The 72089-nt window shown below is 41.5% G+C and overlaps 1 long non-coding RNA gene and 1 pseudogene across 2 annotated transcripts; one reads left to right on the forward strand and one right to left on the reverse strand.

Moving 5' to 3' along the window:
- Positions 1-15093: 15093 nt before the first annotated feature.
- LOC134482588 (uncharacterized) lies at positions 15094-27046 on the forward strand. Of its 2 annotated transcripts, XR_010058902.1 has the most exons (3): positions 15094-15553; positions 24711-24829; positions 26719-27046. It is a non-coding gene; the product is annotated as an uncharacterized LOC134482588 (long non-coding RNA). The 2 variants fall into 2 exon arrangements; XR_010058903.1 differs by lacking the exon at positions 15094-15553 and having other exon boundaries at positions 24011-24829.
- An 18306-nt stretch (positions 27047-45352) lies between these two features.
- On the reverse strand, positions 45353-48297 carry Ap2b1-ps1 (adaptor related protein complex 2 subunit beta 1, pseudogene 1; annotated as a pseudogene).
- Positions 48298-72089: the final 23792 nt, after the last annotated feature.

Below are 72089 nucleotides of genomic sequence, written 5' to 3' on the forward strand. Positions count from 1 at the left end.
GGGGGCTGCAGAAGCAATGGGCTACAATGGCTTGTGTGTGGGGAAATGTTCAGTATTGCCCATTGATGAGCAGAACACAGATACACAAGAAAGCCTTCAGCAGTGGTGAACTGTTCACTAGAGCAAACCTCGCTTTGACTGTTTGTTTGCTCAAGATGGAGGGAAGAACATAAACAAATAAAGCTCTGTTATTCAAATGAAGAAGGATTTTGAGGGAAAGAGCAACTATTCTGCAGAGGTAGCCTGAGTTCCAGGGCTCATTGCCCCTCCTCTGGGGTCTTCACCTGAAGGTCAATTCAAGACAACCTGTCTTTAGTACATTCCTATTGACACTTCAAGCTAACAAGACTCATTTTTCCTTCCTTGGATCATAACATTTGAAACTCTGAGACACACTGTGATTAACTGTGTGTTCTTTCTTAGTCATTTATTCGTTCCACACAATTTTCAGAGTTCCTATGCTCCTTATAGCACTGTCTATGGTCTGGATGGTAACAGATACTGTAACCTGGCACTGTGGAGTTAGTATTTCATTGCAGAAGAAGATAGTCAATAAACAATGCAAAGAAATCAAATGCGCACAATGCTACATTGTGCCAAGGGAAAAAATAGAAGGGAGGGGAGTCATGGAGTATGCTAAGTGGCTCTGGGCAACAGAATGCCCACCCCTGTGAGAAAACATGGCATTCTGTGCACATTCTTTTAGACTAAGGCATCTGCCAAAATCGTTAGTTACTTGGAAAGACAAGGGAGAAAAAAAAAAAAAAACAGTGGTCTCTGACACTCCTTTCATAAAGCATTAGTTGTGATGGTATCTTCACCTCCCTTCCCCTGGCTTTTCCCAGGTCCCACCACCCACCCAACTTTGTGTCCTTTTTCTTTTAAATCCTTCAAAACCAATGTAAGCTGCCTAAATGTTCATGACTATGTTCTTCCACTGGAACATGGTCAACTTATCAGGAGCTACACTCTTAAAGGAAGCTGACCCAAAGAGGGGTGGAGTTGTGTACCCAACTGGGATTTGTGCTTGTATAGGTTTTGGTACACCGTGTCCCAAACAATGTGAATTCATTAGTATAACTGTCACAATGTGTCCAGAAGATGTTTCCTTGTAGTCATCCACTGCCATAGGTTCTTCGCTTTTTCCATTCCCTCATCAGTACTGATCCCCGAGTCCTGGGAGGGAAAATGTGGTATCCATATTCCCATTTGGACGGAACATTCTACAGTTCCTTATTCTTATTCTCTTATTCTCTGCACCTTGGCTAGTTGTGGGTCACATGTTAATCACAATCTACTGCAAATAGAAGCTTCTCAGATGAATGCTGAGAGAGGTATTGATCTAGAAGTATAATGATAAGCCATGAAGAGTTAATTTAATATTTTTCATTTAGCAGCATAATAGTGGTAGGTTCTCCCCAAGGCCTAGTCATGGGTTTTTGGACCATGGCTAGCTGTGTTTCATCTTGTAAAATGAGATTAGATCCAATTAGAAAGTACTTGTTTACTTCTATGGTATTCATGTCACCAGTACCCCAGTGGGCATGTCCTTACAAGCCAGTCATTATCACAGTTGGGAATGATCGGTGACTACTTTCTCCTCTGTGAGTTACATAGCACCTTTCAGCACCATGAAAGCTAGCCAGCATGGATGAAGCTTCCAGGTCTGTACCAGCTTGATTTCTCTGTATTCTGTGGCTAAAGTATGTGGTATCTTCAGCACTGGGATCATATCATCAAGGGCTGGAGGGAAACCAAAAGCATTGGTAATAACCTGGAATGTTTTAAGGTCTATGGATCCTTACTAGCCAACAACTCCAAAGGAAGCAAACCATTCCTTACACTGGGCTTTTTATTTGGTAGTATGTGGTGCCTTGTAGGAGATTTTTGATCCATTGGAGCAGTGGCTGTCAACCTTCCTGATGCTATGACCCTTTGATATAGTTCTTTATGCTATGACAAGCCCCCAAACATAAAATTGTTTTCATTGCTACTGCATATCTGTAATTTTGCTACTCTAATGAGTCATCATGTAAATATCTGTTTTTTCTAATGGTTTTAGGCAACTCCAAGGGGTCTCAACCCACAGTTTGGGAACTACTCTCTTAGAGGGTAACTCCATTTTAACTTTTTAATGCATAAGCTTATATAATATTTTAGGAAGCATCTACTGTAATAAGTTTTAAAGGCCTTAAAATGTGTCTTTTTAAGGACCTTAGTGTTATTTCTCACTCTCCATGCTCCTCCCTTTACTCTGGCCTTTGCTTTCTTATGTCAGTTTAACCCTTACTATACATTGTTTCCTTATAACCCTTTAAACTAGTGTCTTTTATCTTCTTTCACACAGAAGGGTAGACCATAGTCCCTTAGTCTTTTCCTGACCTCTATGAGTCTTCCAAATGACTATTCTTTCTATCAAAAACAATGAGACTCGTGTTTACTCTTGAGAGTTAACCAGTTTGGTTCCATTATTTGTGGCAACCAATTTGCCATAAACATTTTAGAGATTAAATACCATTCTATTCAGGCTCCAAAATACAAATATCCAAGTATCCAAACCAGATGTTTAAAAATAATTTTAGGGGCTGGGGATTTAGCTCAGTGGTAGAGCGCTTACCTAGGAAGCGCAAGGCCCTGGGTTCGGTCCCCAGCTCCGAAAAAAAAAGAAAAAAGAAAAAAAAATAATTTTAGAAAAAAGTATTTTGAAGAACAGTTTTTCTGTGATTATTGGACACAAAGAGAGTATTTGATAATTTTATTCTAAATTTGACTTATAGAAGAAACATTCTTGAAAGGATTTTGTTCCTTGAATTCTAAAATGATGAAAATCTATTATAAATGTGAGCAGAATTTCTCAAAGAATATTTTTTAAAAAGTTTTGTCTCCTTCTTTACCTGCTTCAGTAGAATAACTCAGCAATCTGAGCATTTTTTTCCAAGAGAGGTTCATTTGTTTAAAATTAAGTGTGTACTATTGGCTATAGTTCAAACTATATTATATTAAGAGTGTGTGACCTCATAAACAAAGCATATTATATAACAAAGATAATGATAATCCTTCTCCCAAAATACAAGACATTTATATGAACTGACATCCATTTCTGAATCTGTTATTTTGCTGAGCACAGGGTTGTTGCTATTTAATTTTCGTTTTTTGTATTGTGGGGTAAACATGAAGTTGTTAGAATAAATGGAAAAGATTCTAGAAGTTGTAAAGATCTGAGAATGGGGATAAGTCATGATAGCCCATTAATGAAGAGTCATCCTTAGCAAGGCAGAAGGGGGAAATAGACCATGATAGCCCATTAATGGAGGCTCATTCTCAGCATGGCAGAAGGGGAATAGACTATGATAGCCCATTAATGGAGGCTCGTCATCAGCATGGCAAAAGGCTTGATGATATAGTCGTAGGTCAGTTTCTCTCTTAAATAAGAAAAGAGGGTGTTGTGCAAAAGACAATTTGATTTTAACAGGTAACTAGAGACATAACTACTGGACAATGGGCTCTACTTTCTTGTCCCATTTGTCCAGGGAGCACAACACAGTGGAGAGGATACAGGAAGGAGGCAGGGAAGTCTTCAGTGGAAGCAAGAAGAACTTCTTGTTTCTCTCCAGGCAGGCTGCAGACATCAATCTTGAACTCTGCAATCTGCCAGAAATCCCAGGGAACAGAAGAACATAGGGTCCATGAGTAGATAGTACTCTCCCTCCTTGTTCAAGGAGAAATGGACATCTTCTGAGAGAGATTGTAGACTTAAAATTCCCCACCATAGATTCTAGTGTTCAATTGATAAATACAAAGTGATTTTTCACATGCGTTGACATTTACAGAGATCTTATGCTCAATAAGTCTTATTTAGATAGTTATATAATTTACAAATAGGGGAATGACACCATCAACACAAATTGTCCAGATTTTAGAAGAGCATTCATAATAAGACAAATCTCACATCTTTTATCTACTCATAGAACAAAACTCACTGGATTTGATATGTGAACTCAATCAATCTTGCTATTGTGGACTGATCCCTCCTTGCCCATAGATAATCATTCTCTTGATCTACCTCCGGACTTGATCACACTATATTAAAAGTTTGGGTCTTTCCTTGTAATATACTGCCTAAGTTTGTTCATTCTTTTAAAATATTTATTTGGTGTGCACACATAAGACACAGTGCACAAGTAGAGATAAGAGGACAGTGTATAGGAGACCACTCTACTCTTTCACCGTATAGACTCTGGGAACTGAACTCATGTACCCAGCCTTGGTAGTTAGCATCTTTCTCCTGCTAAGCCATACCAAGGGCTTTGAATACATGTGCATTTACAAAAAGGTGTGAAAGGTTTATAGTGTTCTATTTCCTAAGGAATTTTCTTTAAGTTGTTTCTTAAATTTTTGTTCAATTACTCAATGAGGCCATCTGTGGCTTTAGGTTTCTCTCTAAGCATTTTTAATTATAGCAGCAATAAAGCAATAGAAATATTTTAATTTTTAAAATATCTTCTGATGATTTCTTCTAAAATAATTCTTTTCTTAAAGTTCATTTGGGTAAAACTATAAACATACCTAAGAGTCAGAAAATAACCATATTAGCAGAACACACAATATTATCAAATAAATTTTAACATTTACCAAGATATAACATATTGTATACGATGCATAGAATTTTCATAGATGCCTCATGTGTCAGCCTGTGACTCACAATGTCTCCCAGTTTTGGTTCTTCTGATGATGCTTTCATGATGCCTTTGTATTTGAGGACAGTCTATCAAGGTACGGAAGTGGTGTCCTTGTGTATAAGCTTTAATGGTGACTTCTAACTCCCACAGATTCTTTTGAAAATTCCAGTCTTCCTGATTCTTATTTCTTCAGAGTGGGGCAGTTTAGGTTCCTGCCTCTTTGTAATCTTTTGTTCCTTTAAGTTTACAACAAACCTCTTTGTCTATAGTATGTTTTCTTTACACCTATCTTTGGAGATCTCTCTCTCTCTCTCTCTCTCTCTCTCTCTCTCTCAAAACAAAACACCAAAATAAAACTGAAAAAAGGAAACAAAGTAACAAATTCAAACAAAAAGTGCACAAGAAAACATGGACTCTGTTTTGTGTTGGCCCTCTATTCCTATACATGGGTTCTGCTATGGAGTGTGGTAGACAGACCCAGTCACACTTCACTGGAGAAAATGGATTTGCCCTTTCCTATCAGGTATTAATTAAAAAAATAGATCAAGGGTCTTTTTGAAAAGACATATGGAAACCCATTAGTGTAGAAGCTATCTGAAATATAGACATATATGAAATGAATTCACCATATAGTAGGGAAGACAGGACCTTAATCAGACATCCTATGGTATCAAGTAAAACCTTCAGAGCCAGAAATGGGTTACATCTTGTTGAGGTGTTCACCAAAAAGTTACACACACACACACACACACACACACACACACACACACACACCTATAACACACAGGCTAGTAAGCTTTGCCCCTACTAACCTTTGTTACTGGAATGTACTTTGTATACAACTAGAGGAGAAAAGTCATTAGTATTATCAAGCTACAAAACCTGTGACCTGGAACAGAGAACTGACTGAAAGATATATAAAAGATTAAACAGTGTTTCAAATGTTATGTAAGTAACCAACTACTGATTGGGATTGAGATGAAACCCATGACTGACACAGCTAACGTGGCTAGCAACTTGAGACCAGATAGGTCATTGATCTAAGAGAAAACTTACTATTGTTCTGGTAAAAGGACATGACAATAAATGGCTCCTAGTGACCTACTGCTATGCCTATAAATCAGTGCATTGCTTGGCTTGCTGTGAAGAAGTTTCTTCTTGCAGTGGGTGGTAATTAACACAGAAAACCACAGCTAGACAATGTACAGAATTAGAGACTTTGGAGTTGTAAGTGAGATGTTTTCATTAAATCTTTCCTCTCGGGTCTCAGGGATCTATGAAGAAGAGGAGGTGAAGTGTTGTAAGATCCAAAGATGGTAGATTATTCCAAGGCTCCTTGATTTCTGTGAGACTCCACGAGTCCTGATCAGTTGAGTCTGTGTATGTTGCAGTAAATATTAAAAAGTGATCGATACCTTTTTATCCTGTGCTAGCAGTGGCACCCATAGGGCCACATGGCACTGCGGGGTATCTTTATCTCAGTGGTTCCACACTCTCCCCAAGCACTCTCAGACCCAGATGGTCTGAGAGCTGTTGTCAGTTGCAGCACCGGAGGGCCATATGTAACTAACTGTAATTTATCTCCGCTTAGTATTTCTACTAGCGACTCTCTACTAGCCGAGAACCCCCTGGTTCCATTTACCTGGTAAAATCAGGGTTCTAGAAGTTCAGCACGGGCTGGCCTACTGTGGCTCCCTCCTATGGACTCTGTCCACACTCCCAACAACTGCCCCTTGGTAGTTAAAGTATAAACTCCCAATTACCCGGTGAAGTCATGACTCAATAAGCTGTAATTTATCAATTAGATTTATATGTTAAATTCTCAATACACAATACATCCACACAATAAACTCACAACCAAATAATAAAGATATAAACTGTCCTCCTAAATAAGATAAATTGACCTCTAGAAATCCATCCCTTAAGAAATATACATAACTACCTAGGGCCATTTAAGACCATCCAGATCTGGGTCGCCCTTCTCTGTCTCCATCTTGATTCTCCCCCTTCTTCCTCTTCTCTCCCACCTTACAAAAGTTTTGTCCCCACCTTATTTTATTCCTGTCCAATCATGGCCTTGACTGTACTTGTACCAGCCCTCACTTGCATATAGACAGCAACCTACATGTGTAGCTCGCTTCTTTAGATGCTTTAATTTTAGCATGATTCAAACCATTCAAAAGTTCACTCCATCGTTCTCAGACTCAGTGGAATGGTGGTAAAAGAGCTCCCTGGTTGTAAGCACAGCAGAACAGCATGATGTTGTTTTTGCAGTTTCGAAATAATACCATCTCTGTAATGCAGCTCGGGTTCTATGACATGAGAACTACGAGCAAACATTTCAAACAAGCTCTGGTTACATCATCTAGGAGAGATTATTATGTCCCATTTTCCTAGCAGCAAATAGTTCATTGTGCCGTTGTTAACCTTCCTTTGATAAAACTCTCTTTTGTAAAAAAAAAAAAAAAAAAAGGAACATTCAAACAACACCATGAAAGCAGAGAAATAACATGCATTGCAAAATCTCATTCTCAGGAAGGAGTGCTGTTACAATTTGTCCATTTGTTTCTGTGTATTTTCCCCTGTAATTATCTGCTGCATTTATAGGCAATGAACAAAAAGTATTTTTCCTCCTGACCAATTTAGAAGCTGTGTTGTTTTCTTCTTAATCACATGCAAAGATGGTGGTTCCATGATGTAAAAGCTGAGTTTAAGATTCCTTTAAATTATAACTTCTGAGTTACTGGGAGATTAGACTGATCGATGCCTTCTCAACAATTGAAAGAGTGAGTAGTGTGCAGGTTGAGTGTGATTTTCAGGGAAATAACAGTAATTTCAGTCATAGGATTTCAGAAGTAAGGAGATATTAAGTACAAAAGAAGGTCTTTTGCAAGTAGGTCTGAAAATGTGATAAAATTTTTAGAGGAAAAACACTTATAATATGATTTTGTCTCTTATTGCCAAAGTAACATACACATAGTTCAATAAAGGAAGGAAAGAGGGGACACAAAGAATACCAAAATAGTAAATAATGCAAGTTTGCTCCATATTTTGCTATATGGTCTTTCAGAATTTTTCCCCTCCCACTGTCCTATATATGAGAGGCAGAGACAGACAGACAGAAAGACTGACTAACTGACAGAGACAGAAAAATATAAAGTCAGAGAGACTTCCATGGTGGTACCTGTCTGTAACATCAGCTACTGGGAAGATGTGGGCTCTCAAGTTCAAGGCGGGTCTAGACAATTTAGTGATTCTCTCTCAAAATAAAGTTTATGAAAAAGCCGGGATAGGTGATATGGCTCAGCAGTAAAGTGCTGTCAAACATGGCAACTTTTATCTTTTTTTACATCTACACAAGTGCTATTGCACACACTTGCACACATGTACACATATGTATTTTCTGTCATGATGTGGGTATTGTTTGTAAAGGTTTCATCTTTGCTTTTCAGTAGATCAGGGTTCCTTTTCTATGTCAATAGTTTTATTTCTCACTTTTTAAAACTCTGTTTCACTGGGTTACCTAAGGCCTCATGCATATACGTAATGAGTGTAAGCATCAACCCAACTCATTGCTACTTTTCCAGCCTTCTTGCTCCCCTTTGTTCCCCTAAACAGTTCTGCGATTTTATGCATGTATACAAAATGACAGAGAGCTGCACAAAAATGTTTATTGCAGCTTGATTCATGATAGTTAAGCAAGGAGCAGGCCCAGGTACCTCTCAGCAGTAGACTCCTCACAATATCTGAAGTATTGTTATGAAGGTCACATACAGCACAATCACTTCACCATCTTCACTGTAATGTGTGTTGGAGTTGAGTTTGTACACACATGTGTATATTCTGCATATATACAGAGGTCAGAAAAGAATGCCAGATGTCCGACTTTGTCACTTTACTCTTTTGAGATTTGGTCTCACTTAATCTGGAGCTGGGTTGGGTGCCAGCACACTCAAATGAACATTTTGTCTCTCCTCTGGGGTTACTGCTGAGCACCTGACCACACTCAACTTTTTATGTGGATGCTGGGGATTTGAACTAAGGTCCTCATACTTGTGCAACAAATGCTCTTAGCCACTGAGCTATCTCCTGCCCAATCATCTTCTTTTGAAAGTTTAAATTTCTGCTGTAATGGAACCAACTATTTCTTTACTTAATACTTAAACTGAAATTGTTTATTGGAGAAAGTATATTTAAATGATTAAATGTAATACCAAGTATTTTCTGCCAAAATTCTCAAAAACAATTCAATCTTTAACAATAGAAAGCCTACTTTAATTTAATTAGTCGTTCTCAAAATGATAAGGTTGGCTAGGTTTCCTATACTAGTCAGTGTTTCCTTCTTGTTGAGCAAGTCTTATGTATAATTACCGCCAAAGTACCCATGCCAGTATCACACCCTTAGGGTTATTGTACCATAACAGTCGCTGTTGCGGCTCTCAGGCATCACAGGTGGGCAAGATTATTGGTTGCTTCCCTCCCTTGGAAGCTTACATGGCACCTTTGGGTGTCATGAAATCTGGGCCTCAGAAAGGAGGCCAATACATTTTGAGTTCTACATATCCTGTTTCCAAAGGGCATAGACTTTTCAGCTATCAGACTTCAATCTCTTGGAGGCAAACAAGGGCTATAACAATTGCCTATGATTTGGAAGTCTCACGGACTCCACAGACCAACTTGAAAGGGGTTTTTTGTACCTGCATTCGAGTTTTTGTTAGATAGTGTATGGCTTTTGGGAAAAGCACTGCCAGTGTAGATGGGAAATGTTACTTAAACTATATAAGTACGTCTGCATACACAAAGGCAAGCATTGTCTGTAATTTTAGTTAAATGGATAATAATATGACTCTTTATGATATTTTCAGAATTCTTACTGTTATTTTACCCTCCTTCCTCTCTATTTCAATTGTCCCCCACGTTTTTTCCATTTCTCCCTTCAAACCACTTATCTTAGAGGATAGTCTATACCTGAAGTCAGGGTTATCAAAACTAGAGGGGTAGTATAGTAATTATATGAAGGAAAACAAATGTGATAAGGCCAGTGATTGACATCAGTACTTCTGTAGACTATGGTGCCCTAGAACCTGATGCTGCTATTTCTTAAAGAACATTACCCACATTTCCTGCCAGACTTAAAGCAAATGTTCTAGAGCAACACAAGATCATCTAAAATGGCAAGTTATTTCTACAACTAATCAACTGTTTCCAATGTATCGCTATTATCAATAAAACAGCAATGAACATGGGCAAGCAAGAAGGAATCTCTGCAGTAGGTTGTAGAGTCCTTGGGGTATATGCCCAAGAGTGGTATCTTATGGTAGATTGATGTCTTTCTTAGTTAGGGTTCTGCTGCTGTGAACAGAAACCATGACTAAGGCAACTCTTATAAATATGACATTACATTGGGACTGGCTTACAGGTTCAGAGGTCCAGTCCATTATCATCAAGGTAGGAGCTTGGCAGCATCCAGACAGATGTGGGGCTGGAGGAGCTGAGAATTTCATCTCTTGTTCTGAAGGCAGCTAGCAGAAGACTGGCTTCCAGGAAGGTAAGAGAAAGGTCTTAAAGCCCACGTTCACAGTGACACACCTACTCCAACAAGGTCAAATCCACTCCAAGAAATCTACACCTATTCCAACAGGGCCGTATGTCCAAAGAGGGCCACTCCCTAGGCCAAGCATATTCAAGCCATCACAATTGATTTTTAATTTTTTGAGGAATTGCCACATTGATTTCCACAGTGGCTGTACCAGTCTTCACTCCAACCAGCAATGAACAAGCTTTCCTCTTTCCCAGTACCCATGCCAGCATGTGCTGTTATTTGTATTCTCATTGGAATAAGATGAAATTTCAAAGTAGTTTTAATTTCCATTCCTCTAATGGCTCAGGATGTTGAAGTGTTTCTCAGACATTTGTATTTTAATATTTGAGAATTTTCTGTTTACTTTTGTATTCCTTCTCTCCTGCCCCTCCCCACACCTGATCCACAACCCCTCCATTCCTCCCCCATCTTCTGTCCACCAAGTTCCTTCCCTCCACTTGCCTCAAGCATTCTCTCCTGTGCCTTCCTTCTTCTTTAGCTTCTTTGGGTCTTTTGAAAAGCCACATGGAAACCTTCTACTGTAGAAGCTTTCCCCAATATAGACACATATGAAAGGAATTTAAATGGAGTCATCATATAACAAGAGAGAGAATGCTCCAACTAGACATTATACGCTACCAAAACTTTGAATTATTCAGTTCTAAATGGGATGCCTTTAGCAAACCCCTCGACTCTCAGGGATCTATGTGGAAGAGGAGGGGTATATTGTTAGAGCTGATGCTAATGCCAAGAAATAAGCCTTTTGCAGACACAACAGGGTTCATGTACACATGAACTCTGAGACTGTGATAGCACCCACAGACCCGGGCAGTTTCAAAGCTAACAAAATCCCAGTACTGACCAGGAAAAGTAGCTAAGAAGATACATTTAATTGATAAGAATTTTCTGCTGGCAATGGAAAAATCAGATTTGTCTGATAAAGTTTCACCAGCTTTATGAACTCCAAGGCACTCCATATGTTCAGGAATCACTGGTTAACAAAAAACCAACTCCATTCATTTTGTACTTTTTATGTTTTGCTTTGTTGTTTGTTTTGTGTGTGTGTGTGTGTGTGTGTGTGTGTGTGTGTGTGTGTGTGTGTGTGTGACTGCTTTTTGGGTTGTTTTGTCCGTTGTTTCTTTTTCTGTCTTATGCTTTTTGTTTGACATAGAGAAATATCTTGAAGTTGTTTTTATCAGGCGGTGAGGGAGCATCTGAGTAGCTGAAGGAGGGGAAAGAGTATGATCAAAATATAGTGTATGTAAAATTTTTAAATAGGAACTCTAAAATCTTTTTTCCCATACTAACAAGTATATCTAAAAGAATGGGCTTGGTTGCAGCAAAGGATGGGAAAATGCCAGTGGATGGTCAGTCTCAAAAAGCAGTGACTATGGGTTAGAAGACTCCATTAAGCAGGGGCTGTATTAAAACCAATATTCTAAACTATAGACCATCTGGATCTTTTAGTAAGTAAACAGGTAAAAGAAAGCTGGGAAATTTTCTTTAGTCAGTAAAATTATCAAAAATTTGCACACATGCAATTGGGCCAGATGAAGAAGTAAATTATGTCGAAAGAAATACTTTTAAAAATCCAGGTAGAAAACAGTGACCCCATTAACCAACTGAAATACATTCACAGAGAGAATTCCTTTAGTGAAGGCAATAGTGTACTGAGATATATATGTATGTATGTGTATATATGTATTTGCATATTTTTTCATACTGTCTGGGTTTATGTGTCAACCTGACATAGGCTAGAGTTATCACCCAGAAAGGAGCCTCCCTGAGGAAAGGCCTCCATATGATCCAGCTGTAAGGCATTTTCTCAATTAGTGATCAAGAGTGGAGGACCCAGCCCATTGTGGATGGTGCCATCCCTGGACTGGTGGTCCTGGGTTCTGTAAGAAAGCAAGCTGAGCAAGCCAGGGGAAGCAAGCCAGTAAGTAACATCCCTCCATGGCCTCTGCACCAGCTCCTGCTTCCAAGTTCCTGCCCTGTGTGAATTTCTGTCCTGACTTCCTTTGGCGATGAACAGCAATGTGGAAGTCTAAGCTGAATAAACCCATTCCTCCTCAACTTGCTTCTTGGTCATGATGTTTGTGCAGGAACACAAACCCTGACTAAGACAATTTTCATTCCTTTTCTTAACTAACATAGAATATATTTTTATTAAAAAACATGGTACCATTATTTGACTTTCAACATATAGTAACACTAGATATAGACAGTGGATGTGATCAAAGTCATATTAGGATAAGAGAGTAACATCAAATGACAGTTTAAACTGAAGGGTAGAACAAAGGGAACAGGAGATATGTTGAGGAGGCCAGCATGAAACTCTTATGGCCCCTGATTGTGGGTTTGGAAGTGTCCACTGGAGACTGGCAGGTGACATGGTGTGTTCAAGGCAGAAGACAATGAGTGACTTTCCCTCAGACCCAATGTCGTTATAGCTCAGGGGGAGATAGTGGAACCCTGAAGACCCACCCCAATTCAGGTCGGTGAGACTCAAAACAAAACAAGCACAGTGAGGGAAAAGGATTTGGAAGAGTTCTTGCAAGGAGAGGGAGATGAGAGGCTGGGTGATTGCATTAATCAGAATGCACCAAATACTTGCGTGAGAAATTTTAAAGAATGAGTTTATCATTATTTAAAGCATATATATATATATATATATATATGTATGTATGTATATATATACTTATATAGTCCATATAATGTTACTTATATGTCTATAACATCATGGCTGTCCACTTGGTATTGGATAATCGATGGTGGTCTCTTCCCTGGGGAATTCTATTCTCCTGCTCTCAGCATTCCTTTGTTGCCTGTAGTTCCTTTTCCACGGTTGAGGTCCCCTGACATTTCTCCCACATTAGCATGTCTATTAGTGGTGTCTTTGTATTCAGGTCTAGTTTAGGCAGCCATGTTGTTCAGATGGAAATGTGATCTCGCAGCAGGTTTCCTGTTCCTCTTGGCTCTTACCTTCTCTTTGTCCCTCTTATGGTTTGATCTCTGTGTCTCAGATGCAGGATTGTGTTGTAGATGTGTCAGTTGGGACCACTTGGCCTCTTGTTCTTGGCATTCTATTTACACACATATATAATGACTATTAAAGAAATAAAAATCATCCATTTGAGGGGGGGAGAAAGGGAGGAGGATGGAGGGAGGGAGGGAGGGAGAGGGAGAGAGACCATAAGAAGGGTTGGGAGAGGAATGTAAGGGACGAAGATGATGTAATTATATGTTAATTTCAAAAATATATTTTTAAAAGCTAACAAATATGGCGAGTCTTCATTCTACAGGGCCTTCCCAACGAAAATATGACCACCAGGTGGCAGTGAAGCATTTCTGGCGTTATTTAGTGGACCTTGGGAGAAGTTGAAGTGATACCTTTAACCGAGGGTGAAAGGGTCACTTTTTGGGGATTGGGGGCGGAGCCAGTAAGGTTGCTGAGGGAGAGCAGAACTGGAAAAGGTGCTTGCTAGATGTCTGGACTCTGAGAAAGGGCTATCTTTAAGTCAGAGAAATCCAAAGACAGTGTGAGCTTGGGCTATTTGTAGCCCTGTGACATATGGTGGCCAGTAAGGGTTTTATTCAAAGAAGGCATGCTTTAATTGTCAAACTTTAACTCACTTACTCTTTAATTAAAATATGCATCACAGAGCTTTTGAAGTAAATCATCCTGTGTGCCATGGCGAAAAAAACAATAAAGTTGGCTTATTTGTTTAAGAGTATTTTATGTTTTTATTTTTCTCTTCTTTTAGCTACTTTAAAAGACAAAATTTATGTGGTTAAAAAAACCAATAAGGTACTGTCAGATTTGTGACACTTGTAGATATTATATGCATAATACTAATAACATGAGGAAAGTCAGCAGAAGAGTATAAACATTTATCTTTCTGAAATTAAGTTAGTATTAGTCTGAAAAATAACATAATACCTAGAGTAGCCACTAAAAAATTAACTCAAAAATATACTGAAACATTATTTGACAAATTAATGCCTTAAATTTTCATTCAATTTAATACAAATCAGTGGAATGGAAATATAAGAATGAAGAAAAATACAGCATATTACAGTGCATGCAGTAGTAACAAAGCAGTGCCTAGAAGGGAATTATAGCTGAGAAAAATGGTGCTTTTAAAATAAGAAAGATAACAAACTAACAGTGATGTATAAAATATAACAACAAACTGAAAAAAAATCCAGCCAGAACGGAGAAGCAGACAATGGGCTGAGCTGGAGAACGAGGGAAAGATAGGAGAAAGGAAGAGGAGAGTTGGAGAGGAAGGGAAGAGGGGAAGGAGGAAGCAAAGGGAGAGGAGAGAGGGAGGGAGGGAGAGAGAGATCATAATGCCAGTGATGAAGGATCAAAGAGAAACTATCATTACCATTCTTTCAGAAGCAAAGGGTGTGGGAGAATACTACGATAAACTAAGTCAGGTGAGATGAGCAAACTTCCAAGAAAAATAGGGACAACTGACATTATCTGAAGTGATATTTAGATGATAACAACCCCATAGTGGGAAACTGAATTTGTAAGCAAAGGTTCCTGTAGAAGACTATGGGCGAATCAAAGAGTCACTTAGACTTCATTAGGTTTTTTTTATAGGAATATAAGCACACACTTCCTAACTCATTCTATGAGTTCAGTATTATCACAAAAGAGAAATCAGTGATAGCCACAGCTAACAAACTACAAACCACCGTCTCTTACAAACAGAAAAGCAAACTCTCCACATAAAAATACTAGCAAACTTGATCTGGAAATGTGAGAAGGTAATATATCATGGGTGAGTAGCTTTGCCTCAGGAATGCAAGGTTAGTTTAATGTTACCTATTACTGTATGAATGTGAGTCACATATTTAATCAGCCATCCCAGCCATTCCATTAGGGTAATAACTAATGTGAAGTAACAGGGATGACTGTGAGGGAAGTAACAGTGATGACCTGTGGATGGTTCTAAGATTTTACAGGATAGAGAATGAAGGATGAAAAGAAAAGACACCATTCAGATTTTCAGTGAGGAAAAATCTATTTCTCTCCATAGCATAATTTTGTATACAGAAAATCCTAAGGAGTGTACTAAAAGCTGTTATCACTAACAAAAGGTACCAGCAATTTTTTTTTCATTTTCTTTTTTTTTCAGAGCTGGGGACTGAACCCTAGGCAAGCGCTCTACCACTGAGCTAAATCCCCAACCCCAGTTCCAGCAATTTTTATACAGCATCAATATGGAAAAGTCAGTGGGTTTGTGATAACAAGACACCCTAGGCAGCAGTTTAAACAGTAAGTATTTATCTCATAGATAGTTTGAACTATTCCCATTTGTGAGCTTTCGATTTTGTGAACTAATTAAATTGCTAAGTTTCTAATACTACTTCACAGGGTGCTAGAATTGGTTTTGGATACAGGAAGTCATTCTAGCTGAGGCTAGCCTATAATTCACCTTTCAGCATGGGCAGGCAATGTTTCTGTTTCAGCTCCCCAAGGATTAGACTTACAGAAACAAGCCCCTCAGTCCCAGCTCTATTCATAAATTTTGAAGGCATGGAAACATCAGTTTACTGTATGAGAGATAAACAAATGGAGATTGGAAACAAGTTATCAAGTCCACTAAAACATCAACAAAAAGAATAAAAACACTAAGCGTGAAAACAAGTTGACTCTAAACTTGAGACACACATGCACCAAGCCAGAGTGATTAAAATCTGCTTGAGAAGGAGAACACTGGAGAATCCATTCTCTCCCACTCCAAAAGTCACTCCACATTCACAGTAGGAAAGTGCCAGAAATCCCTGGAAAGAGGTCGACATCAAGGTCAACAGAACAGAGTAGCTACAACATTCCTGATCCTTCTGACAGTGCTGCCAAATAAATCAATGGAGTCACAGCTGTCACAGCTGAGGAGCCAGCTTAGTCAGTCAAGTGCTTAGCTTGTGAAGCAGGCCTGCCTGGGTTCGATCCCCAGAGTCCATTTGAAAAAAGCTGGGCTGACGATGTGCCCTTCTAATCCCAATGTTGAGGAGGCAGAGATACATGGATACTCGAAGCTTGCTGGACAGCAAATCCAATCTACTTCTTAAGTTACCGGCCAGTAAGATACTTGGTCTCCAAAAAATAAAAACTAAATAAAAATAAACAAAAATTAAAAAGTGGTTGTGTATATCATGTGAGGGGTGAATGTCACTGAAGTTGCTTTCAAGCCTCTGCACACATCCATCCATGTGCCAGTGCACTTGCTCATACATGTGACTCTGAACACCCATGAACACAGACACTATATGTTTGTGTGTTCGTGTATGTGTATTAGACTTTAAAACTTAACAGTTTAATATAATCCATAAGAAATAATTTGAGAGAAACTCAGAAAAAATAGGCTGCCAATGTCACATGAAGTGAAAGTGGAAGACAATTGATACGGTTGGCGTTGAAACAGCGTGGGACAAACTTCAGGGCTACCAACCGTACTAGAAATAGAAGGGGAATGTCACATGACCAAGTTTCATAAATTTTATCAGTTACTTTTCTGTTGCTGTGATAAAATACCAGAATCGAAATAAACTTACAGAGAAAAGAGTTTATTTTGGCTTACGGTTGCAGAGGGATACAGAGGCATGGTAGAGAGCACCAGGCATGGTTGTGGAAGCTGGAAGCTGAGCTATCAAACCTTCATCCACAGACACAAAGTGAAGAATAAGCTGGAACTGGCTGTGGGGCTCTGAGTTCTCAAAGCCTGATGCACCTCCTCCATCCAGCAAGTCATTCCACAATACCCTTCTCAACAGCAACACCCACTAAGGCACATGTATGAACAGTCATGAGCCTGTGGGGCCATATCAAATATGGCTGCCTTCAAAATATAAGAAGTGAAATTGACCAGTGCAAAGGGGAAAAAATAAAACAAAAGTTGTGCATGGAGGTGTGTGTGTGTGTGTGGGGGATCAGAGCTTTTCTTCCACTCTTTATTATCAGCAGAAAATGAGAGGATAATACAGAAATAAGAATATTTACAATTCTTTAAATAATAATATTTACAATCTACCCAAAAGTCAAAGTATAGAGAAGTACATTGTTGAACATCGGATATATTCTTTTCACATTCAGAGAAGCCACTCAAAGAAATGTGCACATACACCATGAAGGGATAATGATAAATTATTGATAAATAATTTGATAAATCCTGACGGATTGAATCCTGCTTGCAGACTCAAGTAGGACACAGTATGATCATATTCTTTGTTGGCTCAGATATGGCAGTAAACACAACCAGGGTATTTCCATATTTGGAAATTAGCAACAAACTTCCACACATATAGCACATTTAACAGTCACTGTAGAGATTTAAGGAACCATTCCTAATGGGATGGAAGTTCGCCACTGCACATTAAAGTGTAAACTGAAATTGAAGACGTGCTTAGAGCAAAATTGAAAGCACCAAACATCAAAAATTTATGGACCAAGAAAGCGTATAATTGACATTTGCAAGCATTCTCTCTGAAGAGATTACATAGAGGAATATCAAATTAAATTTACAGATAATCGAAGGGAAGAGTTTCAGATAAGGCAGAGCTTGTGGCAGGGAAAGGCAACTGGGTAAGAATTCAAATGCTTTAAAGGGAAATTTGTTTTTGAAAATAATTAAAAATGCACATGCAGTTAACAAGAAAACTCGAGACCGAGACAAGGAACCAAAAGTGATTGAAAAGCTGCAAGTGCGCATGGCCTAGAGGGTTAGGAACACTGTCAGTGATATGTTCCAGTATCTGTAAAAAGAAAGATTAAAAGTATATATAAATTTCTAGAAACCTGAAAAATTAGTAAAATAGTTTTAAGAGGACAAGATTCCTCAGTTAACCCAATTACACTTAATGCATTTAGAATTAAAAAGTAAAGCATTTCATATTTTTAATAATATATTTTAATCAAAGTAGAATTGCATCACTTTCTCCCCTTCCTTTCTGCCCTCCAGCCCTTGCACAGACCACTCCACTCTTGTGCACACAGAAACACATGAATGCACACATACACACACTCATACACCCAATATGTAAACACAACTTATAGAGTCCATTTTGTGTTGTTAATGTATGTATCCCTATAGAGTGTCATTCTGTATTAGACAAGTATTAAGAGAGACTAAGCATCCTTCTCTCAGAATTTATTAGTATCCTGAGTTCATTGTTTTTGGTGGGCCCCTGTATTTATCTCAGCCTTCTGTCTCTAGAAGTTACACAGGAAAGTTTTTGGTTGTATTTAAGCAAGTCTTTACCATGTACATCCTGTCAACGCTCATTTTACGAGGCAAACACAACCTTCACCACAGTTATAAGGATTGAGCAAGAAAGGAAAATTATATACCATATATGCTATAAAGTAAATACTCAGATTCTAAGTATACATTGAAAGTATCTAGCTTTGTACTAATGAACAGTGTCATCAAACAGAACTGGCATTTGTCTTGAGTAAACAAAGGTGGTATGACAGTGGGAGCTCTGTCAATGACAATCCATCATGCCAACGAGCCACAGAACACAGATCAAATGAATGCAGAAACTGAAAATTCTTCATTATCAAAACTCACTTTTCATTTTGAAAACTTACATATTTAGCAATATTGAAGTGAGTTGTTTACTCAAACCCATAAAAATATCTTAATTGAGAGAATTCTTGTTATCACAGAATATGTGGAAAGGTATTTCCTGTTTTCTCTAATATTACATATTTAAAAATATACATGTGTATGTGTGCAGGTATGTATAAAAATCAGAATGGGTACTATCTGGAGAAGAAAGGGAACAGTGGGAAGGGGAGAAGGAAGGAAGGATGAGATATAGTGGTGACTATAGTCACCTACCAACAATATAATGTTTAGAAGTGTCATAGTAGACCCCACTGTTTTGTTAGCTAGATAAACAATGATAACAATGAAAAATGCATGCTATCATACGTTTTTGAAATAGTGACAACAATATATTAAAGGTATACTTGGCAGATGTAGAAACATTTCATAGAAATGTGTGAGACTACGATAAATTCATTTTAGCCCACAGTTTCTGAACTTGTAGCCCATAGTCAGAGGCTCCATTAGCACTAAGCCTGTGACACAGCACTCACATCATGGCAACCATTGGGAAGCAGGATGCAGCCTTCCAAAGTGCCCCTCCTCGCTATTGAACTCCTTCCTCCTGTGAGACTCACCCCTCCAACAGTCACTACAGCCTCTCAAGTGTCACCACCATTTGGAGACCGGCCGTCAGCACATGTGCTCCTAAAGGACTCATTATGTTCAACTCACCCAAGAGAACTCTGTAAAATTCGCTAATGGATGAAAGAATTAGGCATGAGACCAGAAATGTAATACTACTGAACGTGAAAGCTCACTATTATAGTCATTTACCTCAAAATAGAATGACAAAATCTTTGCAAAGCAATAAGAAAATCTACAAGTAACAAAGAATATTTTGAGAAAAAGTAACAATGAAGTTTAGCTGAGCAAATATTGTCACATTAAAATGTCGTACTAATTCAATGAAAGTATGATTTGTCAAAGAGATGGGGGAGTACTTGGTAATGCCATGTTTGCTGTGATCTGTCACTCCTATCCGTTCTCCTGCTATCTAGCATTTATACGTGTGTAGAAACAACATGTAATGTCCACCTACCAGTTACAGGCAGCTGGTGGGTGGGCAACATGGGATTCAACATGAAATTTGAAGTCATGATTCACTTCTTCATTTTGTGCATTTCTTCATCGTTCAAATTATTTGTATTGAAGATTTACTTTTTCTTCAAAACATTAGAATTTTTCTAATATGTGCTTTCCTACATCATTCAGATAGTTTTTATGACTCATAGAACTTACATCCCCTCTTCCTATCCTGAGATATTCACCTGTCATTCACTGGGGAAAAACAAGGAGTTTGAACATTTCCATTCTCACCGCCATGGTGCATTTCTTGATAAGATGTAAGCCTTGAGACTGAAGAGTTAAGTCATGGCTAAGCAGTTAAGAGCCCTTGCTGCTCTTACAGAGGACCCAGGCTTGATTCTCGGCATCTTCGTGGTAGTTAGCAACCATGTCTAACTCCAGTTCAAAGGGATCTAATACTTTTGTATGGCTATGGAGGCTTCAGGCATACATGTGGGGAACTGGTATCTTTTTTCACTGTGTGGCTTGAAGAAAGCTTTCTCAGATAAGAAGCAGGTCAGGGGAGAAAGTCATCCAGGGAGGACTGATCAAATGCTCCACAGCAGGCATTGCCCCACCCCATACTGTAATGTCCATTCTGGCTGCCGCTCAGCTTTTTTATGGCACTTTCACTACTATAAAACACTAAGCTCAGACTCAGGTGGTGCTGGCTGTTGTTTGAGTTGGCAGATTTAGAGGCAGAGGCCATGGTTGCCCAGAGAGCAGAGAACAGAATCCACCCATTGTGGAGTCAAAAGCTATTGATCTTGCCTGTATCCTAGTGACACAATTAGATAAGGGTGATGAAGGAAGGAAGAGAAATATCCCAGGAAAAGCAATTGGAGCTCTGTGCACTCTCCTTCCAATGGAGTAGTTGGCCATGATGTATTTTTATAAAGACAAGAGGATGTTTTGTGGAGCATGATATGGTAGGATGGGAGGGGGTTCCTCAGCAGGTCCTTGCTGAGGCATCCTCCCTCCCCTGTTACCAGCTATATTTATTTGGGGGCATGGGAAGGGGAATTAAGAAGGAAGTAGAGGCAGAGAAAGAGGGAGAGAGAGAGAGAGAGAGAGAGAGAGAGAGAGAGAGAGAGAGAGAGAGAGAGAGAGAGAGAAGGCTGGCCAGAAACATGTGGAGAGTCAGAGAATCAGAGAGAGAAGGAGAGGCCAAACAGTCCCTTTTATAGCAAACCAGGCCTACCTGGCTGTTGCTAGGTAACTGTTGGGAGGAGCATAGAAGGAATATCAATAGGACAACTGCAAATGCGTTTTTTGTTGTTGTTGTTGTTGTTGTTTTTATTAAATGAGGCAGGGTTGTTTTGGTATTTGTTTTTTATCTTGGTGAGTTTTGTTTGTTTTGACCTTAGTTTTCTTGATTTCTCTCTTTTTGAGAAAGAGAGATATTGAAATGCATGCCCTGATAGTACAGAGTAGAGAACTGGTGAGAAGCTACTTTGGAATGTCTGTCATTTGGCAGTAGACAAGGAGACAGGGTAATCCTGGCATCTCAAAGGAAGCTAGTTTCCCGGATGGTACTTTGGTTTCTATGTGTGAATGCACTTAGTTAACAGATTCTAATTTACTGAGAGAGGTTTCAGTTTGATTTCTGATCGTTCTGCAAGGAGACCCAGCTTTCTTTTTGCTATTGTGTTTTGGTCCCAATTGCATATAAGCATCAAAAGACACTGTGGTCCTAACCACTAGTACATATTGAGTGACCACATCTGGCAGAGCTCTCCAAGGTGTGATGAACCTTTAGGGTGGGTCCTAGTCCAATATGACTGATGTTTTTCTAAAGAGATGAGGATTCTGAACACGTGGGAAATCGCCCTGTGAAGACCAGGCAGGCAGGAAAAATAGCCACAGCAAGACAGTAGTGGAGATTGGCCTGAAAAAGGAGGAGGTTGGGGAAAATCTCAGTCCAGATAAGGCTGGGAAAGCAAGGAAGGGTCCTCCCTCTGAGTCTGTAGAGAAACATAGCCCTGGTCACACCTTTATTTTAAGCTATTATTCTGTAAGATGGGTCTGTTTTGTTATTGACTTTAGCAGCCCACATCGGGATGCTTGGTCACAGCAGTAACATGGTGGGGACCTGATGTGACTATTTCCTGGATTCTTTTTTTTTTTTTTTTTGGTTCTTTTTTTTTGGAGCTGGGGACCGAACCCAGGGCCTTGCGCTTCCTAGGTAAGCGCTCTACCACTGAGCTAAATCCCCAGCCCCTATTTCCTGGATTCTTTATGATGCAGTGAGGAGGGTTTTTTTTCCAGAGAAATTGGAATAAGCTGAAACATGAGGGCAAAGTCCTGTCACTAACCTTCCTCTTAGGTCCAATTACCTACATTAATAATTGTTCAGTTTTGCTAAATGTGGCATTTGCTATTGAAGGTTACCTGTCCTGGGGGGTAGCCTTTTGCACATTTTTGTCTTGCCGAAAGTCTGTTAGTGATTGCCTGGTGCTCATCTCTGTGTTTTCTCCCACAGTTCGTGCTTATGTAGCGCCTCCCAGTTTCCTTTGCTTTTTACACCATTCAGAGGGATTTTGAAGACATTTCATTGACATTAAGTGAAGTGATAGTTAAATTATTATATTAGTTAATATATGCTGTGCATCAAATACCTGAGAACCTTGCAGGTCAGAGGAGTTTCTCATTGGGCCTGGCTTTGCCCTGCAGCCTGTTATACACATTGGACCAGGCAATGATAGGAGAGCCATTTGAACCGTGTGAAAATAGGAAGCACTGTGTGGTTGGAGGAGACAGAAGGCAAAGGAGTAGGCACACTGTCAACATGGCATGGCTCCCAGAACACCAGGGCCTCAAATAAATGACCTGAGATTTCAGAGCCCAGCTGCAGCTCCTTCTCTTCCCTAAAGAGCCTCAAGTAAAGAAAGTGCAGCTTTTCAGATCCAGGGACCAAAGCACAATTCTGAATTGCTGGCAGACTGTGAATGAGCAATCCCAGCTAGGGGGAGGATGCTCACCCAGTGGCCTGCAGTAAACCGAACAATCAGGTGTCAGCTTGCAAGCTGAGCCTGATGGGAAAGGAATCTGTAGGGATAAAGGGAACAGGGGTTAAAAGCTGATCACACAGATTTAAAGACTAGCACATGATCACAACTGGTGAAAAACTTAGCCAGAAAAGGAGGTCAAAGAAGCCTTCCAGAAAGGCACAGAATTGGATAAAGACTATTGAAGTAGGAAGGGAAAGTTCAGAAGCGCAATGAAGAGACGCAGACATTCCAGTGTCAATCACGCAAGATTGTAAAAGGGGGCAGTGGGAGGTGGGGAAAGTGGGAGTAAGAGGGTGAATCCGAAAGGATGTCCTAGAGTTGAGGGAAAGAGAGAACCCGCATCTTGTTCTAAGAGTCCTGCGGTTAGAAACACGATCAACAAGACGCATGTAATGAAACTTCAGAAAGCCACGCACAGAGTTTATTTCTACTGGTGAGGAAAAATGACGAAATATAAAAACCAAAGGACATTATATTACTGCTAGAATAATTTAATTTATTTTATTTTTCATATTTTGCATATTCATGTGTATGTAAATATGCCTGTTTATGGGCAATGGGAAAACTTTCAAAGATGTCTGAGGAAATTCAATAAATTAGAATTTTAGATGCAATTGGGATTTCATTATAAATGTTTAATATTAAAGTTAATTACACTTCTATCTAAATGTCAAAGTTTAGCCATTGCTATAATACCATGCTTACTGACCACACTAAAATCCATGGAAATATTACATATGCTATATTGATTAATGTGCAGTAAGTTTAAAAATTAAGAACTGAAAAAAGGCTATCTTTGTATGTTTGTACACACACACACACACACACACACACACACACACACACACACACACAGATTTTCAGAAAAAGACACCCAAGTAACTTTTGGACCAAAAATAAACGAGAGCCAGGTGTTGGTGGTGGCCCACACCTTTAATCCTAGCCCAGCACTTGGGAGGCAGAGGGAGGTGCATCTCTGAGTTTGAGGCCAGGCTGGTTTTCAGAGAAGTTCCAGGACAGCCAGGCCACACATAGAAACCATGTCTCAAAAAAAAAAAGCCCTAAATAAATAAATAAATGCTAAAATAAGGCTTAAAACCTGTTTAGAAACGAGTGGAAGTAACCTGGCCAAACCGCAGAAATAACTGAGTGTAGCAGGCAGAAGAGAAGCCACCATTGCAAACACATTGATGAAGAAATTCAGAACCATGTAGAGCACATGGAAGATTTTCAACCTAGCAACCTGAAAATCTGAAATAAGGAATACAAATCCAGACATCAAGAAAAGGAAAAATATCAAGTAGTATATTTAATTAGTACAGGGATAATTTTGAAACTAATAAAGTACAATAAATTTTGCTGTGTAATTAGAAAGAAAAGAAGGAAGCTATAAGAGATTTTGGTAATGTTGACCTCTCTGTTCAACCCTGGAATGGCCATCTTTTAAACATCTTTGTAAAAGGATGATTTGTGAATGCTGGAAATGTGTGACTAAGGCTGCAACGTACATTCTGTCATCTGTGAGAGACCAACCAGTTAACAACGGAAAAATTTAAAAAGTGCATTTAAGAGAAGTAGAGAAGATGGCAGAAACATAAGATGGTGGCTATTCATAGTAATACATGAACTAGACCTTTTAGTGATCCAGCTTTTGGACTACACAAATAAAAACATGCCAAGCTCTACGTCTGGCATTCAGTGGAAGACAATTACACCTGTGGTAAACTTCCCTCTTTTTCACCAGCAAAGGGACTTTCAGAGACAGCATGCTGCTCAGTGTCACACCTCATGTGACAATATGGAACCAGGACTCTGAGTCCTCTTTGAAGGAGTGAGAGTTGAAGAAAGTCACAACCATAAAAGGTATTTGGGTGCCTTTTCGTGTTTTCTGGGAATGCCCATAGTATTTATAATTGTTCTTTAGTGAGGTGGAAAAAAACCTGCATCTTTCTGAAGGATAGGCATATAATTGTTGCAGTAAATTTTAAAGATTTATTTATTTATTATATATGAGTACACTGTAGCTGTTTTCAGACACACCAGAAGAGGGCATCAGATCTCATTACAGATGGTTGTGAGCCACCATGTGGTTGCTGGGATTTGAACTCAGGACCTCTGGAAGAGCAGTCAGTGCTCTTAACAGCTGAACCATCTCTCCAGCCCTGCAGTAAATTTTTAAATTAACCACAAATCCTCAATAGCCAGCATCGTCGAGCCATATGACATTAGCGGGGTATATTCATCTCCGTGGTAGCTGGTTCTAGGGCACCACACCATGCTACCTCTAGCTATTCTCTGGTCCCCTCCTTGATAAGATAAATTGACCTATAAAAATCCATCCCTTAAGAAATATTCATAGCTAGCTATGGCCATTTAAGGCCACACAGATCTGGGTCATCCTTCTCTGTCTCCATCTTGGCTTTCTCCTTCTTCTCCCTCTCTCTCCTCCCTTCAAAATTCTGTGCCCACCTTACCTTTTCACTGCCCAATCACAGACTTTGCTTTAATGTGTGCCATCCTTCACCTGCATATAGACACCAATCTACATACTATTGCAAATCTTAGAACAGAAATGCACAATTGGCCAGTGTGCACTGAATAAGAGTCTCTAGGATGCTAGCCCCAAATGGAAAGTCTGTAACAATCCCTTCCTAGAGTCTCGGGATTTATGCAGGAGATAGGTTAGAAAGATGGCAAGAGTCAGAAGCAGTGAATGGCATCAATGCAACGTGTTCTCCAGACACAGCAGGGAAGATACACATAAGAACTCACAGAGACTGTGAGAACATGCACAAGACCTGTGCAAGCTAACACAGAAAAGTCCAAGCATTGAGGGAGGAGTTAGATGTTAAATCTCATAGTCAAGGAGACGTTGGCATTTGATTGTTGCTTAGAATGTGAAAGTCAGCTTTCATCAATAGAGTGACACTTCATACATGGGTCATGCTCTAGGGAAGGCTCCACACCCAGGGATAGTTGGCTATCACAAACTGGGATCCATGGATTCTTAGTTTTAATAGACAGAGAAAGAGCATGAACTTGGGTAAGTAGGGAGGGGGAAGAAAATCTGATAGGAGTTTGAGGGGAATAAAGATAGTTAAAAATGCACAAAATTCTCAAAGACGAATAAATGTATTGTTTTTAAAAAAGAATCTTAAGTAGAACAATTAATGGAAAAATTAACAGTCAGTGAGAAAAGAACAGTGAGGATGGCTGATGGTGTAGCTCAGTATTAGGGAACTTGCATGTGCAAGTTCCAGAGCTCAAACCCCATCACCACGCAGAAAGTAAGAACTGATCTTTATTTGAGTTATCACACAGAGAAGATAACATAATCCTTCCTATGTAATAAAATGCTTTTCCAAAATGTTATTTCTATGACTACTTTAAACTAAACAGCACTTTTCATGATTTGTACATTATTTATTGAGCCTACAGAAGTAAACATCATATATATGTATATGTGTATGTATATGTGTCTGTATGTGTATGTGTATGTGTGTGTATATGTATATGTAAGTATTGTACAGCCATATAAGTGTTGTGTTATTAAAATGATGTAGCATAGCCTCATGCCAGTGAATGTGAAATAAGATGTGAGTTTTAGAGATTATGCTAGAGTTTTCTATTAAAAGAAAATATAGGTTGTGGGCTTTGACTTTATATAGGCATATATATCATAGTCTTTATATGTCTATATATGGATATATATGAATATATATGGTATACTTATATATGCTATCTTTTTTCAGTGCAACACTGTGGTATTTGGATGGAAAGTCCCCAAAGCTGCATAGCCTCAACATCTGAGCTCTGACTGGTCATCCCAGCCCGGTGACTCTGATCTTGTGCAATCCATCACCCACATTCCAAAGCTTTGAGAGGATTAACCACTAACCACAAGCAGTGAAATAAATCACTTGCCATAGGGTAGAATGGTTTTGGAAAACGGGCATACATCAAATTATTTGGTTAACCCTTTCTCCTGACAAATTTCTCCTTTGAGCATCAGCTGCAGTCTTTGCTTTACTGTTATCCCAGTCTCTCTTCCTCATGATGAATAAAGATAGGGCACTTGAATGTGGGGTGATCATGAGTGTGGTCTTTTGCTTCACTAAAATTCTGAAATGGTCAAAGTGTAACCTTCAGACTCTTCTTTTAATTGCCCAGATCTGTTTAATGTGACCTTTGCTCATGTCTGTTTTACTTACCTAAGAAACCTCCTGGTTACTGAAGTTGACCTTTCACCAAAGAGCATATGCAGAGAAAGTGTATCTCTGTCTTCCTCATTGAGAACCAAATTCACCAAATCACAACGAAGTCTGTCTTTAAATGTCTTCCATTTAAAGATCCTGCCCCTCAAATGACAAATACCAGGTCCTACACTTTAACCTTTAACAAGGATCCCCAGCAATGTAAGGGGACAGTAGGAGTCTTTGAAACAACATGTAATCCTCAAAAAAGCCACAGATAAACTTCTTACCTTTTCCAGCTGTGGGCACTTATCAGAGGAATGTCTTTGCACAGTAGATTGTAGTTAAGACAGAAACTCACAACTGGTCAGAGTGAGAAAAGAGTCTGTGGCAGGCTCATCCTCAATGGGAGGTCTCTCTTCCCAAGGCTCAGGGACAATCTTGGAAGAGGAAATAAAATGATTGTAAGAACCATAGGTCAGGGAGGACCAGATCGAAACAGTGTCTCCTAGATATTCCAGGACCACTACAGTTATGGACTCACAGAAGCTGGGAGGTCTGCACATAATCATCAGTCAACATTCTAACATGGTGGAAGAGATCTGTGAGCCCTCCCCCCAAAGTGAAGGAAGTAGATTACTTCCTAGGGAGGGAAAGTCAGTTTTTTTTAAGTGTATGTCCTACCACATATTACGGCATGTCCCCACAGCCAGAATGATATGAATGGCACAAATTGAAGTCAATGGGTTCTTAAATATATAAGAAAAAAAAAAGGATATTGAAGTTGGGGGAATAGGGAGGTGAGGAAGGATCTGGGAGGAGTTGGAGGTAAATACAATCAAAGTTCTTCATTCCCAATATGAATTCATAAATATAATTTAATTATTTATGTATTTAATAGTACATATTAAATATAATTTAATATATAAGTGTAATTTAATATTACTTAACATTGTCATCAGTTATTTTAATAAATTAAAAACTTTTCAGTGACTAGAACACAAAAATCACATCTATTTCCTTGTCTGATATCATTCACTTCCTACAGATCCTGTGAAAACTGCAAAAGCAACCATTATTATCAGAGCTAAACTATGGGAGAGGAACTTCTAAGGCAGAATCAGTGGCTCTAAAGCCCTTTGAAAGGGAAGTCAGTTCCTGCAGTACCCGTGTCACAGCACAGCTTCCATGTGGTGCTTTAGAGACTTTTCTCCTTGTCATCAGAAGGTGCCAATCATCTCTGCTGACACATTCGTTTTCTCCTAGATTAACTCTCTCTTAACTGACTTTTCTTGTGAGGAGCTGGAGAGAGAGGTAGGTACTTGGGGCTAATTGTCAACATGTGAAAACAGAAGCTTAAGACTCATACTGCATAATTCCACATCACATGGTGATTTTCCCATTAGTTCCTAGACAGACAGCCCAGTGTCCAAAGATCATACAAAGGCTCCATAGAGATCCTGTCAAATCAGGGGAGGGGGAAGGCTATAGTGGAGACAGGAAGGTGGGTTTATCTACAGAAGATAAATAGTGTCCTGGCCATTGCCTGGTAACAAGGCTCCAGTAATAGGCTGCAAAGATTTTAAGTGTCCAGGCTGATATGTTAAGGGTGCCAGATATAATGCCACCAGTACTTTCCATAAATCATAAAACGTTAATGGCAGATTAGTCACCATGCCATATGTTTCAGTGAATCCTGTGTAATTATAATGGCAGCGTCAGGCAGCAGATGAGTACTGACTGTTAGGATTGGGGGTAGAGAGCTGTGCATCTCTGTACATGGCCTCCCCATACCCTGTGTCTTAATTTCCTTATGTGGTGGGTTCAGATGAGAACACGTCCTTGCAGGAAATCGATGGCTAGGGTATGTGGCCAGGTCACTGAATTGGCTCCAGTAATGAGTTTCTTTTTCAATTTCCCCATGACCTGCAGGAGTGTCTCTGTGCGGAGGACTGGATGAGGACTTCCAGTGTCATGCCCTAGACTTTGCAATGCCAAACAGTCAAGCCTTAGGGGTGCCTTGCATCAGAAAAGTGCCTGTCACATACAATTACTGAACTCTGCAATGGTCAAAAGAACATCACCCTTGATGTTTGAATATGCCAAGAGGATTATTGGGTTTGCAGTTATGTTTCTCAGTCAGTCCTGATTATTCAGGCATGGAAGTCTGCTTCTATTTACCAACAATTGTATTGACTCAATTAATAGAAGGAAGACATGCTTAGAGAGATAGAGATAGAGACAGAGACAGAGATAGAGACAGAGATAGAAACAGAGATAGAGATAGGTAGGTAAGATAGAAAAAGATGAATGGATGGAAGGATGGATAGATAGATGATAGATAGATAGATAGATAGATAGATAGATAGATAGATAGATAGATAGATAAGTACATTAGGGGGTGCCCCTGTCATTCTTATACCCCAGTATATACCTAGGAGAATATAAGAAATTCATTTTCTTGCACTCACTTTTTTCCTTTGGGGTTGCTAACTTACATCTAATTGGAGCTAAGGTCCACTCCATAGAAGGAAAGTTAAGTCTCATACCATGAACCTAGCCAACTACCATGGCTGCTGAAACCATGGGCTATAGAGGACAATCTATTATTACCATTAAAAAACAATCTGGTCTCTAATGGTATTCTAAATACTTATTCTTACACTCATAGGTAGGTATAGCTCTTACACATCACCTGTGAAGTTTGTTTCTGTGGAAGACATAGGCTACCAAGGATGGCTATTGTTGGTCCAAATGCAGATATGTGACAGATGTGAGATGCTCAGTCCGAAATGGTATGTCTACAATGTGGCCTTTACCAATAAAGCTCAGGTAACATGAGATGGGAGTTAGTATTGTCAGAGCCAGAGGGCCAGGATACCTGTTTTTAAATAATAGTTTCCAGACCTGCTAAAGAAGCTGTAGTCATGAAATCTCAACAATATGACTATGTAAACAAAACCTGTATAGTGACAGCCATTTGAAATGTCAACATAGCTGGAAGGAATCTCAAAAGACTAACCCTTAGATGAACAGGCAATCAGTGACTGCTGAAAGATGGGGAATCTTCTCCACGGATGAGATCCCCTAATAGGTTAGCCAATCCCAAATGGTCAACCCTAAACATGTGTATACATGCACAAAACCAAATAGTTAATGTTAATTAAAGAAGAAAACACCATGAATTTGAGACAGGGGTTGGAAGTGGGGCGGGGGGAGGAAGACCGGGCATAAACTTAGCTGGAAATTGTGTCATTACCATATTCAATGTAATTTTCAAAAAAAATTAAAAATAGATTATACATTTTTAGTCTAGTGTAGTATATGGTCAGTTTCAAAATTTGATTTTGATTTTATTCATGTCTAACCTCTGTAGAAGTATAGACACAGTATGAATATATATTCACACGTGCCTACAGGGTGTGTGTGCTTACACCTGTGGTGCATGATAGTCACATATTGAAACATACGGATGCAGTTAGACATAGTTATTGTATTTGATAGGCATTATTATCTTCTCCGTCTTCCCTCCCCAAGACTAAATAATAATTTCATCTCATAGGAACTTGTCTATTTTTATTACCAAATCCATGAACAAATTTTAGACTTCTCTATTGAAAACTCGCACGCTCTACTTGCCACCCTTTAGCTGTAAAGTCCGTGCTTCCATGTCTGTGCTCAGAGGATGTTTATCACATGAAAATAGTGGCAAGGAGTAGAATCCCTGGGAAACTGTTCTGTGAGTTTTGAGAAGGGCTTGCCTCACAGCATTACATCCCAGAGCTCTGTCTCAAGTTTCATTTATAGCTGTCCTCTCAGCGCCTTACCTTAAGTGTCTTTTTCCTGAGGTGCTTCTGTGCTTTCTTGGTGCAAGTCATTTATTTCTCTGCTTAAAGGAGTCTGGGCACAGAAAGTGGTTTTGAAACAAACAGGTCTAGATGAGGATGTCAATTATACCACCATTCCCATTCTACTCACACATGGTGAGCACCGCGTGTGATGTAGTCCTCTTTCTCATTCTACGGCTGCCGACTGCCTTTCTAGTCCTCAATTCACTTTATCGCTCTCATAACAAATGAAGCTCACAAAATAGGTGACTTAATTCTGCTATTTGTATTCTGTCTTCAAGACAGATCTAAGTTAAAACTGTACACAGTTGCAATTAAACGCCTTATACAACCAGCCGCTGCTTCTCAACCAATTGTGATCTACAGGACTTTGGCTTGCCTGTTATGAGGGATTCTTCTCTACTGAGCACATAAAAAAATCAGAATATTCTGTTTTGTGGGAACAGACGCATTGATTCCAAATGATAAATTATGAATTATAAACTAGTTTGTTATTCATCAAATGGTATTTTCTTCAAAATATAGGCAACCCAAGGCAGAGAAAATTAATAGTGAGTAGTTAAGTTGATTTTCAAATAAGTAGTGTATTTGTCACATTTTATTTGATTGTTTTTTAAATTGTAGAAAAGATGTTAGAACTGTCGTTTGTAGTAGACTCAATTATTGTTGCTCTTGGTTAGCCAGCCTCTCTGATTTTATAATTGACAGGTTTAAAATAGTTTATGTGACAATGAGTATTTCTTAATATGGCTTAATCACTAGTTAGTCATCAAATACATTACTTGAAGGATTTATTTTTGCTTAGAAATTACCAAAATCTTCTTTGTATACTTACTTAAGACAATTTCCTAAAATATTTAAATTATTGTTCATATTACCAGTCATTAAGTCATTAACATAATTTTGTGGTGTGGAGACATTTATACTTGGATCTATATGTATGTTATGTACTGATTTATTTCCTCTATGGGTAGAGAAATGTCTAGGGATGTTAAAATCACTTTTCAAGCTTCATTGGGATTCACTTTCTGTAATGACTGTATTCCCATGGATAAGATGAAAGATTTATGATTGGTCCAAGTCAGGAACTGTGGAAACCCTATGCTCCCTCCATTTTGGCTTCTCCAGTGCCCTCTCAGTGCCAGTATGTATATACACTGGAGAAATCTCACAATGCAGCTTGGGATTTTATATTCAGCTTCAATAACAGGGCTTGCTTGTTAAAGATGTTCAACTCAAAATGGCTATGCCTGCTTGGTCCACACTGGCCATGCTAAACTTAAGGTGAAACTTAGACACAGAATTACCTTTTGCTACACAGTGTAGATCCTACTGCAAGTTTGAAAAGACCATAATTTTAGGCTGAGCAACTATGAACACATTAATTACTATATTAGCCCTGTGATAAGGGGGTGGCTGAAGAGTGTGGGTGTCAGCCTTGTGCTGAGAGGGGCAAAGGGATAGATGGTAGCAGGATCCTAATGTCCTTGAGGATGTCGCCACAGTAAGAGTCATGGCAAGAGGTCAGGACAAGTACACAGGACAGTAAACACACAATCAAGGGTCATGAACAGTAGTAACCTAGAGTTTTTCATGTCCAAGGGCTGGATGATTGTGTCAGTTCTATTATATGTAGTGGCATTTGGTTGATTATATAGGTGAAGACACCTACAGCCAGAAGTTACAACAGGCACAAGGGACTTTATGCTGACCATTTTACAGGCCTTGGATCATCAACTCTCCACTAAATCAGAGCTGTTCCTCGTGACAAAGTGTTTGTGAGGTTGCTTTCAGTAGGCATAAGGAAAAAGAAAGATTGTGCAGATGTCAAGCCCTTGCTGTGTTCACTCGTCCTGCTAATGGTCATATTTACATGTCATCCCCATGGGAAAGAAGATGCAGTACTGTCTCACTAACCACTCAGGTAGGGAAACTGAAGCACAAAGGATTCAGAGAATCTTCCTGAACATACACATTAGCAGTTGCCACTAGCCTATAAGGTCTCAGTGCCCACACTCACAGCTCGAAGAAGTGCTGGCCAGACTACAAAGGAAGTACCATCCACCCACACAACAGCAACCATTCAGCCCCTTCTACTTCCGTATTTGGGATTATGGGTCTATGTGTCATGAGCCAGATGAAGCCTGCTCCCTTCCTGATGAAGATTTCATGTGGATAGAACAGTTAAAAAGAACCATGTGGCTCTGGAGAGCAGATATTTACATTCATCCTTGCAAGTTCCATCATTCAGCTTTGGTGGTACATTCATTCGTCAGAAAGTAATTCCGTATGGCATTATTGGGAAAGGCTTGAAAGCCTCTTGAGATGTTGCTGAGGAGGTTAGCTTGTAAATGCCTCTGGTTAACTGCAGTGAAGACTACACTGTAGAGAGAGGGCAGGGCAGATGAGCAGGCATCCCAACCTAGTCCTGGGCCCTGCATGCACGTTCATCCTCACAGTGTTCAGCAAGCTGTAGATAGCATAGGTGTGATGCAGGTTAGAAGGGGGCTTTGTCTGCACCACACACGATAGGATGACAAGAGAGATTGTGGGTGATACAGTGCTAGGGAGAGAGCAGCTGCTAAACTGGAAAGGTAATCACATCCCAAAGCAGAATCTTCTGACAAGATCAACATGAGCCCCAAATATATATTCCTTGTCTCTGAAAAAAATGGGGCAGTTCAGCCCAACCCCAAGCATCTTTGTTTTCTTCATCATACTCACATAGTCCACCAGATCCAAAGACATGGTAACTAGCCAGCCGATAAAAAAGAATTTTATACGATGTATTTTGATCATATTTCTCCCTCCCAGATCATCCATACCTCCCTACCCACACAACTGCAAGCATATTCTCTCTCTCCTCCCTCTCTCCCTCCCCCCTCTCTCTCAACAAAGGAAAAAAAGTGAAAATTTAAAAAATATAGCAAATGTAAAGTGTGTGGTGGATCTAAGTGGGTGAGAGCTCATATAAATTAAAACCCCCATAGGTAGCTAACTGGTGGAGCTGGGTGCTGGGCACAAGGAGGCATTTGACAACCTCCCTTCTAGTACACGTGCCTGATATTTTCTAGAGTGAAATAATTTTACGCAGATGATAACATAAAGGCCTTGTTAAGACTTTTATTTTTAAAGCAGACACGGTTCATTCACATCTGCATGTGCCTAGCAGTAAGCTGGCACCATTCACTTTAGAGAACCTCCTTACCTCAGTAGATGGAGACTATAAGCTAGCGAGTTTAGGTTATGCGGGCATGATCACCTTTGCAGGAATAAAGGGAGATAAAACATGAAACTGAAACAGGAAGGGGTGAGAGAGGTTTAGTTGCTATTTGGACTAGGAAGTTTAAGGGCTGGTTGGTACCTGAAAAAGTGATGAATGAATAAAGAACTGAAGGAGGAGAAGGAGGAGGAGAGGGGGGGGACAGAGAGAGAGAGAGAGAGAGAGAGAGAGAGAGAGAGAGAGAGAGAGAGAGAGAGAGAGAGAATCCCTAGATGAGGACATGTGTCTCAGAGAGGATGTGTCTTCTGCAAAATATCAGCAAGGGATTCAGAGTGAGTTGGCAGAAGCAGAAGAGGACAGGACAGAACAAAGCCATACATCATTCAGAGCACTTGGCCACTCTAAAGTCTTTTCCTTTTCTTTTTTTAATTTTCTTTTTCTTGGATATTTTATGTATTTACATTTCAAATGTTATTCCTCTTTTCCTCCCCCATACCCCTCCCCCTCTTCTGTGAGGATGTTTTCACTCCCATCTACCCACTCTGACCTCAACACCCTGGCATTCCCCTACGCTGGGGGAAAGAGCCTTTGCAGGACCATCCTGCTATTGATGTTTTTGTCCCCATTGGCACAAGAAGTCATAGAAGGATTCATTGGAGGGGCAATATGTGACAAGTACTTGGCAAGAGTCACAGGGCACTAAAAAGTGCAGGAAGACCACTTCAGAGATAGATTCAACTGACAGCTCAAAATAATTGTTCAGAAGATCATCACAGAGAATCAGACATTTGAGATCTCTCTGTTCAAACAGTAAATGGAACTGAACTTTATAGAATTAACTCCTCATATCTGTAGTAGCAGAAATAATCCACTGCACCCAGAGCCTTCCTGTGCGCTCCAGAACCCGGAGGCTCTAGTTTCTTGTGCTTTTCCTCCCAAGCAGCAGGCCCTTCTCCACCAAGTGGTCCTGAGTGCTGGAGATCCATCACTGCACCAGTTCTCAGTTCTCACTGCCTTAGATTCTTCCCACTCTCTTTCCAAAGGCCCAGATTGAGCAGTTTGATTTAGGCATCATTGGAGCTGAAGGAGGGTTCCTCATTCCACGGACTCGCTGTCTGCTTCGGAACTTGGTAATGGGCATCCCACCCCCTCTGTGTCCCTGTGTCTAGAGAAACTTAGGTGAAAAGCTTCAAGGGAAGACATCCCTCTAAAATTTTGTCCTAATTATTGATCTTAGAAGCTTATAGAGAAAGGCTTGCATTGTGGGCTACCATGATATTTCCTGCTGAATAAAACAGCAGCTGATTTGAGGCTAGAAAACATCAAGAGAAAGTACGCTATTGGACCCGTTTGTGAGTGCAGATGTTGAATGTGTCTTTTGAAGCAAAGTCGGTCTTCAAAGACTAAACACATAAAATGGTGCTCATTGATAGTTTTAACAGCATATTTAAAAACCTACTGGTTGTGTTTAATGCAAATTCATCTTTCTTTGCCTGCAAAGAAATTTAGACTCATTGGTCTTCTTTATTGACTACATTCTAATGAGATCTTAGCCTCAGTACTCTTGTAAGCTGAATAAGCTATGATTTCACTATTATGAATGGTTATTCATAATTTCTACTTACCTTTCTGAAATTCCACTCACAGAGCTTGTGGGCAACTCTCTTTTTTGCTATTGAGAATGATTTCAAATGAGTTCGAACAATTCTTCTGGTCAGAGACACAGAAGGTCAATGCGATTCTTAATTAAATTTCTGTAAGCCTCCCCTGGAAATGAAAAGTATGTTGCTTGAAATGAGACTTCTCTATGGATGAGATACCACTTGAAAACACCCAGAAATGCATTCAAATGCCACCTGACATGAATGGCCTCTGGATAGGATGGTTGCTCCTCCTATGGGACACATGGGCATGGGCCAGGGACAGTGCTCATAACACGTTGAGTAGGTTTGTTGCAATTCTTCTGTGTCAAGAGCTCTATGGTCCTCCTACCATGCTCAGTCTCACTGAAGGCAGAGGAGAATCCCTATACTGTGCTGTGCTTATGAGAAGACAATGTAGTAGTCACTCTCTGTTCAATCATAGGAACTTTGACTTTCTCATCCTCCCTGGCTGAGAACAACATGTGGTGGAAAGAATTGGCCAAATTCAAAGAAAACCCACATTATTCTGCTAGAGTCTGATGCTGCTCTGTATTCTTTTTACCACTGCAACATCTGCTTACATTCTTGCTTTTTCTAATACACTCTTTTTTTTCCCCAGGCCTGAGAACTAAACCTAGGGTCCCGCACTTGCTAGGAAAGCACTCTACCATTGAGCTAAATCCCCAACCCCCGTTCTTGCCTTTCCTAACCGTATGGTCTACTTTCTAATGTTCTTTGAAATCTGTAATTTATAGCACTTTATAGCTCAAGCACTTAGATGGTTTCCTATTTCAGAGTCAATTTTCTCTGCCTGGATTTTAGATCATTCAAGAACAGTGATCTCAGCTGATCTCCTGTTCAGACTGTCTACAGATACATCAACCAGGAACCAGTCCAAAACCTTCTCCAGGTCAGAGCATCCTGTCATTCTGATGCCTTGCCCCTGCCTAGTAAAGTATCTTTATTTTCCTCAATTCTTCAGATTATACCAAATCTTTCAAAACTTAATTATATTTTCCTGACTCTTTTCTTCCCATTGTCACAGGTTATGACAGCAAAAATGCTGGAGCCAAAGGGTGAATTCATGGCCCTCTGGAGTCCTTTTACTTTCTGGAAACGGGAGTGGTGATATCCACACAGTGTGTCCTTCCATTATTTTTTATTAGATATATTTCTTTATTTACATTTCAAATGTAATTCCCTTTCCCGGTTTCCTGTCCATAAGCCCCCTATCCCTTCCCCCTCCCCCATACAGGTGTTTTCCCCCATACACCCCCTTACTGCCTTACATCCCCATCCCCTCCTTCCCAGCCCCGTGACATTTTCCTGCACTGGGGGGGTCCAGCCTTGACAAGACCAAGGGCTTCCCCTTTCACTGGTACTCCAACAAGGCCATCCTCTGCTACCTATGCAGTTGGAGCCCTGGGTCAGTTCATTTATAGTCTTTGGGTAGTGGTTTAGTCCCTGGAAGCTCTGGTTGGTTGGCATTGTTGTTCTTATGGGGTTGGGAGCCCTTTCAGCTCTTTCAATCTTTCCTCTAATCCCCCCACGTCCTTCCATTATTAAATGTACTCTTGTGTGTACATTTAATACATATAGACACAATGCCTGGTGCACACTGAGTTCCCAAACATGGGTCTGAAGCTGGTGCCATCTCTCCGGAAAAATCATTATTTTTTTTCCTAAATATTCCTTCTTACTTCCCTGTTTTTCTCACTTACTATTTCTTTAGAAACAAGGGGTACTAGAAATATAATCGATACTATTATGTAATCTACCATGGGTATCCCAGTTGGGTCTAGTACCCTTTGATGAAAGAGAAAGTATTTCCATTTTTCTTGTCTCTACACAACCTGGCAAAATGGTGACTCCACTTGAGAAACACAATTAATGGAAATAGAACCATTTATTCCTCAGTCAACCAAATGCTTCAGCTGCTTTCTTGAGCTTGGAGTAGACAAGTGAGTTCATTCCTTATACCCTAGGAGGACACAAATGAGGGAGGAGACATGTAAATGTATAAATATAAACATGTTAATGTCAAAGAATGGGTCTTTTAATGACCAGTTCCATAGTATCTCTGTTTCAGTTAGAGTATCTATTACTGTGAAAAAAACCACCATGACTTAAAGTAACTTGGGGAGGAAAGGAAACTTGTTTCTTCTTACAACACTCAGATGTGACTCCATCAATGAGGGAAGCCAGAGCAGAAACTTAAGCAGGAACAGAGGCAGAGACTGTGAAAGGACACTGACTATCAGCTTGTTCCCTGTGGCTCACTGGGTACTGTTGTTGTAAAAATATAAAAATAGAAAAGACTAATGTTGTCTTTTACCCTGCTAGGTCCACGCCGCGGTGTCCCAATATATCTGCTAGATATCTTGGCGGAAACACAGCCCAGCCGCACACTTTCCTACACTCAAACCCTCACATAAAAGAACACACAACACAATAATCTTAGATCCAATTAGTATGATATAATTGCCACTTAAACACACAATGCCTGGTACTATCCATCCCTTGAGAACATTAATAACAACCTGTAAAACACAGAGCCGAATCTTAACATTACCTGCCATCTTGTCCTGCCTCAGCTTCTCCCCTCTCTCCAGTCTCCTCCTCCTCCTTCAAACTTCTCTCCCATCCTTCCTTCTCCTCCAATGACAGGCCTCCTTCTATCCTGTACCTGCCCCTCACCAGTACTTTACAAATTCAACAGAGGTGGCTCTGGTGAAGTCACCTGAGTCCTGAGTCCTTGGCTAGGCAGCTATCCTTGGGGCAGTGGAATTAGCATCAAAATACAGTAACTTCAGAGCAAACCACAACAGGGTATTTTATCAATTCAAGTTTGTTAGATGAAACAGCACACTCTTGGACAAATCACAGACAAGCCAGAGCATGTCCGCCAGGAAAGGCACCTCTGAGGGGCAGGGTGTAAGAGAGAAGTAAAGAAGAGAGAGCTCTGGGTTGAGGTATGCATGTTTTATCAACTACGATACAGACAACACACATGCAGCAGGGTGTGTGTACAAAGGGTGCAATGGACACAGGAGCTGCGCTATCACCTAGAGATGACATCATCATCGGGTTCAAGAGCTGGTTCCTTGCTTCCTGCTCTCTAGGGGTGTCATCAATTTTGGGGTGTAGCTGACTTTCACTATTAGGTCCCATTTAACAGTTGTTGACATCAGGCTCCTCTGTGGACAGTGACTGGTAATCCTGTAAAAGGAGCTGATTGTTTGGTTAGAACATTTTCGAATTTGTGGTTGAAAGAATGTAGAGACAAGGTTAATGAAGCAGGGAGCAAAAAGCCAGAAAAAAAGAGGAGAAGAGACATTAAGAAGGGCAGTATCCATTTCCATATAGGGCTTTTGAAAACCCAGGAGTCAGAGGCCTCACGTTGTTCCCTGCATTTCTGGATGTCTGATTGTAGTTGCTAGATTTTGTTTCTCACTATCCCAGATTTGTTGACGTAGAAGCAGCATTCTTCTTGGAGAATATTTAACAACTGGAAAACATTACTGGTGATTTTATTTTTAACAAACTACTGTTTATATCTTACTTCTAACTCTTGAAGCCAAGTGGAAAGTTATTTCACTGTGGACTATAAGGCCAAAATATCATTAGAGGACCTCTACCTTAGACTATATTCAGATGCCTGAGCAAATTCATTTTTCATTTGTCCTTATAAATGTGGAGTTGACTTTGTAACAAAGGGCCCAACTTAAGAGCTTTTAAATGTTTATGTTTGCTTACACTTTTACTGTTGGCTTTGAAATGTTTCAAACATGTACATATTGATCTGTGTGTTATCTCTTCTGATTTTTGATACCAGCTTTTTAACTGCTTCAATCCTATGTGTTCAGTCACAACACTCCCCAAAACTTCACTTCCCCAATCTGTATCATGTTACTCCTATGTTTAGTTCCCTACAGGTCATCTACTTTTATGTTTAACTCTCTCAGTGTCATGTCCTTCTATGCTTAGCTCCCTCTGGGTCATCTCATTGTATGTTTAGTTCCCTCCAGGTCATCCTCAACTTATATTACTTGAAGAACATGTGTTTCTTTCATCCCTGACACATGAGCTGATGTCATAATCAATGTCACAGATGAGAAGTTCTTTTCTTTGCCTTTACTATAGTATTTTTATTTATTTCCTTTTTAATACATTCTAATTTTATAATTTCTATAGCAGCATCAATCATTTCAAGTATATATCTCCTATACTCACATCACTATCCTCTATATCACAAGCATTCTCCTTCATTTTCTTCATAGTCTGTGTGAATATGGTTATGGAAAAGGCCCACACATAGTAATTAGATGATGAAACTCGTGTGTCTTCATTAATAATCATTATTTTCTCTATATATAGTTTTTTTCCCATGAAGCATTTGGATCTGTTTGTCTGGTGCTATTTTTATGAATATTTTGTGACTTACTTCCTTTCTGTCCTCCTCATTCCATTTTTACAGACAACTGTATCTAGATTATCTTCCACAGTGTCATTTTGGCTGGGGGAGGATGGCTTTCGTGACAATCTTCATGAAGAACTGTTATTGAGTTTTTGCTTTCAAGCAGTCAAGCTGTAGTTGATGCACAGATGAGATCTGCTAATCTGCTAAAGTTGTGTTTCTACTCCATTCTTCATGCATTGTCTGAAACTCTGGAAATAAAACCTGCTTCTTTCTATTACTTGGTTAACCATGCTACTGGCCATGTCATCAAGCAAAACTTATGCTTGATCCTTCCCTTTGGCTTACCTGTTTTCAGATTGTGTTGGTTCCTAGAACCTTCCCACCATTTATAGCTCCTTTTAAAAGAAAACATTGCTTGAATTTTCACTGTGACTCATAAGGCAAGGCTAGATCTCCTGGCAAGGTGCATCTATTATGTCTGCCTCTGCATAAGGATGAACACCCCTTTCTAAATAACAAAAGAAATTTAGGGACATGTCTTAGAAATATTTTTTCTGTATGATTTACCATATAACATTGCTGTTTACAAAAAGATGAATAGCATTGAATTGTATCAGCGTGGCCTTGAAATTACCTCATCCATACGGTTCCTAATCCATTGCAAACCTAGGAAAACATCAGGCCAGTTGAACTTAGGCCACTTCCTTTAATGATCCCAAGGACTGATGAGAACAATGTCCTGGATGCTTGTCTCCTGCTCCAGGAGTCTGACTGAAATGATGATTCTGTCAGGAAGTCTAGCTAAAATCATTAACAAGTACAAGGAAGCTAATCTAACTCTTACAGGCTGTCCCCAAATTAAAGTACACCATTATTCAAAACCTCATTCTAAGTCAGACATTTGAAACTCTGGGTTTTCCCTGAATGACTCAGCTCTTTCAGTTAAAACCCTGTGGGGGCTTTTTTTTTTTTTTTTTTGGTTTTGTTGTTGTTGTTTTTTGTTTTTTGCTTTTTGTTTTTTAAGGGAAAGAGAGGAGGAGTTGTTCTGAGAAAGAGCAAGTGACTGGGGAGAACTGGGAGGAGTGGAGGGAGGGGGGGACTGTAGTCAGGATGTGATGTATAAGAGAAGAATAAATAAATAAAAATCAGGGAAGTCAACAAGAATATTGAGCCCTACTATGCTGGTTAGTTTTTATGTCAGCTTGATACAAGCCAGAGTTAGCTGTTCTCAGCAAGAAGGGAATCTTAGTTGAGAAAATGCCTCCATGAGATTCATCTATAAGGCATTTTTAAAATTAGTGATTGATGGAAGAGGATACAGCCCATTGGTGGTGGTGCCATCACCAGGATGATGGTCCTGAGTCTTATAGGAAAGCACCCTAAGTAAGCCATAGGGAGCAAGGCAGTAAGCAGGGCTCCTCCATGGCCTCTACAGTAGCTCCTGCCTTCCCATTCCTGCCTTGTTTGGGTTCCTGCCTGACTTCCTTCAGTGATGAACAGTGATATGAAAGTATCATCCAAATAAACCCACTTCAGTGATATGAAACTTTGAGGAGAGAGGATACTGTCAATCATGGTAAGAGAGAATACGCTTTCAAGTGCACATTCATAAGAAAAGACAACTCTTGCATTAGGAAATTTCTCCATAGCAACCGTACCTCCGCAATTCCATTAACAACTGTTCCTTGATGGCAATCAGTGATAGAAACAAAACAAAATAAAACCCATTTATTATATTCTACACTGTATGAACCTCTACAATTCATCCCATCGGTTTCCTTGAGACATTGATGGCATCAGCCCTCATCTAGGAAAAAGAATAACAAGAACAGAAAAACTAATCCTAGCTCCTGGCCCAGCTCCTGGAATCTGACTGGGGACTGAAGCTTTAACTGTAGAGCAGCTGGTCTGCTAAGGCCTTCAGTGCTGTAACTGTGAACAACAAGTTCTTGCCCACTGTCCCAGCAGTGAAAGGTGGATCTCTAGCACAGACTATGGACAGTAATTCCTGGGATTCACTGCATGTTTTTTTCAAATAGGGAGGAGCTGTGATAGAACTTGGCAGACACCAGTAAGGATGTTTAGCTGGATTCAGAATTAATTGGTTAGAATTAGGGTTTCACAACTTTCCTAATGTTGTTACCCTTTAATATAGTTCCTCTTGTTGTGGTGATCCCAACTATAAAATTATTTTCATTGCCCCTTCATAATGTAATTTTGCTACTGCTTTGTTATATAAATATCAGATATACAGGATATATGATGGGCAACCCCCAAAAGGGTCTTCTTGACCCGCATGTTGAGAACCTCTGAGTTAGACTAAACGTGAAATCATGGCCTCAAGAAGAAATGGTGCTTCCATAGAGCATAGAGCACTGACAGCCAGAAAAGGTTATGGACCTGTTCTCGGCAAGACCAATGAGAATCTGCTCACTTTTCAAGGAAAAGGGTTGCTTTATGGAGGAGCTTTGGTGGATATTTCTTGTAATGGCCCCAGAGAGAGTAGACTGCAGATATATTTACCCTTTTAAAATCCTTCCAGAAAGTCTAGTGATTTGATTTAGTAAACATAAAACTATGAGCAAGATGGATAGACGACATACACCTAGGATGAGCTTTCCAGTGCAACGTGATGTAACCAGTGTCCTGGATGAGTTTTTTTTGTGTGTGTGTGTAAATGAGTTTATTGGTGAATACACAAGGTAAAGGCTCCCCAATCCCCACCTCCCCAACAACAGACCCCGACAGAACAGGAAACTACGCGTTCCTGGGACAGCTTTTACTCTCCGCACCTGGTCCCAGTCCCAAGCTTCACAATAGGGACCAGGCTGGGAACAAACACGTGGGGAATCTGACCAGAAAGAGCTCTGGTGGGTTTGCTTCCCTGCCCTCTGTACTTCAGCTTTCAACAGCGACACACTTCAGCCAAGGAGAGCAGATACAGGATAAACTGACCCCAGTTCTCCCAATCTAGTCAAGCTCAAAACTGACCTGAAGGGGAAGCTTCAGGAAGGCAACAGAGTCTCTTCAGGAGAGCTCCTTGCCTCCTCCTAACTCCCTTGGGGTAAAAACAAGAGGGAGTCAGACAGCATGGATGGGCTCAGGCCAGCAGAGAACCACAGCTGGTATCTGTCACTGGTGGAGGGGCTGATAGAGGCCTTAGTTTCTGGGGTGGACATGTTCTGGTATAAAATTTTCTTTCTGCTTGCCCTGACACATGTACTTTTGGGAATTTGCTTTGAGATGAGAACACTGTCTGTAGTGGGAATCCCTTACACCACTCACATCCAACTGACTCCAGGAATCGGCACCGACAAGGGAACTTGGTCAACTTGCTTTCCACCCAATATACCACCTGCCTCCCACACAACCCTGCAGTATTTCCTACTCCCCACATGGTGAGTGAGTGAGTGAGTGAGTGAGTGAGTGAGAGAGTGAGAGAGTGAGAGAGGGATGTTATTTCTTTTTTGCCAGCCAGCAATCCTCTTAAAGACTTTGGGAGGAAATAGGATCACTCCAGACACACTTTTAAAAGAAGCTGGTTTCTACCCTGATTTTTCCAGTTTCTCCTCGGGATCCAGTGGGTCAGGTCTGAGTCCTACATGAGGTCTTTGGACCCTGGCATGCTTCTGCCTTGAGCATAGGACTCTGAATGGACCCTGAATACCAGGTGCCAGGCTGTGCAACAAGTGCCACATCTCAAGCAGTGTGAACAGAGCAGGGTGACAGTATAAGGCTTTCTTCGATGGCTCATACCAATTCCTTAGGGAGAGGACTTCCCATCCCCAGTCCTCTGTGAGATGACAAGAACTACACAGCCTTCTGGAATGATCTTCCTGTGCTTTGGAGCTTGAGTACCATGGATGGAGGGCAGATCAGTGAGCTGAGGGACAGTGAGAATTGGCAACACCTCTACACACTTCTATACTCACTGCTCACTGGCCAGCCTCCGAACTGTGGCTCCAGGACAGCCTGGCGAATGTCAGCTCCGCTTTCACTCTTGTTACCTGGATGCAAACTCATGTAACTGAGACGCCAGCTGCCACCTGACGCCAGGGACTGGGTGGAGCACCAAACTCAGTATGGAGTGTGCAAAGAGCCACAGGCAGGCACAGGAAAGGCAGAGGCTTTAAGGAAAGAACAATGAGCCGGCCACATAGGGAAGCTGATGGAGGTCGGGACCAGTCTCAGCTCTGCTACTCAAGAGCCAAGAGGCCACCTTGGCAGCACACTTCTTCCCTATCACCTTTCTTTGTAGAAAAACAGGGTTGGGGAAGTCACTAAAGTCCGTCTTAACTCTCAAACACTGACTTTAAATCTGAACTAGCCCTGAAAAACAGGGAAGGAGGCTAGGGGAGGGCGCTGTGTTCTTACTCATGTCTACCCAGCCTCCTCAGGGTGACTCCTGGGCTAGCGCTGTAGACACGAGCACAGCTCTGCCATCTCTCAGCACTGTGCTCACATGTCCAGTGTCCCTGCACTCAGAAACATCAATGTGGTCGTCAAATGAGAGAGCATGGGCATAAGAGAGCTGGAAGGCGTGGCCAAGGTGAGAATGCGAAAGACCAGGAGTGGGGTCGCCCCTCCTTGTCCCAGAAGGGGCCAGGGCCATATGTCTCCAATAAGACTGTGTCTGAGGAGGGTCAGTCACCCTTTCTACTCAGCGTTCTACCTCAATATCTCATCTGTACAAAAATATAAAACAATAAGGTGCAGTGTATGTTTCAGTGACACTCTTCCTCGCTCTAATTAACTTGTTGCCTTTTTCTGCTTGTGAAATGAGCTTTCGATTACAAAATATCAAACTACACTCAAAAGAGGGTGTAGAAAAGGCTAGCCATTGGCACAGCACAGAGGAACTCACAACTAAGGACAGAGAGCATCGGCAGGTGGCAGAGGTGGGCGATGGTGGAAGGAGATGTCATGGGAAGCTAACCTACCAATGGGGTGAGTGCTAATATCAGCACAAAATGACTGGCCACTACCGGGGTGGGTACCGCAGGGTTTGGGTTCAGGCTCTACACAACAATACAATGTCTTCCAGTTAAGAGTTCGTGGCTTGCACTGATTACAGGCTGACTGGACCCATTTATTAGTTTTTCAAAATGCTGTCGTAGACCTGATAGATGTACTGAGAGACTTCAGGGGCTCTACACTTCAGCGACAGCGTATAATTGGGGTTTCCTGGCTGGATCCGCAGCTCTGCCAAAATCCAAATGCCATTAGTGAGCTTCAGGGACTGGTACAGCATGTCCTGCCCCTCCACATTCCTCTTGGCGATAGTGTAAACATTGTTGTTTTGCAACTTGCTGGAAACTGTGTCAGCGTTTAAATGACACTCCTTAATCTGAAATTGGAGCTCATTTTCATTGGGAATATCCTTCCACGTCGCAAGGAAGACCTGGCGTTCCATTTTGCCATCTTCTACAAAAAGCACATTGAGTGGGATGAGGCAGCTGAAGTAGAAGACATCAATATTGTTTTTAACAGCCACCTGCAAGTTATTCAGAGGTTCCATCTTCATGGGCCCAAGGTGTTGAGAGGCAGAGACACATCAATGCTCTGGTTTGACATCAGTGGAGTATGTATGGCCAAGGGAGTGCTTGGGATGACACCGAAGCTATTCTTGTTAAACTGGATGGCAAAATCTGTCATGTGCTGCAGGGCTTTGTTGGTGAAGTTCATTTCCATATAGATGTGCCCTTGGCGGTGAGTAAACGTCCCCGAAATCTCCAAGCCTTTAGCCTTTACAGCAGGTAGCCAGACTGCCTTAGGAGCCACATATCCGCCAGGTGCCATGCCTATCCCAGTGGAAAGCTCAAACAGGTCATTCAGACCACTGCTGACCACAGCAGGAGTAGGTGAAGGAGCGAAGGTTGCAGGCACTGATGACGGGATGAAGGACTGTCCTACCAGGCTATCCAGTCCTCCTCCTAAAAGATCCACTGCTCCCATCTGCATGGAGGACACTTGCGGGACATTCACTGGGGGACCCAGGTCAAGATTTAAAAGATCCCCCAGAAGGTCACCTTGAGAGGGGATGACCTGAGGCTCTTCCAGGTTGGTTGCAGTGGTGGTGCCAACAGGGCTATCACCTGCATCAGTGCTCCCATGGTGAATTGGCAAGTGTTTGCGATGAAGGCCATGGCTCCCTTCCACAAAAGCATTCGGAGGTTTATGGTACACGGAGGCCAAAGAACCAATGTGGCAGATGAGCTCATCCAGGAGGGTAGGTTCAATGAGGTCTGTTTCCTCAGAGATCAATGGCTTCTCAGACAACACTACTTCTTTGGCTGTCACAGGGTCAGTTGAAAGAAGGCGCCAATAAATATAACCCCGATCTCGAAGGTCAGGATTATCAGAATCCTGTGTGGCCAAGCTCAAGACCTGTTGGACCAGCTCCTGTGTTTCTGATGGCTTCTTGAGAAACAGTTTCACTATGGCGGTAAGCAGCGTGAGCTGCACCTGGGTGCTTTCATCATGAAAACCTTCCAGGAAGCTCTCTAGTAACTCATCGGCATTATTGATTCTTTCAGCATACCCTCCTACAATCCAAATCATAGCCGCTTGGGCATCGGGTTCAGCCAGGGAGTCCAAGTTCTCACACAGCGTGGCGATAATGCTCTCATACTTGTTGGGGTATTTTCGGAAGATGTCCCTGATGACAACAATTGCCTCTTGGACCACATAATTTACTTTGGTCTGGATTAGATCGAGCAGTGTGCTTACACAGCGTTCTGCTGTCTGCTCCACTTTGATGGCACACCGTCCAATGGCCCTCACAGCTTTGCGAACAAAGTCCACATCAACTTCAGTGGCATATTCTTTCAGTTCTGCCAGAACCTGAGCAATGTTGGCTTGGGATGCAAGACGAATCATGATGTCTAACTTCTCTAGTTTAACATAGATAGGATCATTGTACTTCACAAAGAAGACCTTGATTTCCTGCTTCAAGCTTTCAGGCCTTTTCTGGACAATTAGGTTGATGTTCCTCAGGGCAACATACTGCACTTCTGGCTCCCCAGAGAGCAAAGTGACAAGTGGAAGCGCTAGCTTATTTAGCAGCATATTGTAGTAGTCAGAGTCCTTGGGTAACAACTCTAGAAACTTCATCAGAACTTTTACTGCTGAAAGCACCACTGCAGAATTGGCATAAGAGAGCCGAGGCGTCACTCGCTCACAGATGCTCTGAGCTTCCCGGTCATCTTTAGGGTTGTAATTAGACAGGCAGTCCAAGATGAAAATCTGGCCCCACTCAGTGCACTCATTCAGGGCTGTGAGCAGCTTATTGATATTCTGAGGGTTCAGATCAAGTAAGTTGCTGTTTAGGTGAGACTCACTGATCTCAGACAATGCTGCTACAGCATTAGCCACCACCATTGGGTTTGAATCTGCTATGAGATCCCGCAGAGAATCCAGAAATCCCTGATCTTCCACCATCTGGGCATTGATATCATGGAGTTTTGCCACGCATACTGCTGCTGTTTTCCGAACATAGGGGTCTTCATCCTTCAAGCACTTGCAGAGGGGTTCACAGAGATACTCTGTAATCTTGTCCACCCGGATGCATCCCATGGTTCTAACTGCCAAGGCTCGAATCAAAGGATTGGGATCTTCACAATCCTTCACAAAGCTGTTGACAGCCATGATGGCCATGTCTGGCTGACTCTTGGCATAGTTCATCAGAGAGGTACACAAGCTTCTTTAGTTCCAGGTTGTCAGTCTGCATACAGTTCACCACATCTGGGAAGAGAGAGCTCACATCCTTCCCCATGGTCATAACAACAATCACTTTCTTCACAGCCTCCTTCCTCTTTTCTTTCTTTTCATTGTTGAGTTCAGCTTTTAATTCAAAGATTTCTCCCTTCTTATTGGTTGTGAAGTACTTGGAGTCAGTCATGATTCTGGATCTTCAGCGTGAACCGGAGGCAAGGGCAGGGTGGCGGCGGCAGTCAGAGAGCACAGCCGGGAAGGTGGTGTAATGGTTTCCTGCCCGTCACGATTCTCTCTCCCTGGATGAGTTTTACAACAGCAGCACCCACATAATGTTATCATGCATGATCTTCTGGCCCACAGACACTGAAAAGATGCTTTTTGTTCAAGTTAATATGTCGGAGGGGAAATCTACCAATGCAAGAATTGTTTTCTCTTATGAGTGTGCACTTGAACATGTGTGCAGTCACTTAGGGTGACAGTGTCTCCTTTCCTTGCAGTTTCATAGCCCTGAAGTGAAAGCAGAAGCTTGTGTGTTGTCATTTGAGACGTCTCTGGCTCCCAAGCAGCATGTGCCAATTTCTGAAGAGATTTTTGCAGTCTCACTGGGACCTGTATTAGAATCTGGTTAGTGAGAATTCACATCAGACAATGATAACCAAGTGACATACTCATAACACTAAGTAGCCCCAAAGGGAGACACCCTAATGTGCCATCTGAAGTCAAGCTGGATTGAACTGGAGCTTCAGAAATCATGACAAAACCATCAGACAAACATGTACTTTCTGTAATTCTTTCTCGTTTTTTTCTTCCTACTAACATTTTCTTGTCAAATTGAAATGAAAACCCCTTAATTAGAATCATTTTTCTTTCTACTTATGTAAATCCTATTCATTTTAATGTGCACCACGTAACACTGTTGTAGAATTTTCAAGTTCCTTGTTATTCTCATCAGTATCGGGAGCATGAGATTAGTGTTTTGGAAAAAAAAAGAAATTGTTTGACATTGAGTTTGGAACATCATGGCTCACAAAACTCAACACCAACTGATGAAAATAGCAGTCATACTCTGGTGTGTGTGTGACTCTAAATAAGCACCTTGAGAACAGATATTTATAGAGAGCTACTGATGAGACATATTTATTATAGGTAGCATCTCCCAGCACCCTTCTCAAATGATTGATTGCCCTCCAGCAGCAAGGATGCAGTGGGCGTGTAATGAAAATGGCAACGCAGCACATTTCCACACAGGCTTATGAATGGGACGTAGACCGGGAACAGGAGCAGAGCAACCATGTTGCTAGCCACATACGCCAGGTAAAATATGTGGTATAATTCTTACCTCAGTGAAAGGTCAGAGGTGTATCCATGTAGTACACGGAAAGAAAATTCTTTTGTAGGAAAAGAATTGGGCATAGTAGAACCGTTCAAATAAATAGTGCTTTAAGTTAGCTACAGAAGCCAAAAGCAAAGCAGCAGAACAATATTGATATATTATAAATGAATCCCAGCAGCGATATTGATGCTTTTCTTTGCCTGATGTGATTGCAACAGCTCACACTGTTCATATGACAACCCAAGTAACTGGATGTCATGCTAGAAAAGCTGTTATGATTTACTGTGAACAATGTAGTAATGCCATGTGTTGGCTAAAGCCTTCAGTGGACAAATCCAAGACATGGGTGCAAGTTATGAGCCTGATATATCTAGTCAGAAAAATTAGACAAATTGTTTATCCCCTGACAGCTGCATTGGATAAAAGTAACTACGTGACATAAAACGAACATAAAGAAACATGGTTTCTTGCTATCTATTATTATCATGAGTAAAGATATCTGCTATGAAATACCATTGTTTCTATTCAGCAGCCTCTTTCATTGATGCAAACACTACCCAACACATAGCAATGTTAGCTCCAGTGCAGCAGCCTGCACAGCTGAGAGGCCCTCAGCTCTCTTTATATATATGGACCTATGTTGGCTGAGTTGTCATGCAAAGCTCTGGCCCAGTGCTGGAAAGTAACCGATTGATACTGGACCTATGTGCTGAACCTAGACATGATAGCAGCTTTGACTGACTCAACGGCTCTTCACATTTATGGACACTTCTCCCACAGTCTGACTTTTATTAGAAATTACTGAGTTCATAAATTTGTGCTCATGGCATCAAATCTCAGGGCATCTGCTCGTTCAATAAGTTTCAGACATGCAGAGCCTTTCTGTGTGTATCATGCTGTCTCTTTCTTCGGTAGTTTTATGCTTAATGTTTTAGGACTGGGTTGTAATACCATTGAGCTTGGATTATAAGACTGTGTTTTTCTCAAGAAAACTATCTTGAAAAGTAGAAATAAAACCTAAAACAGAAAAGCTTTGTCAGAGAGAAGAGTTCTTAGTTTCATGGTCCATCTCTTCTATTCCAATCAGGGTATTGCTTTCCCTGATGTTTAGTTAATTTTAAAGTTGCACAGAAACCCATAATCCTATGTGTGTCAATTCTGTATACAATGAATGAATCAGTAATTTTGATGCAGTAATTAATGGACATTAACACTGGAAGCACTGAATTTCCCACTATCTTCCCCATTAAAATTGATAAGAAGGGGTGAAGAAGCAAAAAAAAAAAAATCTACCGATTTTATTAAGAAGGATCACATCACCACAGCACAGATCACACCACCAGCAATTTTAGGTGGAAGTAACTTCTTGCAAAGAAAAAAAATCATTGAAAAAACTGTGCTGGGTTGGTAATTCTTACTGAAAGATATATTGAAAATAATCATTTTGTATTCATGGATTTATGGATGAGATATTTTAAGCATTTAGAAAATGCATGGTTTTGGATATAAGGCCTCTATCTGTTGTAGGATTGGTAAAGATCTTTTCCCAATCTGTTGGTTGCCGTTTTGTCCTAACCACAGTGTCCTTTGCCTTACAGAAGCTTTGCAGTTTTATGAGATCCCATTTGTCGATTCTTGATCTTAGAGCGTAAGCCATTGGTGTTTTGTTCAGGAAATTTTTTCCAGTCGGTTTGCAATAATTTTATTGAGTATTTTCGCGTCGATATTCATAAGGGAAACTGATCTGAAGTTCTCTTTCTTTGTTGGGTCTTTGTGTGGTTTAGGTATAAGAGTAATTGTGGCTTCATAGAAGGAATTTGGTAGTGCTCCGTCTGTTCAATTTTGTGGAATTGTTTGGATAGTATAATATGAGGTCTTCTATGAAGGTCTGATAGAATTCTGCACTGAACCCATCTGGACCTGGGCTCTTTTTGGTTGGGAGACCTTTAATGACTGCTTCTATTTCTTTAGGAGTTATGGAGTTGTTTAAATGGTTTATCTGTTCCTGATTTAACTTCGGTACCTGGTATCTGTCTAGGAAATTGTCCATTCCTTCAGATTTTCATGTTTTGTTGAATATAGGCTTTTGTACTAGGATCTGATGACTTTTTTTGAATTTCCTCTGATTCTGTTGTTATGTCTCCCTTCTCATTTCTGATTTTGTCAATTTGGAAACACTCTCTGTGTCCTCTGCATAGTCTGGCTAAGGGTTTATCTATCTTGTTGATTTTCTCAAAGAACAAGCTTTTGGTTCTGTTGCTTCTTTGTCTGGTCCTTTCTGTTTCTGCTTGGTTGATTTCAGTTCTGAGTTTGATTATTTCCTGCCTTCTACTCCTCCTGGTGTATTTGCTTCTTTTTGTTCTGGAGATTTTAGGTGTGCTGTCAAGCTGCTGATATATGCTCTCTCCTGTTTCTTTCTTCAGGCACTCAGAACTATGAGTTTTCCTCTTAGCACGGTTTCATTGTGTCCCATAATTTTGGGTATGTTGTACTTTCATTTTCACTAAATTCTAAGAAGTCTTTGATTTATTTCTTTATTTTGACCCGGTTATCATTGAGTAGAGCATTGTTCAACTTCCATGTATATGTGGGCATTCTTTCCTTATTGTTATTGAAGACCAGCTTTAGCCCATGGTGGTCTGATAGGACACATGTGATTATTTCTATCTTTCTGCATCTGTTGAGGCCTGTTTTGTGCCTGATTATATGGTCAATTTTGGAGAAAGTACCATGAGGTGGTGAGAAGAAGGTATATCTTTTTGTTTTACGATAGAATGCTCTATAAATAGCTGTTAAGTCCATTTTGTTCATAACTTCTGTTAGTTTCTCTATGGCTCTGTTTAATTTCTGTTTCCATGACCTCTCCATTGATGAGTGGGGTGTTGAAATCTCCTACTATTATTTTGTGAGGTTTAATGTGTGCTTTGAGCTTTAGTAAGGTTTCTTTCATTTATGTAGGTGCCCTTGTATTTAGAGCATAGATATTTAGGGTTGAGAGTTCATATTGGTGGATTTTTCCTTTGATGAATATAAAGTGTCCTTCCTTATCTTTTTTGATGACTTTTGGTTGAAAATCGATTTTATTCAATATTAGAATGGCAACTCCAGCTTACTTCTTCAGACCATTTGCTTGGAAAGTTGTTTTTCAGCCGTTTACTCTGAAGTAATGTCTCTCTTTGTTTCTGAGGTGTGTTTCCTGTAGGCAGCAAAATGCTGGGTCCTCATTACATATCCAGTTTGCTAATCTGTTTCTTTTTATTGGGGAAATGAGTCCATTGATGTTGAGAGATATTAAGGAATAGTGAGTATTGCTTCCTGTTATCTTCTTATTTAGAGTTGAGATTATGTTTGTGTTCTTGTCTTCTCTTTGTTTTGTTGCAATACAATTAGTTTCCTGCTTTTTCTAGGATGTAGCTTGCCTCCTTATGTTGGGCTTTACCATTTATTATCCTTTGTAGTGCTGGATTTGTAGAAAGATATTGTGTAAATTTGGTTTTGTCATGGTATATCTTGGTTTCTCCATCTATGTTAATTGAGAGTTTTGCTGGATACAGTAACATGGGCTGGAATTTGTGTTCTCTTACGGTCTCTATGACATCTGTCCAGGAGCTTCTGGCTTTCATAGTCTCTGGTGAGAAGTCTGGTGTGATTCTGATAAGTCTGCCTTTATATGTTACTTGACCTTTTTCCCCTTACTGCTTTTAATATTCTTTCTTTGTTTTGTTCATTTGGTGTTTTGACTATTGTGATGGGAGGAGTTTCTTTTCTGGTCCAATCTATTTGGAGTTCTGTAGGCTTCTTGTATGTTTATGGGCATCTCTTTCTTTAGGTTAGGGAAGTTTTCTTCTATGATTTTGTTGAAGATATTTACTGGTCCTTTGAGTTGGGAGTCTTCACTCTCTTATATACCTATTATCCTTAGGTTTGATCTTCTCATTGTATCCTGGATTTCCTGTATGTTTTGGGCCAGTAGCTTTGTCCATTTTCCCTTATCTTTGACAGTTGAGTCGATGATTTCTATGGAATCTTCTGCTCCTGAGATTCTCTCTTCTATTTCTTATTTTCTGTTGGTGATGCTTGTATCTATGACTCCTTGTCTCTTCCTTTGGTTTTCTATATCCAGGATTGTCTCCCTTTGTGCCTTCTTTATTGTTTCTATTTCCATTTTCAATTCCTTCACCTATTTGACTGTGTTTTCCTGTAATTTTTGTGTTTCCTCTCTAAGGGCTTCTATTTTTTTACTTTGTTTTCCTGCATTTCTCTAAGGGGGTTATTTATGTATTTCTTAAAGTCCTCCATCATCATGATCAAATGTGATTTTAAATCTAGATCTTCCTTTTCTTCTGTGTTTGGATGTTCAATGTTTGCCTTGGTGGGAGAATTGGGCTCTGATGTTGCCATGTAATCTTGGTTTCTGTTGCTTTGGTTCCTGCACTTGCCTCTTGCCATCAGGTTGTCTCTGGTCTTACCTTGTTTTGCTATTTCTGACATTGGCTTGACGGTCCTATAGGCCTGTGTGTCAGGAGTGCTGTAGACCGGCTTCCAGTTTTCTTTCAGCCAGTTATGGGAACAGAGTGTTCTGCTTTCAGGCATGTAGTCGTTCCTGTCCACCGGCTTTCAGCTGTCCTTGTGGGCAGGAACTAACTAGAAGGGCCTGCCCCGGGGCTGGGGATTTAGCTCAGTGGTAGAGCGCTTACCTAGGAAGTGCAAGCCCCTGGGTTTGGTCCCAGCTCTGAAAAAAAGAACCAAAAAAAAAAAAAAAAAAAGAAGGGCCTGCCCCTACTTCTCCTGGGTCCCTGTGCACAGGGGGCCCAGATGGTGCTAGGCGTTTTCCTCTAGAGTTAGAAATGTGGGCAGAGAGTAGTTTTCTCTGGTTTCCCAGGTGTGTCTGCCCCTCTTACAGTCTAGCTCTCCCTCCCATGGGATTTGGGTGCAGATTGCTGTTTGACCAGGTCCGTTCAGATCTGGGCATAGTCTGGACTGCAGGGCTCCTGCAGCTTGACTGCCCCTGTCTTCTTGTGCCCAGAGGCCCTATACAGTTTTCTCTTGGGTCAAGGATGTGGGCAAAGGTGGGCAGAAGTGGCGGTCTCTCCTGCCCTGCAGTCTCAGGATTTCCCACACATCTGGGCAATCTGCTCTCTCTCTCTCACAGGGTTTGGGAGCAGGGAGCTGTGGACCAGGATCCTCGAGGTTCAGGCGCCAGCTAGAAAATGGAAGTGTCCAGTCCCAGAGGAATTTTGATTCTATTTTTAACTTGGGGCACCTTGAAAGATTGTCTTATCTTTAGAACGCCATTCTAGAGCATCTGAGAACATTACTGGGTGTAAAACCCATCTTTGCATTTCCTCTACCCAGTTCTGAGTCATCCCTTTCCTATGATTCCCCTCAATACCAAATCCTCTCATACTCTACTTTCAAGTTAATTACATTTGCAGCATTCAACGTGTACATGCATGTTACATGAATAATGACCATGGCCCAGCATACCATCTTACGCAAGCATTTCCTGATAGAGTAAAACAATAAAGTTATGAAAGAAACCCTCTTATTTTATTTCTGTGGGCAATGGATTGTATGCAAAGAAAGAAATCTGTAAACCTAAGCTTTGTACAAAATGAATAGTGCAGTGGCCAGAGCCCATCACTGCAGATGAGTCCTTGTTACTTGAGGCTTGCATTTGCAGGTCTGTTGAATTTGTATTGAAGAAAAGGCACATGGTTTCAGAGGAGGGACTCTCACCTATACCAATCACCATCTTTCTTGTTTGTAAGTGAAGGATAAATCAGTCATTGCTTAGTTACTGGTGAGCAAATGACCCCAAGAGTCATCCATCGGGACAGAATGATTTCTTCAGAATGACAGCATATTTGTCATGAGCTGGAAACGATTGCATTTAAAGAAATGTCAGGTTGAATTCCAGGCTTGTTCATTAGCCTGAATTCCCTGCATAGGACTAATGAATGACAGGGCATGAAATCTTAACTTTGTGCCTACCAATCACAACCAGTTATCATCCATTACTAAGTCTTTAAAGCTGTGCCAGGTCTTGCCTTTGAAAGGTGTAAAGTTTCAAAGGGCCAGAAGAGCCTCCTTACAAGACATTCTCATCATATAAGGAGGTCCCATCTTCTAGGCACAGTCATGTAACTAGGGCATCTCCCTTGGATTATCCAGAGGACTGAAAAGGGCTTATATACTTTGCAGTAAATCACCCACACCTTACTTTCCTAAAAATAAAAAGATAAATTTTGCATTTTGAAGTAGAATTGAGATTTCTATGTTTAAATATCTTCCTGACAAGACTCAATAGTATCTCCCTCAACTTCCCTGCTCCCCCAGTGCTTCTAAAGATAACATATAACTAAGTAGAGATTAAAAAATCAAACATCGATACATGTACGCAGCTATTTGAACATTATTGTAATGTTTCCTTATAAACTGTTCAGAGACTTGATTTCATCAACACCCATATACACAATAGTAACTTCATGAATAACATATGTACTCATCAACTCAAGTGTAATCATCAGTACTCAAAGCATGAAAATCATCTCTTTGTTTGCCTGGAGCACCTGGTCAGCATTTGTCAATCAAATAAAACTTTAAAAATAAATTAATAATAGTTATCCCTGCATCTCTAGCAAAATGGAAAGTGTGGCTTGGAGAGTGGTTATGGAACATTTTTTAATTGGATATTATTTTTATTTATATTTCAATTGTCATCCCCTTTCCCAATTTCCCATCTGTAAACCCCTTATCACATTTCCTTTCCCCCTGTTCTATGAGGGTGTACCCCCAGCCACCCACCCTCCCCTTCCCATCTCCTCGCTTCCCATTCCCCTCACTGGGGCATTGAGCCTTGGCAGGACCAAGGGCTTCTCTTCCCATTGATGCCCAACCAGGCCATCCTCTGCTACATATGCGGCTAGAGCCAAGGTCTGTCCATGTGTACACTTTGGATGGTAGTTTTAGTCCCTGGGAGCTCTGGTTGGTTGGTATTGTTGTTCTTATGGAGTTGCAAACCCCTTCAACTCCTTCAGTCCTTTATCTAAATCCTCTATTGGGGACCCTGTTCTCAGTTCAATGGTTGACTGTGAGCATCTGCCTCTGTATTTGTCATGCTCTGGCAGAGCCTCTCAGGAGACAGCTGTATCAGTCTCTTGTCAGCATGTACTTCTTGGCATCAGCAATATTGTCTGTTTTGCTGGCTGTATATGGGCTAGATACCCAGGGGGGGCAGTCTCTGAATGGTCTTTCCTTCAGTTTCTGCTCAAAACTTTGTCTCCATATTTCCTCCTTTGAATATTTTTGTTCCCCCTTCTAAGAAGTAATAAAGCATCTGCACTTTGGTCTTCTTTGTTCTTGAGCTTCAGGTGGTCTGTGGATTGTATCTTGGGTAATCCAAACTTTTGAGCTAATATCCATTTATCAGTGAGTGCATACCATGTGTGGTTTTCTTTTTTTCTGTAATTGGGTTACCTCACTCAGGATGCTATTTTCTAGTTCCATCCATTTGCCTATGAATTTTATGAAGGCATTGTTTGTAATAGCTGAGTAGTACTCCATTGTGTAGATGTTTCATATTTTCGGTATTCATTCCTCTGTTGAGGGACATCTGGGCTCTTTCTGGCTTCTGTCTATTACAAATAAGACTGCTGTCAACATAGTGGAACATATGTCCTTGTTATGTGGAGCATCTTTTGGATATATATCCAGGAGTGATTAAGCTGGGTCCTCAGGTAGTACTGTGTCGAATTTTCTGAGGAATTGCCAGACTAATTTCCAGTGGCTGTACCAGTGTGCAATCCCACTGACAATGGAGGAGGGCTCCTCTTTCTCCACATCCTTGCCAGCATCTGTTGTCACCTGAGTTTTTTTTATCTTAGCTATTCTGATTGATATGAGGTGATGAGACATCTTTTGGGTATATGCCCAGGAGTGTTAGAGTTGGGTCTTGAGGTAGAACTATTTCCAATTGTCTAAGAAACCACCAAATTGATTTCCACAGTGTGTGTGCAAGTTTGCAGTCCCAAGTCCCACCAGCAATGGAGGAGTGCTCCCGTTGCTCCACATCCTCTCCAACATGTTCTATCTTGTGTTTTTCATCTTAGTCATTCTGATTGGTTTAAGGTGGACTCTCAGAGTCATCTTTATTTGCATTTCCCTGATGACTAAGGATGTTGAACATTTCTTTAAGTGCTTCTTGGCCATTTGTGATTCCTCTGTTGAGAATTCTCCATTTAGCTCTGCCCCATTTTGGGTGATTTGGTTTGTTGGTGTCTAATTTTTTGAATTCTTTATTTTTTGGACACTAGTTCTCTGTCAGATGAAGGGTTAGTAAAGATCTTTTACCATTCCTCTCCTTCTTTGAACACCTGTTTGATGGTTTTCTTTGTCTTACAGAGGCTTGACCTTAGCTGAGACTCCTAGCAGTTGGGGATATCGAAACTAAAATGGCCACATCATGTAGTCAGGCAAAGCTTCCAGTGGAGGGAGGGGAACACCGACCCACCCATAAAACCTTTGACTGAAATTGTGTCCTGCTTATAAGATATGCTGGGATAAGATGGAACAGAGATTGAAGGAGTGGCCAGCCAATGATTGGTCCATCTTGAGAGCCATCCCATTGGCAAGTAACATGGCTTGCAAACAGTACCCTAGCATAACTGTCCTCTGAGAGGTTTCACCCAGCAGCTGATGGGAACAGATACAGAGACCCTCAGATAAACATTAATCAGAGCCCCTCTCCCCCTCTCCTCTCAGTCCCACCCTCACAAGCCTCTCCCCCAGTTGCTCCCTCCTTTTATCCTCAGAGAATGAGAACATTCCCAAGGTCTTGTGGAAGAATAGGGGATAGGATTCAGGGACCTGGAGAGGTCAAGGATACCACAAGAAGACCTACAGAGTCAACTAAACTGGGCCCATGGGATCTCATACAGACTAAACCTCTAACCAAAGAGCATGCAGAGGCTGGATCTAGGCCCCCAAAATATTTGTAGTAGATGTGCAGTTTGGTCTTCATGTGGATCCCCTAGAAATTGGAGCAGAGTGTGTCTCTGAGTCTGTTGTCTGCCTTTGGATCCCCTCCCCTAGTGAGACTCTTTATTGAGTTTCAGTGGGAGAGAATGTACTTAGTCCTGCTGTGATTTGATGTGCCGGAGTGGGTTGGTATCCTTGGGGATCTTCTCATTCTCTGAGGATAAAGGGAGGGAGTAATTGGGGGAGGGACTTGTGAGGGTGGGACTGGGAGGAGAGGAGGAACTGTGATCAAGATGTAGAGTAAAAGAAATAAGGAAATTAATGAGAAAAAAAAGAAGTTAACATCATGAAATCCCTTTCCTCTGGATATCAAGAGGCACATTCTTTAATGTTTGAATACAAAATACCAAAGAAAGGCTTTCAACACTGGTTTTAATATATAATCACTGCGGAGTAATTATACAAATTCCAGTATGGATCAGAATCTTCCCTCAGCTTTTCTCGTCTCTACTTGTGCTGCAGATAATCACATCCAGGTGCTTCAAGCACTGCTAGGAAGAGCTGAAAACCTTAAAATAGGAAAGGTTGTTGAGCATTTCCTATTGTTCTTGGCTTACACAACCCTGCTTACAGACTCAAGTGTTTCTAAATTATTAATAACAAAAAATATTTTCTGCTTTCAGTATAATGTTGAGATTTCCTAAACCTCAGTTATTTTGCTCCTTTGGTAAAGAGTTCATTTGAATCAAAAAGAAAGTAAGCAGGAACTAGCAGAGTTAACAGAAATTGCCACTTTCCTGACAGAGTGAGCCAAAAAAGAACTGGCTCTAATGGCAGACTTGGAGCGTCAACTTAACCTGTGGCAGCCGTGGGAGCCCAGTGTGAAGGGCAGTTGTGAGAGGCTGAGGTGTCCCCTTCACAGACACATTTCAAATACATAAATTTGAATGTGACCAATTTTAGACACAGGGGTTGTCTAAGTTACTGTTCTTTTGTTATGACAAAATACCATAACCAAGGCAGTGTATAAAAGGAACTATTCAATTGGGGGCTTTTGTACAGTTTGGGAGGGTTAGCCCATGATAATTATGGTGGGAAGCTTGTCAGAAGACAGTCAGGCAGGTACAGAAGGTGCTGGAGCCATAGCTGAGAGGTACAGCCTGATCAGTTAACATCGCCGTGATGGTGGCACAGTCGTCCTCTTCCCTTACTGGCTATTTTCCTTTCTGCATTTTCAGCTACCCGTAGTATCCCAAGCACTTAAAAATTCTATAAGGAATTATGCAGTGGGATCCAGTTGGTGAAGGCATCTGCTCTATACTCCTGGAGACCACAATTTAATCCCCAGAAGCCGTGTAAAGGTAGATGGAGAACCGACTGCAAAAGTTGCCCTCTGGCCTCCATGTTCTACCATGTGTGTGCACACCCACATGTATGTATAATGCACACACACTCACAATGATAATACTTTTTAAAGAATCAATTTGTAATTCCTCAATCATTCAGCATGTCTCCACTGAGTGATTATGTCATCCAGCTCCATTCATCCCTTAGAACAATGCTTCTTCTTCTTCTTCTTCTTCTTCTTCTTCTTCTTCTTCTTCTTCTTCTTCTTCTTCCTCCTCCTCCTCCTCCTCTGTTTACTTCTCTCACATCATTCATATTAGAGTGGTCTCAGCCACCAGACTGTACAGCACCATGGTTCTTATGTGCAAGCGATCCTTACTTTATTTAGGAATGGCTCCAAACTTTTATTTTGTATTTTATAATTTTGATGGAATTATCACTGTTGCTCATTTCTTCTGATGTGTGATCTATAAATAAGATGTAGCATAAGAATGCTTGGACAAGGTGAAAGCAGAAGGCTGAGACCTGCTGAGGCTTGAGTCTCAGTACATGTGAATAAGGGGTAGTACTGTAGTCTGTTGCACTCTGGGATACTAATACAGAGCCCTTCCCTCAGTTCCTCATCAAACCTACCCAGGGAAATAAAAAAAACACATATCAGATAAAATTTAAGCAACAGTTTTAGCTTAGTCAACTTCTAGGATATTAAAGAAGACAGGGTGTGTGCACATCCAGACGCCAGAGGAAAACACCAAACGCCATCTGGAACCCTGGTGCACGGAGGCTCCCGGAAAGAGGGGCGCAGATCTTCCCGGTTGCTGCCACAGCTGAGAGGACTTAGGCAGTACCCCACGAGCAAACTTGAGCCTTGGAACTGCAGGTAGGACCAACTTTTCCCCTGCAAGAAACCTGCCTGGTGAACTCAGGACACACAGAGGCAAAATTCCTCTAAGGCCGGGCACTTCCTGTGTTTACCGGAAGTCCCACACCGGCGGATCCCGGACCGCAGCAGCTCTCTGCTCCCAAACCCCGTGGGAGAGAGACCCCACCGCCTGATCAGGTGGGCACTCCTGAGGCTGCAGAGCGGAGGAGACCACCAACACTGCCCACCCCTGCCCACATCCCTGGCCCAAGAGGCAACTGTATAAGGCCTCTGGGTTCCCGTAGGGGAGGGCCCGGGAGCGGCAGGACCCCTGCGCCTGAGACACTGCCGGAACCTGAAGGAAACAGACCGGATAAACAGTTCTCTGCACCCAAATCCCGTGGGAGGGAGAGCTGAACCTTCAGAGAGGCGGACACGCCTGGGAAACCAGAAGAGACTGCACTCTGTGCACATCCAGGCGCCAGAGGAAAACACCAAACGCCATCTGAAACCCTGGTGCACGGAGGCTCCCGGAAGGAGCGGCACAGATTTTCCCGGTTGCTGCCACAGCGGAGAGGACTTAGGCAGTACCCCACGAGCAAACTTGAGCCTTGGAACCACAGGTAGGACCAATTTTTCGCCTGCAAGAAACCTGCCTGGTGAACTCAAGACACAGGCCCACAGGAACAGCTGAAGACCTGTAGAGAGGAAAAACTACACGCCCGAAAGCAGAACACTCTGTCCCCATAACTGGCTGAAAGAAAACAGGAAAACAGGTCTACAGCACTCCTGACACACAGGTTATAGGACAGTCTAGCCACTGTCAGAAATAGCAGAACAAAGTAACACTAGAGATAATCTGATGGCGAGAGGCAAGCACAGGAACCCAAGCAACAGAAACCAAGACTACATGGCATCATCGGAGCCCAATTCTCCCACCAAAGCAAACACGGAATATCCAAACACACCAGAAAAGCAAGACCTAGTTTCAAAATCATATTTGATCATGATGCTGGAGGACTTCAAGAAAGACATAAAGAACTCCCTTAGAGAACAAGTAGAAGCCTACAGAGAGAAATCGCAAAAATCCCTGAAAGAATTCCAGGAAAACACAATCAAACAGTTGAAGGAATTAAAAATGGAAATAGAAGCAATCAAGAAAGAACACATGGAAACAACCCTGGACATAGAAAATCAAAAGAAAAGACAAGGAGCTGTAGATACAAGCTTCACCAACAGAATTCAAGAGATGGAAGAGAGAATCTCGGGAGCAGAATATTCCATAGAAATCATTGACTCAACTGTCAAAGATAATGTAAAGCAGAAAAAGCTACTGGTCCAAAACATACAGGAAATCCAGGACTCAATGAGAAGATCAAACCTAAGGATAATAGGTATAGAAGAGAGTGAAGACTCCCAGCTCAAAGGACCAGTAAATATCTTCAACAAAATCATAGAAGAAAACTCCCCTAACCTAAAAAAAGAGATACCCATAGGCATACAAGAAGCCTACAGAACTCCAAATAGATTGGACCAGAAAAGAAACACCTCCCGTCACATAATTGTCAAAACACCAAACGCACAAAATAAAGAAAGAATATTAAAAGCAGTAAGGGAAAAAGGTCAAGTAACATATAAAGGCAGACCTATCAGAATCACACCAGACTTTTCGCCAGAAACTATAAAGGCCAGAAGATCCTGGACAGATGTCATACAGACCCTAAGAGAACACAAATGCCAGCCCAGGTTACTGTATCCTGCAAAACTCTCAATTAACATAGATGGAGAAACCAAGATATTCCATGACAAAACCAAATTTACACAATATCTTTCTACAAATCCAGCACTACAAAGGATAATAAAGGGTAAAGCCCAACATAAGGAGGCAAGCTATACCCTAGAAGCAAGAAACTAATCATCTTGGCAACAAAACAAAAAATGAAAGCACACAATCATAACCTAACTTCCAAATATGAATATAACGGGAAGCAATAATCACTATTCCTTAATATCTCTCAATATCAATGGCCTCAACTCCCCAATAAAAAGACATAGATTAACAAACTGGATACGCAACGAGGACCCTGCATTCTGCTGCCTACAGGAAACACACCTCAGAGACAAAGACAGACATTACCTCAGAGTGAAAGGCTGGAAAACAATTTTCCAAGCAAACGGTCAGAAGAAGCAAGCTGGAGTAGCCATTCTAATATCAAATAAAATCAATTTTCAACTAAAAGTCATCAAAAAAGATAAGGAAGGACACTTCATATTCATCAAAGGAAAAATCCACCAAGATGAAGTCTCAATCCTAAATATCTATGCCCCAAATACAAGGGCACCTACATATGTAAAAGAAACCTTACTAAAGCTCAAAACACACATTGCACCTCACACAATAATAGTGGGAGATTTCAACACCCCACTCTCATCAATGGACAGATCATGGAAACAGAAATTAAACAGAGATGTAGACAGACTAAGAGAAGTCATGAGCCAAATGGACTTAACGGATATTTATAGAACATTCTATCCTAAAGCAAAAGGATATACCTTCTTCTCAGCTCCTCATGGTACTTTCTCCAAAATTGACCATATAATTGGTCAAAAAACGGGCCTCAACAGGTACAGAAAGATAGAAATAATCCCATGCGTGCTATCGGACCACCACGGCCTAAAACTGGTCTTCAATAACAATAAGGGAAGAATGCCCACATATACGTGGAAATTGAACAATGCTCTACTCAATGATAACCTGGTCAAGGAAGAAATAAAGAAAGAAATTAAAAACTTTTTAGAATTTAATGAAAATGAAGGTACAACATACCCAAACTTATGGGACACAATGAAAGCTGTGCTAAGAGGAAAACTCATAGCGCTGAGTGCCTGCAGAAAGAAACAGGAAAGAGCATATGTCAGCAGCTTGACAGCACACCTAAAAGCTCTAGAACAAAAAGAAGCAAATACACCCAGGAGGAGTAGAAGGCAGGAAATAATCAAACTCAGAGCTGAAATCAACCAAGTAGAAACAAAAAGGACCATAGAAAGAATCAACAGAACCAAAAGTTGGTTCTTTGAGAAAATCAACAAGATAGATAAACCCTTAGCCAGACTAACGAGAGGACACAGAGAGTGCGTCCAAATTAACAAAATCAGAAATGAAAAGGGAGACATAACTACAGATTCAGAGGAAATTCAAAAAATCATCAGATCTTACTATAAAAACCTATATTCAACAAAACTTGAAAATCTTCAGGAAATGGACAATTTCCTAGACAGATACCAGGTATCGAAGTTAAATCAGGAACAGATAAACCAGTTAAACAACCCCATAACTCCTAAGGAAATAGAAGCAGCCATTAAAGGTCTCCCAACCAAAAAGAGCCCAGGTCCAGACGGGTTTAGTGCAGAATTCTATCAAACCTTCATAGAAGACCTTATACCAATATTATCCAAACTATTCCACAAAATTGAAACAGATGGAGCCCTACCGAATTCCTTCTATGAAGCCACAATTACTCTTATACCTAAACCACACAAAGACCCAACAAAGAAAGAGAACTTCAGACCAATTTCCCTTATGAATATCGACGCAAAAATACTCAATAAAATTCTGGCAAACCGAATTCAAGAGCACATCAAAACAATCATCCACCATGATCAAGTAGGCTTCATCCCAGGCATGCAGGGATGGTTTAATATAAGGAAAACCATCAACGTGATCCATCATATAAACAAACTGAAAGAACAGAACCACATGATCATTTCATTAGATGCTGAGAAAGCATTTGACAAAATTCAACACCCCTTCATGATAAAAGTCCTGGAAAGAATAGGTATTCAAGGCCCATACCTAAACATAGTAAAAGCCATATACAGCAAACCAGTTGCTAACATTAAACTAAATGGAGAGAAACTTGAAGCAATCCCACTAAAATCAGGGACTAGACAAGGCTGCCCACTCTCTCCCTACTTATTCAATATAGTTCTTGAAGTTCTAGCCAGAACAATCAGACAACAAAAGGAGATCAAGGGGATACAGATCGGAAAAGAAGAGGTCAAAATATCACTATTTGCAGACGACATGATAGTACATTTAAGTGATCCCAAAAGTTCCACCAGAGAACTACTAAAGCTGATAAACAACTTCAGCAAAGTGGCTGGGTATAAAATTAACTCAAATAAATCAGTTGCCTTCCTCTATACAAAAGAGAAACAAGCCGAGAAAGAAATTAGGGAAACGACACCCTTCATAATAGACCCAAATAATATAAAGTACCTCGGTGTGACTTTAACCAAGCAAGTAAAAGATCTGTACAATAAGAACTTCAAGACACTGAGGAAAGAAATTGAAGAAGACCTCAGAAGATGGAAAGATCTCCCATGCTCATGGATTGGCAGGATTAATATAGTAAAAATGGCCATTTTACCAAAAGCAATCTACAGATTCAATGCAATCCCCATCAAAATACCAATCCAATTCTTCAAAGAGTTAGACAGAACAATTTGCAAATTCATCTGGAATAACAAAAAACCCAGGATAGCTAAAGCTATCCTCAACAATAAGAGGACTTCAGGGGGAATCACTATCCCTGAACTCAAGCAGTATTACAGAGCAATAGTGATAAAAACTGCATGGTATTGGTACAGAGACAGACAGACCAATGGAATAGAATTGAAGACCCAGAAATGAACCCACACACCTATGGTCACTTGAGTTTTGACAAAGGAGCCAAAACCATCCAATGGAAAAAAGATAGCATTTTCAGCAAATGGTGCTGGTTCAACTGGAGGGCAACATGTAGAAGAATGCAGATCGATCCATGCTTATCACCCTGTACAAAGCTTAAGTCCAAGTGGATCAAGGACCTCCACATCAAACCAGACACACGCAAACTAATAGAAGAAAAACTAGGGAAGCATCTGGAACACATGGGCACTGGAAAAAATTTCCTGAACAAAACACCAATGGCTTATGCTCTAAGATCAAGAATCGACAAATGGGATCTCATAAAACTGCAAAGCTTCTGTAAGGCAAAGGACACTGTGGTTAGGACAAAACGGCAACCAACAGATTGGGAAAAGATCTTTACCAATCCTATAACAGATAGAGGCCTTATATCCAAAATATACAAAGAACTCAAGAAGTTAGACCGCAGGGAAACAAATAACCCTATTAAAAAATGGGGTTCAGAGCTAAACAAAGAATTCACAGCTGAGGAATGCCGAATGGCTGAGAAACACCTAAAGAAATGTTCAACATCTTTAGCCATAAGGGAAATGCAAATCAAAACAACCCTGAGATTTCACCTCACACCAGTGAGAATGGCTAAGATCAAAAACTCAGGTGACAGCAGATGCTGGCGAGGATGTGGAGAAAGAGGAACACTCCTCCATTGTTGGTGGGATTGCAGACTGGTAAAACCATTCTGGAAATCAGTCTGGAGGTTCCTCAGAAAATTGGACATTGAACTGCCTGAGGATCCAGCCATACCTCTCTTGGGCATATACCCAAAAGATGCCTCAACATATAAAAGAGACACGTGCTCCACTATGTTCATCGCAGCCTTATTTATAATAGCCAGAAACTGGAAAGAACCCAGATGCCCTTCAACAGAGGAATGGATACAGAAAATGTGGTACATCTACACAATGGAATATTACTCAGCTATCAAAAACAACGAGTTTATGAAATTCGTAGGCAAATGGTTGGAACTGGAAAATATCATCCTGAGTGAGCTAACCCACTCACAGAAAGACATACATGGTATGCACTCATTGATAAGTGGCTATTAGCCCAAATGCTTGAATTACCCTAGATCCCTAGAACAAAGGAACCTCAAGACGGATGATCAAAATGTGAATGCTTCACTCCTTCTTTAAATGAGGAAAAAGAATACCCTTGGCAGGGAAGGGAGAGGCAAAGATTAAAACAGAGACTGAAGGAACACCCATTCAGAGCCTGCCCCACAGGTGGCCCATACATATACAGCCACCCAATTAGACAAGATGGATGAAGCAAAGAAGTGCAGACCGACAGGAGCCGGATGTAGATCGCTCCTGAGAGACACAGCCAGAATACAGCAAATACAGAGGCGAATGCCAGCAGCAAACCACTGAACTGAGAATAGGTCCCCCGTTGAAGGAATCAGAGAAAGAACTGGAAGAGCTTGAAGGTGCTCGAGACCCCAAAAGTACAACAATGTCAAGCAACCAGAGCTTCCAGGGACTAAGCCACTACCTAAAGACTATACATGGACTGACCCTGGACTCTGTCCCCATAGGTAGCAATGAATATCCTAGTAAGAGCACCAGTGGAAGGGGAAGCCCTGGGTCCTGCTAAGACTGAACCCCCAGTGAACTAGACTATGCGGGGAGGGTGGCAATGGGGGGAGGTTTCGGAGGGGAACACCCATAAGGAAGGGGAGGGGGGAGGGTGATGTTTGTCCGGAAACCGGGAAAGGGAATAACACTTGAAATGTATATAAGAAATACTCAAGTTAATAAAAAAAAAAGAAAAATTAAGAAAAAACATAAATACAAAAAAAAAAAAAAGAAGACAGGCAGAGCTGACTCACTTTATTAATAGCCCCTGGATAGCAGCAGTGTGAACATCCCCTCCCCTCCCCCAAATAGGATCAGTGTGAATATTTCCCCTGCATAGAGGCAGTGTGAACATTTCCCCTGAATAGCAGTAGTATGAATATTTCCCCCTGCATAGCAGCAGTGTGAACATTTCCCCCTGCATAGCAGCAGTGTATCAGTGTGAACATTTTCCCCTGAATAGCAGCAGTGTATCAGTGTGAACATTTTCCCCTGAATAGCAGCAGTGTGAACATTTCCCCATGAATATCAGCAGTATGAAGATTTCCCCCTGAATAGAAGCAGTATGAAAAATTCCCCCTGAATAGCAGCAGTGTGAACATTTCCCCTGCATAGCAGCTGTGTGAACCAGTATCCCTGGTGTGGCATCACAAAGCTGTCAACAAGTTCAGAACTTCTCCCCACTGATGTCTACATTTCCAGGGGTGCACAGACTGTGAGACTGACTCAAAAGAATGATCCAGCTTTACATAGACAGTGTATTGACTAGGAAAGGGTGGTTTCTGGACCCAGACCAGAATGACGTGGCAACAAAACTGCTTTGAGTTTCATAAATCCAGACAATGTGTGTAAATTAAATTCCTTCCTAGGGCTATGCTGATTGAGTGACCAATCACATGACAGGATATCTCTCAGGTTCAGTACAGGGTGAGCTCTGTGCAATGCCCAGATTGGTATTGTCCTGTCTTTTCTTTTTTATTGAAGTTATCTTCCTGTTGTTTCTCTGTGTTCTTAGAGGTTCACTAAGTGGCACCCAATGGCTCTGCTTTGTCTGAAGCCTTTGGGTGAAATCAGTGGATGCTGTGTTATCTGACCTTTTCCATCTAAGAGACAATTCATGAAGAAGAGATTTTTTTTCCTTGATGGCAGGGCATGGATTACTTCAATAGGATTTATTTGCCACTGAGAAATAACTGCTGACAGACAATGGCCGATAGACCCCATGGGAAGGCTATTTCAACTGGAAAAAAAATCAACAATGCTTAATATACTTGAATTTCAAATGAAGTCATAATAGCTTTTTGCTAAGACTGCTCTGGTTACTTACCACTCTACACCAACACCAAATAAATACCTCTTGGCTGAAACTTAAGGATTAGCAAAGGGCTTTACTCTGAGCAGAAAATTGTACAAATGATCCACTTAATATTAATCGATGAAATGAATTAACCTTCATGAGCCCAGACACAGAGCCAGTCTGGCTTGGCCCCAAGGCCCGACTGTGGCATTGGCTCCTGAGCATGCCACTGAATGCCCCTTAGGCTTTAGTCTGCTAATCCTACAGCTGAAGTAACAGCCTCACTACTTCACTGGGCTGTTGGCAGGATTGTTTAAGTTCACTCACACCAAGTCCTAATAGTAGTGTCATGTACTCGGTTGACATTATTCCTGTGACTCAGATGTATTTCTTACTGTTAATCTTTCTTTTCCTAATGAGTATTTTCATAAGCATGCTTCTGTTTGACTCTTGGAGAAAATGAGTGTGCAGCGGGCCATTTCGTACACGAAGTCCAACCACACCCCACTTCACCTGTCTTCACTCCCGCCTTGTCCTTCACTGATGTGACACAAGACAGAGAGACACAGCGCATTTCGTTTTCAGCTTCTCTGAAAACAGCACCAGGGCCCTCTGAAGTCTGCGTAGAGCAATTCAGTACAGAGGATGAAGCCCAAACTCCCAGCAGTGGGAGACCACAGATAAAGAGAAGACCCTGAAGCATATTCCCCGAATCAACTACTTAATGCAAAATCTATCCAAAAATCTAGGTTGATACATCTTCAGAGAATTTGTTCAACTGACAACAGAATACAAAATGTACTGGAGGCTTTTTATAAAACATGAGAGTTTCCATGTCTTTGCAGTATGAACCAATGAAACACTGGCCCTGGCCGGGAAAGAACCCTGCCAAGGCTGCAAGATGGTGTGGCTTGGGGAAGAGGCTAAGTGCTACCAGTGCTGCTGTTTGCTCCGTATTTTACACAGAGCTTCTCACATGAAGTTTGCACCTTCCAGTATGGTAGGTTCCATTTGGGTTTTAAGGAAGATGATGATTTCTCAGGGTCCTGAGACAGATGACTGCCCCATTTTAATTGGCCAGGTGCTAAGTGGCTGCTGTTCCACCCTGGGATGAGTGTTTCTCTCAAAAGCTCAGTACCCCACTCAGTCACCTGAGAAGCTGGGGGGGGTCACCATGAGAAGGAAACAAAAGCTCAGTACCCCACTCAGTCACCTGAGAAACTGGTGGGGGGTCACCATGAGAAGGAAACAAAAGCTCAGTACCCCACTCAGTCACCTGAGAAGCTGGGGGGGGGTCACCATGAGAAGGAAACAAAAGCTCAGTACCCCACTCAGTCACCTGAGAAGCTGGGGGGGGGTCACCATGAGAAGGAAACAAAAGCTCAGTACCCCACTCAGTCACCTGAGAAGCTGGGGGGGGTCACCATGAGAAGGAAACAAAAGCTCAGTACCCCACTCAGTCACCTGAGAAGCTGGGGGGGGTCACCATGAGAAGGAAACAAAAGCTCAGTACCCCAACTCAGTCACCTGAGAAGCTGGGGGGGGGGTCACCATGAGAAGGAAACAAAAGCTCAGTACCCCACTCAGTCACCTGAGAAACTGGTGGGGGGTCACCATGAGAAGGAAACAAAAGCTCAGTACCCCACTCAGTCACCTGAGAAGCTGGGGGGGGTCACCATGAGAAGGAAACAAAAGCTCAGTACCCCACTCAGTCACCTGAGAAGCTGGGGGGGGGTCACCATGAGAAGGAAACAAAAGCTCAGTACCCCACTCAGTCACCTGAGAAGCTGGGGGGGGTCACCATGAGAAGGAAACAAAAGCTCAGTACCCCAACTCAGTCACCTGAGAAGCTGGGGGGGGGGTCACCATGAGAAGGAAACAAAAGCTCAGTACCCCACTCAGTCACCTGAGAAACTGGTGGGGGGTCACCATGAGAAGGAAACAAAAGCTCAGTACCCCACTCAGTCACCTGAGAAGCTGGGGGGGGTCACCATGAGAAGGAAACAAAAGCTCAGTACCCCACTCAGTCACCTGAGAAGCTGGGGGGGGGTCACCATGAGAAGGAAACAAAAGCTCAGTACCCCACTCAGTCACCTGAGAAGCTGGGGGGGGTCACCATGAGAAGGAAACAAAAGCTCAGTACCCCACTCAGTCACCTGAGAAACTGGTGGGGGGTCACCATGAGAAGGAAACAAAAGCTCAGTACCCCACTCAGTCACCTGAGAAGCTGGGGGGGGTCACCATGAGAAGGAAACAAAAGCTCAGTACCCCACTCAGTCACCTGAGAAACTGGTGGGGGGTCACCATGAGAAGGAAACAAAAGCTCAGTACCCCACTCAGTCACCTGAGAAGCTGGGGGGGGGTCACCATGAGAAGGAAACAAAAGCTCAGTACCCCACTCAGTCACCTGAGAAGCTGGGGGGGGGTCACCATGAGAAGGAAACAAAAGCTCAGTACCCCACTCAGTCACCTGAGAAGCTGGGGGGGGTCACCATGAGAAGGAAACAAAAGCTCAGTACCCCACTCAGTCACCTGAGAAGCTGGGGGGGGTCACCATGAGAAGGAAACAAAAGCTCAGTACCCCAACTCAGTCACCTGAGAAGCTGGGGGGGGGGTCACCATGAGAAGGAAACAAAAGCTCAGTACCCCACTCAGTCACCTGAGAAACTGGTGGGGGGTCACCATGAGAAGGAAACAAAAGCTCAGTACCCCACTCAGTCACCTGAGAAGCTGGGGGGGGTCACCATGAGAAGGAAACAAAAGCTCAGTACCCCACTCAGTCACCTGAGAAGCTGGGGGGGGGTCACCATGAGAAGGAAACAAAAGCTCAGTACCCCACTCAGTCACCTGAGAAGCTGGGGGGGGTCACCATGAGAAGGAAACAAAAGCTCAGTACCCCAACTCAGTCACCTGAGAAGCTGGGGGGGGGGTCACCATGAGAAGGAAACAAAAGCTCAGTACCCCACTCAGTCACCTGAGAAACTGGTGGGGGGTCACCATGAGAAGGAAACAAAAGCTCAGTACCCCACTCAGTCACCTGAGAAGCTGGGGGGGGTCACCATGAGAAGGAAACAAAAGCTCAGTACCCCACTCAGTCACCTGAGAAGCTGGGGGGGGGTCACCATGAGAAGGAAACAAAAGCTCAGTACCCCACTCAGTCACCTGAGAAGCTGGGGGGGGTCACCATGAGAAGGAAACAAAAGCTCAGTACCCCACTCAGTCACCTGAGAAGCTGGGGGGGGTCACCATGAGAAGGAAACAAAAGCTCAGTACCCCACTCAGTCACCTGAGAAGCTGGGGGGGGGGTCACCATGAGAAGGAAACAAAAGCTCAGTACCCCACTCAGTCACCTGAGAAGCTGGGGGGGGTCACCATGAGAAGGAAACAAAAGCTCAGTACCCCACTCAGTCACCTGAGAAGCTGGGGGGGGGTCACCATGAGAAGGAAACAAAAGCTCAGTACCCCACTCAGTCACCTGAGAAGCTGGTGGGGGGTCACCATGAGAAGGAAACAAAAGCTCAGTACCCCACTCAGTCACCTGAGAAACTGGTGGGGGGTCACCATGAGAAGGAAACAAAAGCTCAGTACCCCAACTCAGTCACCTGAGAAGCTGGGGGGGGTCACCATGAGAAGGAAACAAAAGCTCAGTACCCCACTCAGTCACCTGAGAAACTGGTGGGGGGTCACCATGAGAAGGAAACAAAAGCTCAGTACCCCAACTCAGTCACCTGAGAAACTGGTGGGGGGTCACCATGAGAAGGAAACAAAAGCTCAGTACCCCAACTCAGTCACCTGAGAAACTGGTGGGGGGTCACCATGAGAAGGAAACAAAAGCTCAGTACCCCAACTCAGTCACCTGAGAAGCTGGGGGGGGGTCACCATGAGAAGGAAACAAAAGCTCAGTACCCCACTCAGTCACCTGAGAAGCTGGGGGGGGG

The sequence above is a fragment of the Rattus norvegicus genome, chromosome 1, assembly GCF_036323735.1.
Source record: "Rattus norvegicus strain BN/NHsdMcwi chromosome 1, GRCr8, whole genome shotgun sequence".
NCBI classification, from domain to species: domain Eukaryota; kingdom Metazoa; phylum Chordata; class Mammalia; order Rodentia; family Muridae; genus Rattus; species Rattus norvegicus.